General features: G+C 47.7%; 3 protein-coding genes across 8 annotated transcripts; 2 read left to right on the top strand and 1 right to left on the bottom strand.

Moving 5' to 3' along the window:
- The first annotated feature begins 7,765 nt into the window (after positions 1–7,765).
- Positions 7,766–14,131, top strand: LOC144101146 (ankyrin repeat domain-containing protein 55-like). Its single transcript, XM_077634183.1, has 4 exons — positions 7,766–8,009; positions 8,171–8,333; positions 8,767–8,918; positions 9,325–14,131. The coding sequence occupies exons 2-4, from the start codon at positions 8,188–8,190 to the stop codon at positions 9,792–9,794; spliced, it is 768 nt and encodes a 255-aa protein (XP_077490309.1). The 5' UTR covers positions 7,766–8,009; positions 8,171–8,187; the 3' UTR covers positions 9,795–14,131.
- A 3,456-nt stretch (positions 14,132–17,587) lies between these two features.
- On the bottom strand, positions 17,588–39,470 carry eRF3 (eukaryotic translation release factor 3). Of its 4 annotated transcripts, XM_077634185.1 has the most exons (12): positions 37,929–37,999; positions 37,758–37,794; positions 35,440–35,493; positions 33,661–33,843; positions 29,252–29,285; positions 29,022–29,130; positions 28,450–28,754; positions 24,760–25,000; positions 24,379–24,561; positions 23,383–23,544; positions 22,215–22,383; positions 17,588–20,489 (listed from the first exon to the last, which is right to left on the bottom strand). In XM_077634185.1, the coding sequence occupies exons 3-12, from the start codon at positions 35,456–35,458 to the stop codon at positions 20,446–20,448; spliced, it is 1,449 nt and encodes a 482-aa protein (XP_077490311.1). In that variant the 5' UTR covers positions 35,459–35,493; positions 37,758–37,794; positions 37,929–37,999; the 3' UTR covers positions 17,588–20,445. The 4 variants fall into 4 exon arrangements, with proteins under 4 accessions (XP_077490311.1, XP_077490310.1, XP_077490312.1 ...); XM_077634184.1 differs by lacking the exons at positions 37,758–37,794; positions 37,929–37,999 and adding an exon at positions 39,056–39,470; XM_077634186.1 differs by lacking the exon at positions 37,758–37,794 and having other exon boundaries at positions 37,929–38,021.
- A 1,486-nt stretch (positions 39,471–40,956) lies between these two features.
- On the top strand, positions 40,957–57,863 carry LOC144101150 (luc7-like protein 3). 3 transcript variants are annotated; one of them, XR_013307944.1, is made up of 9 exons: positions 40,957–41,108; positions 41,703–41,809; positions 43,249–43,381; positions 44,370–44,585; positions 45,739–45,903; positions 48,455–49,079; positions 51,536–54,280; positions 54,352–54,891; positions 57,421–57,863. XR_013307944.1 is itself a non-coding variant. In XM_077634189.1 (8 exons), the coding sequence occupies exons 1-7, from the start codon at positions 41,004–41,006 to the stop codon at positions 51,565–51,567; spliced, it is 1,383 nt and encodes a 460-aa protein (XP_077490315.1). In that variant the 5' UTR covers positions 40,957–41,003; the 3' UTR covers positions 51,568–51,596; positions 57,421–57,863. The 3 variants fall into 3 exon arrangements, 1 of the variants encoding a protein (XP_077490315.1); XR_013307943.1 differs by having other exon boundaries at positions 51,536–54,891; XM_077634189.1 differs by lacking the exon at positions 54,352–54,891 and having other exon boundaries at positions 51,536–51,596.
- Positions 57,864–59,805: the final 1,942 nt, after the last annotated feature.

Raw genomic sequence — 59,805 nt, forward strand, 5'->3', positions numbered from 1 at the left:
GAGATTTTCCTGTCATGTCGCTGAACTCCTATTGGCTGACTACTGTGGCCATCGCTGCGACCGAACCGACGCTGCGAAAGTGCGACCAACTTGTTGAAAGTCTGTCGCAGTGGCCCTGCGACGAGAACGACGCGCATTTCTGTCGCACAGCGGCAGAAATCGCACTGCGCTGCGGCAACAATCGCATCGTGTGAAACGGCCTATAGGCGAAAGTTCCTTCCCGCGCTTACTGCAGTTGCGATAAGTGCCTTCCCAGAGTGCTACTTGGCCATGCAAGGCCAGACTGTTTCGTTCGAACGGGAGAGCGGGGATGGCGCGACGACGACGCGGCAAAGAGCAATAACTGGAAGCAGCCGAATGTCTCGCGCCAATATTTCCGAGGTGTCCCGTACATGAACAACGGCCAGAAATCAAGCGCCACTCGCACTGGAGTCTCTTTTGATTGATTGTAAAACATTTTATTCGCCGGGAAGAGCTTGGCAAGAAGTCGCGTTAAGTGGTCGAGAGTACATAGCCCCCGACGACTTTGTCAGCCCACTCCACCGCCAAAACTTGCGTTCTGGGGTCAGAGCTAGCCAGCACGGTCTCCCACCGCTCGAGAGAAGGAGCTGTAACTAGATCACCCGGAGGTGGCTCTATTTTGCAGTCCCACAGGATGTGATCGTAGGTAGCACGTTGGCCACAGTGTTTGCAGTTTGGGTTGTAAAGATCTGGATAAATGTGCGCGAGGAGTGATGGGGTGCGTATCGATCTCGTCTGTAGACGACGCCACGTAACCTCTTGTTCTTTAGTAAGTCTTTTGTCTGGAGGGGGGAAAATTCTCCTCTCTAGTTTAAAATGATTGGTGAGATCATGATATGTGATCATTGAGTCCTTCGTGAAATTCAGGGAGCCAGACTCATCCACTGCCCGGTCGACGAAATCTCGGGCTTTATTGTGGGCTGCCTCGTTCCCCGGATTCCCCGAATGGGCCGGGACCCATATCAATTCGGAATAATTTGGTGAGAATTTGGTTGCGTTAAGGATTCTAAGGGAGGTGTTCGTAATTCGCCCTTTAGCGAAATTATTGATACCCATTTTGGAATCGCTGAGGATGATGCTCCCTTGGGTATGTGCTAGGGCGAGGGCTATAGCCGCCTCTTCTGCCGTTTCAGAGGATTTCGTTTTGATTGTCGCCGAGACGATGTGGTCACCATTCTCGTTCACAACCACAACTGCAAAGGCATTGGTATTTTTGTATTCTGCCGCATCTACATAAAGTGTTGCAGCACACTGTCTGTATTTCTTATATAAGGCCTTGGCTCGTGCTTGTCTTCTACCCTCATGGTGTAAGGGGTGCATGTTTTTGGGGAGTGGTTTGATTAGTAGGGCCGTCCTATAGGCGCGGGGTAAGTCTACGTTAGCATCGTTATTCGTAGGTTGAAAGTTAATTCCGAGCCTGGTTAGAATACTCCTGCCAGTTCTGGAATTGGCTAATCGCGCTGTTTGAGCCATTAAATGGGCTTCTTTCAGTTCATTGTAGGTGTTATGTATTCCTAACCTCATAAGCCTTTCGGTTGAGGCATTTAGTGGGAGTCCTAACGCAGCCTTATAGGCCTGCCGTATCATGCTATCCAATTTGTCCTTTTCTGCTTTCGAAAATTTCAGATAAGGGGTGGCATAGAGTATCCTGCTCAGCGCAAAGGCCTGCACTAGGCGGCATAAATCTCTTTCCCTCACCCCTTGTCTGCGGTTAGCTATGCGGCGGAGTAATCGCGCCGTCGCTTCTACCGTGCGTTTTAGCTTAGTGAGTGTGTCAGTATTTTTTCCATTTGTTTGTAAATACAACCCCAGTATTCTCATGGTCTGTACCTCTTTGACAGATCGTCCATTAACATAGACGTTTATTTGCGGGGGGGATGTCGTGGTACGCCTACCTCTTTGTTTACGACGGATCACGAAGAGTTCAGATTTTTGCTCAGAACAAGTGAGGCCGGAATCCCATGCGCATGCCTCGATGATGTCCACTGCTGCTTGGAGTGTGTCTTCTATGTAGCCTTCGCATCCTTTGGTTACCCAAAGTGTGATGTCATCTGCATAGAACGTGTGATGTAGGTCTGGTATTTGTGCCAGTTTGGGGGGAATTTTGATGAGGGAGAGGTTAAAAAGGAAAGGGGACAGGACGGAGCCCTGTGGCGTTCCTTTACTTCCTAGTTTGATTGGGGCAGACTCTATTGTTCCGACCGTTATCACTGCTGTTCTGTTAGTGAGGAAGGATCGGATGTAGTTGTACGTCCTTTCTCCGGGGTTGATTTCTGACAAGTTTGTCAAGATGGCTTTGTGGGTGACGTTGTCGAAAGCTTTAACAAGGTCTAAACCCAATATTGCTTTCGTCCCTGTTCCCTCGTCAGCTTCAATTATGTCCTTGTTAAGCTGCAAGAGAATGTCCTGGGTAGATAGTTGGGCCCTGAATCCTAACATTGTTTCAGGTAGGAGGTTCATGTCCTCCGCATAGTTTTGGAGCCTATTGAGGATGACATGCTCCATGAGTTTGCCTAGGCATGAAGTTAATGAAATTGGCCGTAGATTCTCAGTGCTGAGTTTCTTACCCGCTTTAGGAATAAAAGTGATTTTCGCGTGTTTCCACTCTGGTGGTATGTTGCCTGCATGCCAGTATTTGTTCATAAGGTCTGTAACCGCCGCGATCGACGTTGCGTCTAAGTTCCTGAGAGTCTTATTTGTAACTTTGTCTGGTCCTGCCGCAGATGTTGTCCGCAGTTTTCCAATTGCGTACCAGACCTCTGCGTCTGTGATGTCTGCGTCTAAATTTGGATTAGGAGTCCCCCGGTAGTCTGGTTGTGTGGTACTATCATCCGTGTTTAGATAACGTTCTGCTAGCTCTTTGATTAGGTCTTCAGTTGTACCCTCATATTTATGTATGAGTCTGTACAGTTGACTTTGTTGCACGGGACGTGTTTGTTCTGGATCGAGCAGGTGTCTTAGAAGATGCCATGTCTTCTTATTTCCGAGCTGTCCATTGACGCTTTCACATATTTGGTTCCATTGTTGGGTTTGGAGAGTAAGTGTATGTTCCTCGATTCGCCTCTCGATTTCAGCAATCTTTTTGCGTAGTCGCTTGTTGTGTTTTTGCTGCTTCCAGCGTTTTTGGAGGCCTTTTTGTGCCTGCCACAGGTGTAACAGTTTTGAGTCTGCAATCTGCTCCTCCTTCTCAACTGGCACCACAACGCTAGTGGAGCTGACATCCTCATTCAGGGAGATAACCCAGTCGCTAAGGTTAGAGATCTCCTTTGGAGCTGTTTTGTCGCGAAGTTGCCTGAACTTGTCCCAATCCGTGGTTCGTATTTCTTTTGCTTTGTTTTTAAGTTTTGTCGTGGGGAACGTGATGCTAAGGATGAAGTGATCACTGCCAAGGTTTTGCCCGGTGTTGACCCACTTTGCGTCCTTGACGTTTTTAGAGAGGGATAAGTCTGGAGATGTGTCTACACATACACTGTTACCCATGCGTGTGTGGTCGCTCGGGTTGTTTAGCGTTGTGAGCCCTAGTGACTGTATGATTTGCCAGAGCAGGTTCCCTTTCGGAGTTGCTTTGGTATATCCCCATGCTGGGTGTTGAGCGTTGAAGTCTCCCACAATTAATAGTTGAGCCCTAGCAGCCAGCTTTACTGTGTTTATCAACAAGTGTGGGAGTCCATTGCCTTTGTTTCTGGGAGGGTTGTATACATTAAGGATGAAGAGATTTGAGCCTCCTTTTTGCCTTGGTACTATTTCAAGTAGGGTGTAATCTTCTTCCGAATCATTTATAAAATGTTGAATTGCGGTGATATTTCTATGCACCAGAGTGGCTGTGAAGGAGCCGGCTGCGTTACTAGTATCATAATGAGGTGGCAGATATGCTTTATAGCCTGGCAGTGTAGCCCTGCCGCTAGCTTCTTGCAATGCAATCACGTCTGGGGTTGGAACAGACGGTGCTTGTTGGATGTGGAGCTGCAAGTGGGCCCGCTTGCGGCGGAAGCCTCTGCAGTTCCATTGCCAAATTTCAAATTTTTGGCGTGGTGCCATGTTTGGTTATAGATGGTTGTGGCGTCGTGGACAGATCCACGGTGGGGGGTAGGCGGGCCTCGATAGTTGTAAGCCTATCCATTATTTGCTGCATGCAGGTGGCTATTTGGGATACCTGTCCCTCTAGTGTTGCAAAGCGAATATCTATCTCTGCAAATTTGGTAGTAACGAGGCCTTGGAAGGTAGCTTGTTCTGTTGATATAGCGCTAGTTCTCTCTGACAGAGTATTGATGTCTACCCTGAGTTTGGTAGGCGCTTTCGACGGCTGCGGGGTGTCGGCTTCCGAAGCCTCGGCCTTTCTTTTGGATTCCTCGCCTTCTTTTGTAGGATGCGGTCTTTTAGTTGCTATTCTGGCGTCTGTGTCCGTCGCGTTATGGGCTGAAGACTGGGACGCGTTGGAGGGAGTGTGGCAAATAGCGTCTGTTTCCATTGCATTATTGGTCGAATCCTGGGACGCGGTGGGGGGCATTCTAGCCGCAGTGGCATTCTGTACCTGATGCGCTTGTAACAGGCGTTTAATGTCAGCCAACTCTTTTTTAAGGCTGGCAATTTCTCTGTCTCGGGATTGTAGTTGGATCTGAAACTCCTTCTCTCGAGCGTCAATAGATTGGGAGGCCTCTGCTGGCCAGCTCACCTTTTTATTGGAGCGGCTATCGCTGCGTCCGCGGCTTGAGCTCCTCTTGTCGTTCCCTGCAGGGTTCCCCAGGGGCGGGAAGGAGCTGGAGTTGTTCCGGCTGTGGCTTCCTCCTTTTCCGGTAGCACCGTGTTCCTTCTTCCTGGGCCTAGACTGGTGTCCGTGTAGTGATGAGTCGTTGTCCCCTTGCTTGGGTGTCTGGTTGCCATGGGGCGTTCCTTGTTTGTTCTTGTTGATCAGCCGGAATTTGCAGTTCCGGCTGCCTGTGTTGTGGCCCCCGTTGCAGACGATGCATACGGGTTGGCAGGTTGGCTGTTCTCCCTCAGGTGGAGGCGAGTGATTTTCTCCGCAGCGGCGGCAAAGGTTCGTTGTAGGTTTGTAGCAGACATCGGCCCGGTGTCCTACTCTCCTGCAGTTGTAGCATACCTCATGTTGCTCCCTGAAGGGGTGGACCCGAAAGACGCCGCACTGATAGATTACTTGGCTGGGTAGCTTCTTTCCAAAAAAGGTGATTTGTATTGTTCTGGATTTCCCGATCCTTCGGGCATCCACAACTTCTATTCCTTCGTTTCGGTTTCCGAAGCCTTGGCGAACCGCTTCGGGCGAGTCTCCCGCGTAGGCGTTGTAAATGACCCCTTTTACCGAGTCTTCGGGCGCCGCCACGTACGACGTTACGTTGTAGGTTTGATCTTGGAGGTTCAGTTTTTCAATATTGGCGTATGCAGTCGCCCGTTGACGATCGGGCGTGCATAGCGTAAAGGTGTTGTTGGCCGTATTGACTCTGATAATGTCTTCATTCTTCACCGTATCATACGGCAGCCTGGCCACCTCGCAGGCGCAGAAGAGTAGTAGTCCGGGCGCAAAGTCCCTCAGATTCCAACCTTGTGGTCGGCAGACGATTTTGTAGTCGTCGGTCGGTAAGCGCGGGAGAAGGGCTTTCTTGCTGAGTGCAAGTAGCTTCTTCCCGTTCTTTCGCGATGGAAAATTGGAATTAGACTTGCCTTGGCCGTGCCCCTGCGCAGGCTCGTCGCCGGTTGATGCGGGCCCTTTATTCTTCAGGCCTCGTTGTCGGTCGCGGTAACGAAGAATGGTTTCCCATTTTCCGGCCTCGAGCTCCGACGGTGATATTTTCTCGCCTTCCACGGCGTACTCCATCTGTGCGGGTCCCTGGGCGCTCAGTTCCCGGCGGAGAGGTGACGAGCTAGGTCGAGCTCGATGGCTAGGCCGGCAGTCAGCCGGCAATATGCCTAGGTGTCCGTAGATTGGCAAAATCCGGCTGCAGCAGGCACTGGACAATGGCCCGGATGTCGTCCAAAATATTCGAGCCCGAAGGCTGACTCTTTCTGCCGAAAAGTGGCTTCGAGGCGGGAGCCCATGCGAGACACGTCAGCACAGCTCCGTGGATTGGATTGGAGTCTCTTTAGGCCAGCTCCTTCGCGTAATTTGAAACGCGCGCGCAGAGAAAAGTAATGAGTGCGCCCGGACAACATGGCGCCGAGCTCGCTTCCGGTACGATGGCTATTTCCGGCTTCAAAAACTGTCACGTGACGGCCTGTCCTAAATTTTATCTATGGTCTTTGAGGCTAGGCTACACTGTCATCCATTTCAAGACTGTAATCACAGAGTCCATTGCAGTCAGACGAGCGAGCAGACGTCGCAAGTTTGAATCGAGCGCATGCCGGGAACGATCTGCACGAGCCAGAAATGCAATTTTCAGGGCAATAAATTCGTCTTCTGCTGCCGGAAGAACATCAACATACTCAGAAAAAGCCCTAAGGTCGAATTTTGCCACGAACAAAACTCGGGTGGAGTTATCCACGGTCATTTCTTTTAGCGGGGCTAATCACGAGCACTATCGAAAGAAGGGCAGCTATAAACACCGCGCGGATTTTTCAAGGAATATTTCCTTTGAGATATTTCTTTTTTTTGTGCGAAAAATCCAAGGCTGAAAAATGTTGGACCACTTGACGCGCTGTTTCAATGCCTGAAGGCGCCAGTTTCCACACGCTTATTTTGCTTACTGCAGATCGTTCTTTGCAAGAAGAATAACAATGGAACCGCTAATTACCACTCTTGAATTTCACTAGAAGAAAATTATACGTTCGGAAAGACTCAGTAACCACTCTGCAAAACCAAATCACCGTTCTAACGAGTGCAGAAGCAGCATTAAATCTATGATATGCGCAAGGTGCCATATACGCGAGAACAGTTGGCAGATGAGAAAGAGGAACGGGGGACAAGCGCTGTTAGAACTGCACCAAGCATCACGAATAAAAGCACATTCAGGTATATACTTTGGTACAATGCGAAACAGTACTTGATACACTCCGTTGGAATACAGTACCGTACCTTTTGAAGCCGCTGACTCGCTGATGTGAACCAGAACACAACCGGTACCTCGCGAGAGTAGCCGTGCCCTCGCTGCGGTTCTGTCGAAACATAATTCGGTAAAGTCGCCACTGCAAAGTCGCTTACCTGGTGAAGGTGCCCACCTATTCGTTCATAAATCCCTTACTGATGGTAATACTTGGGCTTAGAGAGCGGGAGCGTGCATAAAGGGAGAGTTTGCGACGCTAGCGCAACAGAACGACACAGAGCTGAGCAGACGAGGCCAACGAGGCTCCGTACCTGCTCCTGTAGCGGCGTCTTGTCGTCTGCTAGTGTATTTTTGAAGCGTCTTTCCCGAAGACTGTGCTGGTCTCCTCATGTAGTTGACAACGCAAGAGGTAGGCACTGTCCTCAATAAAGATTAAAACAGGGAAAAGGCGAAATGCCAAGGTGAAAACGAAAACTGAAACTGAAAAACCATGCTGAGGTCCGACTTCGCGCACTGTCAAAGGCTAACGGCCATGACGGCCGCTTACTTCCAGCCTCCTAGTGGAGATCAGTGGACTAAACTTCTAGAACAAAATTTTTAAAAACAAACACAATACAATTTTAAATAAAGCAATAATTTTTTTTTATAACATACAATTATTATTATTACAGATGAGAGCTTCTGGTTGATATAAAACGATACTGTCTGACGTCACGAACGGCGCCTGGAAGCGCCCTTCTGGGACATGGTTTTCCAGAAAAAGCAATGCGTCCTTGGTCAAAAAATGGATCGACGCTGCTGGTAGCGAAACGCCTTGGTTTCCATGTAAACACTGCGGCACCGTTTTTCTTCTACTGCCAAATGTCGCGTAGAATGCTCATTCGCGAAAAGTTGACAGCTGATCACCTAATCAGCGGCTGGCGCCTGCGCGTTTAGTTTTCTTGTCGAGCATATCAGTGGGTTTTGTTAGGACCGTGGGAGTCAAAGCTGGAAACCGCGGTGAGTGTGTCGATGCAATCGATCCTTCCGCGATCGCGAAACGTAAACAGAAGGCCCGTGCGTGCTTCGAGATACGCGCATGGGGCTGGCATAGTGTAAACAGCGGCTGCGTAGAGAGGCCGTGGAAATGTCCCGACGCTTTCGGTCTTTTTTCAAAACAGGCAAGCCTGCAGCCGTCATGAAAGTGGAACTAGGAAGTCCCGCGGACATACACTTTGCTGTAACCAGCCACAACATCGAAGCGATCGTCAGGCACGTTTCTTCGGGAGGGGACGTCAATGCAAAGCTTCAAGGAGCGACGCCCCTTGGTGCTGCTCTGTGCAGGTTGGTGTGGTTTAGGTTTGACATAACTGCATGCTGGCGGTTTTTGTGCGTTGCGATTAAGGCTGCTCGCGACTGTTTGCTCACCGGCCGATGGTTGGACGTTGTAGTTGTACAACGAGACTTTTTGGAGTACGGATTCCATGTTGGCTGTTGACTGCTTCAGGTTGGTGCGCGAATAGTGCGGTTCTGAGACTGGACTCTCAAAGAATCGCGCGCTGTGCGCGCGGCTTTCACCGCGATGTGAACTTTCAACCAGTAATTCATTGTCTCTGCTATTAATTATTTCTGTGGAACATAATAATTGCGTAGTTGTGAGCCCGTATCTAGTTTTAAAATGCATCGATTAAGTGCTTCTCCACCCGTCTCGTGGTTGCCAAATTTATAAACGCATTGACATTTCGCTGTTGCATTTTTTTTTTACATCGACATACAGGAAAGCATGGGACACTGCACGCATTCTGCTGTCTCTCGGAGCCGACGTGAATCAATTCAGCCGAGACAGTGTTGGCCGCGAAGAGCCTCCATTGTGCATCGTCTGCCGTCTCGGAAACCTCGACATAGCGAAAATGCTGCTCCGCAATCCAGGTAATTGCTAAACGGGTCAGGAGAGTTGTCATCATGCAAGATCAGAATGTAAGCTCTTCCACTTATGGCTCTAGTTTAATGTGAGGTGGTTGACTTATCTTACTTCACTCACAGCATTCTTGCAGTGGAAGGTTGTGTGTAAAATGAAACATTGAGGGCTTCTTCCTTTCCTTTTCTGAATTTGTCCAAACTTTGTTGATGGCAATAAACATTAGTGCAGTGGTTTTCATTGTATAGTTCTATACATTGATGTGTCTATATTTTTTCTACATGTTCTTACAAGTGCAACATCAGTATATGCGCATTTCCTACCTCTTCTGCTACTTTTTTTCCTACCTCTCTAGCACTGCTGCCTTCATTTGGTGGCACATGCAAATAGATAATAAAAGATTGTTTTTCCCCGCAGGCATCCGTGTCTGCCGTCGGGACATTTTTGGCAAGACGCCGCTCTGGCTCGCCACCAAACATGGGCGGCCCGACCTCGTTTACCTGCTGCTGGTCCACAACGCCAGCGTCCGCAGCAGCACCTGCTTCGCCGACTGCCCAGTATGGCTTTGCGCCCGGTACGGAGCACGCCACACCATTGCCGACATGCTGCTGGCAGCCGGAGCATCCCATGGCTGCCGCGATGGTGCCGGAAAGGACGACGTGACCTGGGCTGCCGAGCGCGGAGACACAAAGCTGCTGGCCGTGTTTCAGCTTGCCGGCATTGGCACGGGACGAATGTCACCGCCTAGCCTGTTGTGGCTGGCCAGGAGGGCATATTGGATTGGCCACGAGGGAAGGAAGGAGCCTAAAGGAAGGGACCTTGAGGGGATGCCGAGGCGAATTCGGGATTACGTGATGCTCAGGGACATCTATCTGCCAGGCAGCTAGGGTCAAGGTGGTGTGTGAGGATTGGGGTTGTGCTAGGTTGTTTGCGTAGGGAAAGCTGAGCACCCAGGGGTTGCAGGTTTAACCTGAGCACTGTGGGTGAGAAAGTTTTGTGCGGCTTGAGTGCAATATTTGCCTTACTGTGACCTGTGTGACTTGGTGACCCAAAGCAGACATGCAGGCATTGCTGTGGAGGTCGGCTAGTGAACATACTCGGCAGCTGAGTGCAGGATGGCAAGAATGCTCTTTCTAATCTCATTTTATTTGCAAGAAACTTCTGGCCTTGTGTACTCTAAGTAGGAAGAACAAATTACAGACCCACACAGTAGTGGCCGTGACTCCAGATGCCTTGCAGTTGAAGGGCAGTGAAAAAAATCGCGCGAAACTAGCTTGCATGACGTTTTTGAATGGCAAGCAAAAAACGGATCCGCTAGTGGGAACATCATAAGCAAGCAAAAAAAGGGAAATCCGGTTTTGTCCCTGCGAACAGTCATGCTGCTGAATGTGGTGGGTGTCTCTTCAGTGCTATAAGCTACCATCTTTTGAAGGGCTCAAGTGCAATATTTGTGTTAGTGTATTCTCATCCACAGATCTGACACCCAGCAATGACGCAAGTATGCTTCTTTTGTAGGTTAATGTGTAAAGTAGAAATGCAGGTATCTTGTGGAGGAAGTCGGCCTCTGTGCCAAGGCCTCGCATTAACACAGCAAGTGTGGAAGGCATTTGTTAGGCTAGGCTTGACTAGGCCTGATACAGCCTGCTGAAGGGCTCTCTCAAGAAGGCACGCCTTGTTTGTTCAGAAGTCAAGATCCACGTGTGGTAGGCACGTGGAAGCTGATCTTGCTGGAGTGCAATATTGTGCCTTTAGCTTGGCAAGGTTGTTTAATGGACTGCGAGGCATGCGGAAACGATAGAAGACTCTGGTCTATTTGTCGAGAAGCTTGAGAGTTTTGTTTGTACGCTAGAAGGTAATGCAGAATTGTGCTGCTTAGAGTTGTATTAATAGACAGTGTATTCTGCAGGTTCCACTTTGAGTGTACGCTTGACCATTTTTTGGAAAGGAACATCTTTCTGGCAGGACCAGTTACTTGCAGTGCATGAGGTGACTCAGGAATGTTCTGAGAGATTATAGGAAAGGGGCAGTTTGGCTAAGTGATTATACTTGTCTCACAAGTTGTTTGCAGCACTGTGAAAGTCAGGGCCAAGGAAGACAACAAATATTCCCTGGAGTATTTGAGCAGTGTTGTGACTACTTTTCAAACACTTATTGCAGTAATTGAAACAGTAGTTTGGGATGGTGTTTTGAAAGTAGAGCGAGCATTTCATTCACTGGTTAAATTACCTGAGGAAGTCCGCACGAACACAGCACTGCAGAGGCTTGCTGTGCCGCCATTCGTAAACATGGCGTCCACCGAGTCTTGTGCATACAGCAGCTGGACACAGGTGCTGTTTTCTTCCCCGGGATGGAGCCACTAGTCGTGGGGTGAGGGGTACGGAGGAACAGGTTTTGCTGCACATGCCATTCTGATTGGCTCAAATTGCCACAGCACTGCAAACAACTTGTGAGAAGGAATATATATCGGGTCGTCATTTTGAGGTGGTTGGTTATGCCGTGACAAGCCACAGCAGTGGGTGGGATGCTGCACAAGAGAACCTGTGAATTGACAGCTAGTAGTGCATATGCATGCGTCTAAGACGATGTAGACATTTACTTACGTTAGAACAAAATGTGAAAGTGACCAGGCAAGAGAACAAAGTATGGGTGTCCCTGTTTAGCGTGGTGATGAAGCAGTTTGTTTCTATGTGTGAGGCTTGCCCATCTTTTAGGGCAGGGAAGGTGTGGACTTTTTCAGAGGCTGGTGTGTGGGGAGATCGAGAGTTAGCATGGCATGCAAGTTTTTCTAATGGACTGCTAGGACATTTCTTTGGCAGCGAAGACATATTAGGCAAACTTGGAATGTGATAGCCTCGCCTACAAGGCTTACAGCACATCAATAATGCAACTGTAGAAAGGAGAAAGTTGAGAGCTTCACTCATTTTATAGCACTATGCAAATTGTACACTTGGCTGCAAGAGGGTTTGTAATTGCTCGAAAACGGATCACCGGACACTCCGGAAATCACTGGTGACTACTTAAAGCTTTTGTGGCCACATCTTGCCATTTTATTTTTTCCAAGTAAGTGAAATAGGTGCTACCTGTAATGATTCAGCAGCACTTTCTAGCTTGCACATAGCAGGAGCTCTTGCCAGTAAAGTCTACTCAAAAGTCTACTTATAGGAAAGTGCAGTGGACCCAGATGTGGCCTCAAGTCATCGTTTACTGCTACTTCAACCATTACTTCACATCTTGCACTAGAGCTTATAGGGTTTCCATGGCTCAGATGAAACAGCGGTTCGAGTTGTCATGGTGTTGAGCAACCCTCCAGCACCAGCACAGGTGGTTGGACAGTTTGGTTTTTCGTAGAAGTGTTACGGTGACAAGGAGTAAGTTATGCAACTAATTGCGATTTTGAACTAACTCGCTTTCTGAATATACACTGAAGAAGAATTCAAGGACTGTTGAGCTGGTTATTTCTGCCAGTTTGTCTGTGTGTCTTCGTCCGTGTACTTGCCGCAATTTCATGTAGGTGGCGGCGTCAAGGCCATTTAACTCGCAATCTGTGAAAACATCCGATGACCCCGGAGTTCTGCGCACCCTTGTTTGAAAAACTGTTTAGGGACAGGCGGGTTTTATTTGCCAGTTTTTTTTATCTGGTTGGGTGGCGCTGTCTACATTATTTATTGCTCTTGCTTATGCGCACTGTAAAAAGTAGTTTTGCACCATGTAAGGTGCACGAGTTTTTCTGAAGATATTTACTGTTTTGAATCACTTCCGCTCGATGCAAGATCATTGCTTTTATTGTGCTTGTGCTTGCAGTCGGCTCTCTCATTGAAGCTGGTGTATTTTGTGCTGTCTGGCACGAGCCATACGGACACCAGACATAGCCAACATGAGTGCATTTATATCCCTTCAGGTTGCTAGCAACGAGGTAGTGCATTTATGCCTTGCAGCGTCAAAGGACCACTATTCAGCAGACACTGTGAGACATTTTGTGCCTTGAGCTTTAGCACGTATTTATGCATGTACTTTACACGCCTTATTCTTGATATACTGGCTTGAGTAAATTCAACAAGTGGCGTGCTGCAGTCTTTCTCTTACATGCTGAGATTTGTTTGCATAGACCAAAGACTGAATGACTGAAGAATCGCGTTTTGTGCTGTTTGACCGTTTGAAGATTTGTCACTGCGGTCTTATTTATCATGTTCGAGTAACCTACATCGTGCAGTTTGTGGGGACGAGTTCTGCATTCTCTCTCTAGTCAGTTGTGTTGGTCAGAAGTAGCAGAGCTGTCTATCTCTCTTACGACTAGTTAGAGTGGCGACTACTTGATGCTGAAATTCCTGCTGCTCCAGACCGAGTCCTTGAGGGCTGTTAGTGCAGAATATCATGCTGACTTCACTAAATGGAGTTCCTGTAGCTCATTGCTATGCAGACCATCGCATGAAACTTTGGTGTTGCTCATTAAAGGCGCAGTGCTGAGCGGAGTCACACCACTCTAGGAAGTCAAATTTCTGTCGTGCAACCATTGCATTGAGTTTAGGCACTTTTGAATACATTGACCAAACCAGTGTTGTTTGCTGATAAATATTTCGGGGCAATTCTCATTTGTAGCAGGCAGTTGCTCATCCTACTCGCGGCAGCACAATATTTGTGCGTTAATCCGAGTGAATAAGGATTGTCCAAATCTTAACTGGAATACGGCTTTTGGTTGTTATGTCTAAGTAGTGTCCGCTTGTGACGACAGGCTGCAGGAGACAATATCAGCACAGAGACAGGTCAGAGACAAACAGTGCCATCGTAGCCTGATTGAAAAAAAAATGGAATGCATACTTGCAGATAGAAGGGGTGACGCCATCGAGCCAGCATTCATTGGAACAAATGGAACTAATGCACTATTAGTGCCATCTGCAGCAATCTGTCAAGGGCTGACTAGGGCATGGACAGTGCAAAAATTTTGTTGCTTGTTGTCAGCCATTGTACAGCCCTGAAAAATTGATCTCTTCATCAAGACTCCGCGGTGTGCTTGAATCTCACCAATTTTGCAACAGCTGGGACAGCTCTGCGGAACGGAAAAAGAAGACCGACTTGCATTGTTTCTCAAACTGCAGAGATGTTGGTGCCAAAGTCTGGGTGCTTTTTGCCTAGTCTTCACTGTGGCGCTACGTTCCTCGCTGCTGTGAAATGTATTTTGTATTGGTTGGCGCACATTTTTGAATAAAACCTTAAGATCACTTTAGTACCACGGAGTGCTTATTCAGTGCACAGCCTCTTTCGTAAGATGTGGCCCTGGAGTGCACGCAAATGTTCATCCACCACTCAGAAAAGTGGTTGAAAACGCATGTGGGCGACACAGGTGCGGACCGCTTCCGTGAGTCACCAACTGCGCATGCAGAGTGTCAGGTGCATGCTTTACATCTGACACCACCTGTCGCTTGCACCTGTCACCAGCACGAACCGCACGCTGGAAGCTGGCTGTCTTCAGCCAGAGGAGATCGGCCTACAAGTGAGACAGTTACTGTGTCTTTAATTTATTCATAACCAGTCTGTAGTGGAGCTCGGGTGAGTGCAGAGAAGGAGAGGCACGCACACTAAGTGGCGATGGGGAAAAATGCGGATTGTTGAGGTAATGTTCATGGCTTGCTGTGCAGTCGGCAAAAGGTGTTTTAGCTACTCCTCTCTGTTAAAAAAAGTTGGAGGGAACACTTAAGCTCTACCTTTAAGGTATGACGCGACAGCGAAGGGTTAGTTCCCATATGTGCAGAAGGTCATTCTCTCCTTTACATGCATAGATCCCTGGGTGCAGCGGTTAAGCCATGCACCACTGCCCTGCGATGGCAGGTGCTCCCAGCGGTGGGCCTTGTGCGCCCCAGATTGCTCTTCCCGAGCGACCAATCATTAATTTATCTGCCACCTGCCACGGTGGGCAGGTTGTGATGACTCCGCAAGGTTGTGTGACTTAGGTGGCCCACCTGCTTCCTAGGTTGCCCTCTGGGGACCACGTGCGAGAGGCTTGTGATTTTTCGGTCACAACGCCGACGCCCAATTTTCTGGACAAAGGGGCCATTAATGTTACCGCGTTAAAAGCATGTAAAATGCTAGTAGCACGACAGGATCATGTCCACCTGCACTGCTCAGTGACCTTGTTAGTCCCAGTAAAAAAAAAAAAAAAAAGACGGAACCAGTTGCGTTTCCAAGGTTCCAATTAGACTACTTGAGTTTCAAACTGCTTCCAATATAAGACTTGGACAGTTACTCCAACTTCATTCTCAATCATACCAATAGTGTTTCCAATTGGATAGTTCAAATGGTGAGCCCAATCGGTCTGTCCAACTGCACCCAGTGTATCCTTGTGAACATTCGCACAGAAGGTTGACAAACAAGGCATAAATATTATGGTTCTCATAATATCTATCTGCAGCCTAACGTACTAAATTGTATTCATCACTTGAGCTACCAGTGCGGTCAAAATTAAAAAACTGCTCGATGGGCAGGTGCAACTGGCCTAAGCATGAGTCACAAGTGGGAGTAGAAGCTTGTTCTCTGGATGTATGTACTGAGCTCATGCTATTAGTGTCTGGCTATAGTGTTCCATGCTTGTCTGTTCGTCTTCATTTTCTTGTAATTCTTATAAACTGCTTCGTAAAAATGCTCGCACCCTGCAGCCAGAGCATCTCCCTGCAGTCCCTCTTTTGCAGCTTATGTAAGTTGTACAAATATTTCTCATATTTTGTTGTTTTCATAACTCGATTGCAAGGTACATTTTGTGAATACAATCAAACCTCATAACGAATCTGTTTATAACAAAATAATGGATATAACGAAGGAATGACTATTTCCCTTGAAGCTCGGTCAACACAGGCTACAACAAAGCTAGGCTGTAGCGAAGTAATCTCCGGGCCCCTTCAGCTTCATTATAACGAGGTTCAACTGTATTTGTTGCATGTTTGGTCCAATTGGAATGTTTGGTCCAATTCAGTCCACTTGGCTCCGATCGGTCAAGACCAATTGGTGGTCTAAAAACACAATTGGAAAATTCAACTAGAACCACTTGAAACATCCAGTTGCATCTAGTTGAATTTTTTTGTTTAATGGGATCTTGTGCAAGCCGCGGGTGCCTTAAAAAGCAACAGATGCACACACAATTATTAGTGAACTTTTCGTGTGCAGAAGCTATGGCTTTGCATCATGCACATTTTGGTGAAATTCTGAATTCTCATCCAGATGCAGTCTCTGTGACCCGGAGTTGCATCCACGGCTTCTTGATCAGTAACAGCTCCGAGCCATGATTGCAGTTATACATTGCTCTAAAATTGGTGAATGATTACAAATATGCACTATAATGATTCACTACTACTTAAATTAGCCGTATGGTGGCAGTTATGTGCGTGCAATCAGAGTAAAATGGGTAAGTGACAATGTGCACTAATGATCAAACTACTAAATTAGTTTTTAATCATTAGCTTGCAATGTGCATTCTGCTAAACACTGGTTAAAACGTGTAGGTGAGGGAGAACCTAATTAGGCTTTATATGTTTAAGCAAAATGATGCATAGGGCAGTGTGTGGGATGAAAGAATCTTGCTTATACATTTTTGTGACAATTTGTACCGGGATTGAGGACGGGATATATAATTTTCTGTGTTGAACGCCTTCGCTAGTTTCCAAAGATGTAAAAACATAGTTCAAGGAGGTCTTTAGCACTTTTGTGCGCCAGCCGGCTTGGCTTTTACATTCTCTGCCATAAGCTGCTTCAATCGTAGCTCGAGTGAGCTGCATGCTCTATCATGGAGTACTCTGAGCACGATCACGTTGAACTAGTAACAGCACAACAAAGAGTAACATCTGGCGCAAACGCAGCACTTTGTCGCATTACTGTCTTGAAGACTGGTATGAGCTTGGACAGGGCATGTAATGTGAAGGAAAGATAACGGAGTGGATTCCAAGAGAAGGCAAGCGTAGCAGGGGTTGGTGCAGGTTAGGTGGACAGATGAGATTAAGAAGTTTGAGGGCATACGGTGGGCACAGCTGGCAAAGGACAGGGTTGATTGGAGAGACATGGGGCAGGCCTTTGCCCTGCAGTGGGCATAGTCAGGCTGATGATGATGGGTACCAACCCAGTCAGATTACAGCTTATAGAGATGCTACGATCACGGTCATTATGAATTTTGGAATACAAATTAGTAATACTCTCTGGCCAGAGCGCACAATGTGCAGAATTTCATGTTATGCAGCACTCCGCACCACTATAATGATGCAAATGCAGGAGCACACACACCAGCCTCAAGCACTTAGCCCTGCTTGCACATCGCCAACGTTGCGATCGCCACAATCATGGTGCACACCACGAGCAAGGGCGTGGCCATAAATGCATTCCCTCGGTCGTGAACTATCATGCACGAATGCAGTTCCCGTGCTTCTGCACTAGATGTTTTGGATGCTATGATTAACATTTGCAAACCCACGTAGAGACTGTACAGTAAGCGTGTACCTACAGACAGATCTGCTGTAAACCAACAGCAGACCAGTTTATGAACCTTCGAAGAATCTCCTTCAGACCTTAGCAGTAGTCCCCATGCCTCATCAGTCACAAATTAGTTGATACAGGTGAACACCTATCAGCTTCTGTATGTTAAATCCAGCTCCAAAACCAAACCAGTCCACACTGACATGTCAGCACACAATAGAGGACACCAAAGTAGATTGGAATAAACATTTTTATTTCTGTTTTCTTGAAAGGTCGGTAAAAACAACAAAACAGGAAAGGGGAGACAAAAACAATTCTCCCTCCACCTCTTCCTATCGCACAATTGTCTCTCCTATCAACATAAAAAAAAAAAAAAAAACACCCAATGAAGATCTTTTTCAGCCCAGGCAACAAAAGGAAAGGGCACAAGTGTCAACCGCCACCATTACCTCTTCTGGAAGAAAAAAATAAAACTAATCAAACTCTGTACTTGACATTTTTTCCTGCCTTAGACCCCTCAAAAAGGAAAGGAACCCAGTTCACTGTGCTCTTTAGGCGCATGCAGTTGACAACCTAGGGAAGAAATGTGTACCACAACTGAGATGCATGACAAATCAAGACAGCCTTCTTTCCAATGTCGTACTCCAGATGAAACTAAAAGCACGGTGATATGCATCTGCCAGAAAACTAAAAAGACAAACCCAAACCCATGCATGCATGTGCAATTACACAGGAGATCCTGCGAAGTCTCCTCCATACGTCGAATAAAAAGTCTGTCGCACAATGCAGCTCGGTCAAGCGAGCTTCTGGATCGTGTTTCCACCATGAAAAGACGCAACACAAGGCAGTCAACAAAAAAACATGGCGGTCAAGCAGAGAAAAACAAAACAAGACAATTGTACATATTTACTTTATATATATATATGAACAGAAGAGCAGCATTATAGGACAGTATAAACAATGCGCAGTGGAAGAAAAAAAAAATTATCAGAGGACGAATGGGGACGGCAACAAAACAGAAACAGGCAGAAGTCTATACAAAAGAGGACGAGAAAAATAATAAGAGAAGCGTCTCTCCATCGTCTCGTAACACAGGTCGTTTCCAGTACGACCGTCTGAATGTCCGGTGCGCCCGCCTGTCTTCTTAAAGGTGTCTGCAGGCGGTCCGAGAGTCGGACCGAGCCCAACGTTGTCGCACGCCCACTTTAGTATCACGACCCACTGTCGCTCATAAATTGGTACACAGTGTGCAGCGAAGTTGCCCAAGGAAAGACCCTCGCATAATGCCATAAAACGAGGCTGCAAGGCAGTGGGGAAATCCGGCATAACTGGTTTCACGTAAATACAAAATTTGGAGACAATTACTCTGTGCACTTTGCAGCAGTTCATAGGACGCAGATGTACAACCTTTGTCAAGAGTCTTCAGGCCATTTGGTATGCTTACGTGGCCCAAGGACTTTTCATGAAAGCTGCATATCCAAATCTTGAGACTTCCACCAGCCACGATGTCCTCATATCTGCTGCACACAAGTAGACAAAGTAATCTGTCCAACCAGTTAACGGAAAGTTGAATAACTATCCTAAAAGAATGTACATTTTTATTTTGTTACTTGTCCCCACCACAGCTCCAGCCTCTCTACTTCTGGCCTCTCCCGCTAGTGGTTCTCCAAGGCAGGGTCACAGGCTGGCCGCTTTTAAATCCGTGTCTCAACCACGGCTATGCTCTGCGACCCCTCGTTTCTGGCCACCCACACCAGCGTTATTCACCGCTCGGCCTTCCTTGGCAAAGACACTCCACACTGCACTTGCCAAACCTAACCACTTAACCTCATGGTTTTTGTGCTAGGCCAAGTTGGCAAAAAAGCAAACAGTGGGCCTCATGACAGAGTCGTCGGAAACGCTCCCACAGTGCCGCAGCCAGCCGCAAGAAAAAGCTACACTGCATGCACAGCAGATCTGGAGCAAAGTCGAAGAGCTACAAGTTGGCTGGCGCTATGGCAGATGCCTCCAGCAGCTTATATTGTGAGGTAAAGTCGATGAAAACAGTCTTCAGGGCACTGCAAACAGCATTCTCCCACCCTGCAACGCTTGGGAAGTCAGCGGCAAGCAGGCAACTAAGAACTGAAACTGAAAACGCCGCTCTGGTTCACAATTTATCCCAGCGGGGTCCCAAAGCACCAAAAGAGTCCGCTGCCACACACTGAAAACGTTTCCATCACCACGACCACAGAAGGCACCCCAACAACTAGTCAAAAGACTATATAAACAAAGAAAGCAAAGCAGCAAATGACAGAGTTCAGGAAAGCACTCGCTGGTGTTCTGCGCAGCTTCTCTGTATTCCTATGAACAAACTTCTGTCCTTGTGCAATTGCCAACACTCGCACCAGCCTCTGTTGTCAGTGACTGCAGACCAGAAACAGGATGCAGTGACGCCATGTCTGTGCAAAGATGCCAAGCTTGTGCTGGGCACCATACCAGAACAAGGTTCCAGATCTGTTTGTATTAAGAATTGGATCAGGAACCAGATCCCTGATCGATGCCAGAACCAGATTTCTGATCGGCAGGCACAGATACAGATTCCTGGCCCAAGTGCTAACATTTTCTAGCCTTGACTATTTGCACAGATCCATAACGCAGGTCCAATCACCAGCTTTTTTTTTAAGTCTTGGTTACCAGCACTGACACGGAAGTCCCAGCGGATATTGAAGACGAACTGACAGCGGCACCGCTGCGGCGAAGAAGAGCTCTCCATTTTTTCCGACGACTCTCAGGAGCGTTATACATTCACGGTTTGGGCCAGACCTGAGTCCCGGGCCGACTGCAGACAGCGGCGCACCGCGGGGGCCGCGGTCATCCGCCCGCGGACGACGGCGCAGCCGCTATGCGGCCCTGTTTGCCGGGCCGGCCGACGCCGCGCGCGCCCCCCTCGCGGCGCTCCGCGCAATGGCGAGGTGAGTTGGTGGAGCTGGCGGCGTCCTGCTGCTGCTGCTGCGGGCGATCCTTGGATGGCGGACGTGGTGGTGGTGGTGACGGCGGCAACAACTGCGAGCCGGGAGAGTGGCACTGCTGCTCCAAGTGGGCTGCTCCCAGTCATTCCACCACCCGCAGCACCTTCCCGATGGCAATGGTGCGGCCTGCACATTGAAGGTGGCCACTTCAACCCATCTGCTTGCACAACAGAGCATGGAAGACTGGTAATCTACTCCTGAAGCACCACCTGTTGCACGAGCACCCATGACACGGCAGCCATGGCAGTGCGGGTGGACAACATTTCAGGGGTAGGCGGTAGCAAAGATGCGAAAGGGGCTACATATCTGGTTTTCATTGCATAATCAACCAGAGATGAGAGTACTACTCTAGGATAGAGAAGAATAGGACACACGAAACGGGGAGAACGAAACCAACACAAAAAAGTGACTAGCCACCACTATTACTCAAAGATGGTGGGACACTGAGCAGAGGCACCAGGCTCGCACTGGGTGCTCGCACTGGGTGCTCGCAGGCTCGCACTGGGTGCGAGTGGTGCAGCACCACTCGCTGCACCAAGCCAGTGGCACCTCTCAGCACAGTGTAGCTCAACATCCCACACACAAGAACACGCAGGACTGCAGAACAATGTATTACAACGTGGCAGTCTGAAGGAACGCTGCTGTCAACATAGCAGTTGATGTTGTTCCCCTTGGCCAAACAACCTTCGCCCACAAAAGTGAAAGGGAAGATGTCTTCGGGTAAAACGGCTGCATCAAGCTGTTAGTACAATACCAATGACTTATTAGCGGCAATAGAATGGAAATGAAATAGAAAACGAGAGTCTATGCAGGTGCTGTCTTCCCTGTGCTCTGTAGCCCGTTCTGGCACTGCTGCTAGCGAGCAGCAATCACGAGTGCGCTGGGGTGGGCTAGTTGATGCAAGATTGAAAGCGATGGCACCACTCCTTCTGACCAGAAATTGAGTGCAAAAAAAACCACGAACGGCAGGCAATAATCCCTCTGTACAGCCCGGCCCAATGGCCAGAAAAGTTCTGCCACCGATGCCAGTTCAGTGCTGGGAAACTCTACAAGCGGCACAAAAGCAGCTATTGCTTGTACATACAGTACAGTTCGTTACAATAGGCCTTAGTACAGAATTTCCATGGTACAATTAAGGTTGACGCAAATTTCGGAAGTGTCTCAGTCTACATTATACAGAATACAGTAGAATTTCGATGATTCCATTATGGTAGATCTGAATTTCGGGACGATACAAATCTCACAAAATGTCTTGGATGTCTACATTGTACATAATAAGTTACAATTTGGGATTATACGAACAGTTTTTCAAGTTTTTCATGATACAAGCGCTCAAGCGGGCCCGCGCAGCTGGCCTCGTAGTGCAAGAGTTGAACTTCGCTCAGCAGAGCGTGCTCTTCTCAGGCTGTATAAGGATAAACCACATGCATCGCAGCTGCAATGCTGGTTGGTCATGCCCTCTTCGTGGGCCATGCAAGGCACAGCATACAGTGTACTGTCGCCTATTTGTAAGCTTTTTTTTGTATTTCAAAATGACCGTTCAGAATTGATGGGGATGAGGAACCTACCTGTGCAGCCTAGCTATTTGCACCGCTTGTGGTTCCAACGGCGGTACCAGCTACCCGCGAGGGGTATGGCTCCCCGTGCATACAGTGCATGCATAATTCAGTACATGAGAGTGCCACTGATTCAAGCTTTTGGATAATTCAAGCTAAGCCTTGCAGATCTGCCAGAATGTACAGAGCTTCATGTGCAAAAAACCTTGTTATCTCGGGTGAAACACTGTTCCGCCACTGCTATTTCAAAAGTTGCAACGAGACTACACTGTACAAAAACATTTTCTGTCCCTACCTTCATCCCTCAGGGTGAAGCGTCCCATCTGGGGAAACTCCTTGAAGGGCTCCATGCAGACCACACCAGCGCATTCCATGCGCATGATGGCAATCTGGTCCTGCTTCACAAACCGTGGCCGCGTCTTGCTCTTCTCACCTGACTTGCGGTCCACTAGACAGATGATAGTCTGCAAGGCGGAGAAGGTAGGGCAGTTGAGAACAACTAGTAGGCACGATGCCACGTCTAAAAGAGTGACAAACCCTCATTATGCTCTTCTATAAGTCTTCAGCACCAACCAACGACAAGTGGCTACAAACAGTTCAGCTTGTGTTTTACAGCACAAGCTGAACAATCTGAAACAATGGCAGTCACTGCGAACAAAGCATCAGAACTTCTCATTTATGGATGTGTCTGAATTTAAATACCCAGTATGAAAACACAGCTATTGTTTAGCAAGACAGTGCACCTCTCCAGTCCTTTTTTCCCACAAAATCTGAACCTTAAGCTTTGTATGTTCTACGATATGCTATGCAGGAATACCTATATACAGTAAAGCCTTGTTAATTCAGACTTCAAGGGAGTGGAAAATGCCAAATTGTCTTTTACACTTTTATAACTTTAAATCGTGTTTTTCTCTACTTATAATTTTGGGCCAACCATGGCTTTTGTGCACAGTTTTATGTACCTGCTGTAGTCAAATTGAGACTAAATTTGACATGCATAACCTTTAAGGTGAGTAGAATTCAAGCACCTAGTTTCTGATGCAATCTAATATCTTTAGGGATGAAAAGTGAAAATAATCAAGCATCAGCCACTGGAAACTATGCATAAGATATAAAATTCTCAAAATTGTGCATGCCAAGAGAATGACAGCATATTGCCTAGTTGTACTCATTGAAGTGTTGGGGACAAGAAAAACTATTTTTCACTACTCTGTCAAGCTTACAGCTATGCCCAGTACCTGAACAAGCATGTGCAGTTTTTCACTGATACATGGTATCGATACATGAAGGCATCGAGCTACCTTGGAACCTGGAAAAGATTTGGAAAGGGAAGGCCAAGCTCTATATATGGTACGATTTTCATTCACCTAGCAAGAAGTTTTCACCTGACCAGCAAGACTCGAAGTCGAAGAAAAGGTTTCTGACAAGACCCATAACAAAAACAGACACACAAGGAAATGCACCTTGACAGAGCACTCCTCAATGGCAGCGTGAATATGCAGCACGGCGCTGTAGCCAGGGCAGATGATGGACTTGTGTTCCAGGATGACCACTTGCGCGTCAAACACCTTGGCCACCTTGCACTGGTTCACTACGTCGCACAGCACAAACCCAGGGGACACCTCCTGCAGTACAATGAATGGCCCACACCACATGTCAGGAGTTCCCTCCCAAACCACACGGCTGCTGCAATGGTGTACAGTAATTCCACCGAGCCGGTGTAAGTTTGAAAGTACTAAATGGAACAAGTTAAAGACGGAAGCTGGTTTTAGAGAAAAAAAATTTTATTAATGAAGTCGCAATGTTCAAATCTACAGGGCACACACACATTTTTCTGCACCAATTCTAAATATTTCATTTAATGTCATGTAAAACAAGTCCTTGTGCACTTATCTACTATGCTATGTAACTTTCTGCAGAACGCCGTTCAGAAATTTCCCTGCAAACAGTTTGCTAACCTGCATGCCATTGGTTTCTCTTCATATCAAGGATTAGAATGCGGGCAAAATTATCCTGCCTATCATAGAAGTTGAATTAGGCGGGACGGTAAGATTTAACAACATTTTCTTCCCAAGACCCTTGAATATCTCGAAATAGTGGTAAAGCCGCCAAAAGTGTTCCATGTACTTGTCACAGCTCATCTCAAAACATTTTCACACTGAAATTCGGTTATCTCGAAATCTGGCCTCTGAAAACTGACAGCGAGCGGTAAGTGGTGCGGTTCTGCGCTACGCTGAAGTCTCTAATCCCTTGCAAAGCAGAGCGTGGGAAGCAATGGAGTTGGCATTTTAAAATTCGGTTTTTTGCAGACCAGTGATTTCTTAAGTTCGCGGCGACTGTTTGAACAATTTTCCAGATCCCACCCAGTCTGAACAATCGGCAGTTGACTGTATTTCTAACAGATATTCATCACGTCTCAAATAAGAACAGTGGCAAGTTGCGGCCAATGGCGGACTGACCTCTTCCTCCACGCCTTTGAGCTTGACCTTGACATTTTCCCCAGACGTGATGACGTTCGTCTCGTCCTCGTCGGACCAGAGCTGAAGCACCTCCACGGTTCGCCGGTTGGGCATCAGCAACAGCTGCTGGCCTCGCCTCGCCGAGCCAGATTCCACTTTGCCCAGCACCACGGTGCCCATATCCTGCAGTTGGAAATGCAATCCCGGTTTCCGCATGTTCAAGAATGGCATGTGCTTAAATGACAACAGTACAACTTTTACAAGCGGCAATCCAAATCCCTCTTTCTGTACAACTGTTCTCATCAGGAATGGTACAGTGGTGTTTTAAGAAATTAGGACCTCCACGGACGCAGAGCACACAAGCCAAGCAGCCGCACGCACCTTGTACTTGTCGACAGCGGGCATACGGAAGGGTCCGTCCGCCGAGCGGCTCAGAGGTGCCAGGGAGTCTATGTACTCGAGGAAGGGGGGCCCCCGGTACCAGGGGCACACCTCGGGGGGCGCAGACTCCTTCAGGAAGGCCCCCGTCAGACCCGAGCAGGGCATGAATGTCAGCTCCAGCTTGGGGTTGAAGCCACACTTGCGCAAGTAGGGAACCAGCTTTTCCTTGCATTCGTTGTACCTGCACACGAACAGAGGACGGTGTCAAGGTCATTCCCGTGTCTAATGGCAGCTCAGCTTCACTCAGCGAGAAGGAAAAAGGTGTTAGGCGATTTGGATAAACGTCCCAAGGCTGCATATCGGTTACAACATCTTAGTCGAGAGTTCAGAATTTTTTTTCACAGCCACTTAAGGTTCTCTGATGTGCACAGACATCACACAGCAAACGGGCATTTCTGCATTTCGCTTCAATAGAAATCTAGCCTGTGCAGCATGCAACCATATGCCACAGCCACTAAGGCAGGTTGAAAGAGGGAGACAGGCGACACCCAGAGCTGGGCAAACTCTACACAGCACCAAGAGAGCCAAGGTGAGTAAAAGAATGCAATGACAAGCTCGTGTCACACCAAGCACATGAAAACCAAGTCACATTTAGTAACATGTTGCATTGAGGCGATGCTGCTCACATCCCAAAGGCTTGAACACACATGCCGAATGAAAATTGAAGGGAAGTCTGACGGCAACAAGCATAAGTCACAGCTGCAATGGCTGGCCAGGCAGCTAAGCATGAGGTGTGGCAGAGACTGCCACATGTAGAGACAGTGGCTAGTGGCACACAACACACACCAGGGCACAGCAAAATGCAGCTGCATGCACTAGCTGACTAGGCAGCAGAAGGTCACCCAAATATTTTGCCAGACATCCCAGAATACAAAACTTGCACCAGCAGCACCACAAAAGAACAGAATATCCTTGCCTTGAGCACCATTATGGAGCACAAGACTGCTGAACAACCTACCTCCGACAACAGAAAACAGAACACAACATAAATGCACCTTTCCAAATGACAGCATAACATTTCTACCATAGTTGCTCAGTATTACATAGAGAGAAAAATGGCACTGCGATAGTTCATTCACCATGGGAAGAAGCAGAAATGCCGCAAAGATAATCTTCCGTACTTGGCTCAGCTATTGTTGGCCATGAAATATGGATTCAACCACCGCAACACCGAACTTTCACCTGCATTCAATTTACTAAACTGAAAAATGGACCGTTAAAGTTGTTTAACCACCGCGCAAAGGACTGCATCACGACACAGCTACCAATTTCAAGTCAGAATCTACATTCTCGTCCCAGCACTAGCCAAGCCAAATACGAAACCTATTTCCCGGCATTCGTGCAGTCGATGATGGGCTATTTAAAAAAAACTATCATAGACGCATAGACCAGTTGCATCCGACATGTCTTGTTCTCTCGTGCACATAGTGCTGCACAAACCATCTACATACAACCTACCTTGTGCCATTTGTCTGCTATGGCCGACCCCCCAAATAATTCAACTTGGCAGTTTGTTGAACAAGCTGAGGAACCTTGCATTCCATGGTACCAGGTTAAACCACACCACATGCGTGTGTGCTTGCACGCATGCACACACAAAAGGAATAGCGTATTTACTCACATAACCAAAGCACATATCCACTAAAATAAGCTTTCAGATATATATTACCTAAAGCAGGGGTTCTCAAACTGGGTTCCGTGGAACCTCTGCGTCCCACGAAGTGCTCTTTGGCTTGCCCAAGCACCTAAATCAAAGCAAGCCCCTACCTCAACATCAACTTTGCCTTTGATTGTGGGACCAATAAATATTAAAAATTGCCCTCAGCAGTCTGTTTCACTAGACGGCCAGTCATATTATCTGAATTTCAGCAAATTTATGTGGCTCTGTTGTCCTTTCCATCAATGTTAGGTAGGAAGGGATGCAAGTTAAACAAAGCTTGGTTCTTCGACAACTTTTGAAAGCAGTTGGACCTAATGGAGCAACTCCCCAATTCTTTGTTTTTTTAATGTACACTCATTATCTATGTAAATACAGTATTCACTCCATGGTGCACCTGGCTTAGCGGAATGTCCTTTCAGAACCTGACGAAGCACTGCCAGAGTTTGAAGCCGGTGCTCGTGTTTGTTAGGTTCCGGAAAGCGTGCTGTCCCACGGCCATGGAAGAGGATCCGAACAAAGGGTTCAGCCCTCCAACGAAGCCCTGGGGTAGGGGCCGCTAACTGCAGCCAGTGTTACTGTTTGATCGAAACGAGACAAACTTTGCTCAGTTTCCTGCCTGTCAAGCAATGCTGAAAAAGCTACTGCAAGCAACTGCGCCAAACATTTTATCAAGCAGTGTAAGGTCTAGGAACGCAAGTAAGCTACATTCAGCAGCAAATATGCTGATCGACATGCGACAACTACTGCTTTGGTACAGCACCTGTGCTTAAGACGAGCCACATAGAATTGAACTTATCGCCGGGGAAACACCGTGGTTGTGTTGACCCGTCATGTTGACAGCCTGACTCACCGCTGGCGCACTCGGCTTTTTCGTGTTTTCGGCAAGTTGTCGGTCGATTTTGACCGTCAAAAGTGCAACGAAGCTAGGGGCGGTGTTTTATTGCGATGCAGGCCGATTATGACGAGCGGCAAGCAAATTTCTAGACCGGCTCCCCCAAAGTCGCCTTCCAGATTTGTTAACGTAGCTCCACGCGTCGAACACGGCAAAGGGCGTGCGGCCAGCAGTCGCTTGCGACCAGGCAGCAGCTCGACAACACCGTTGTTCATGCTTGCAAGCGCGACCTGTGGGTCGCCTTCTCGTTTGCAGCGAAAACTTTCGGGAATGACGTTGTTCGCGCGCTTTTGAGAGCTTCGTCTGGTTTAGCCGATGTGGGACGGTTAGGCTTATTGACGACTACGGCAGCAAGGGAGCAGCTCAGTTTGTTGACGAAAGCTCACCTCGCTCGCGACTCACAAGCGTGAATGGGCTCATAATCGAAGGGACAATTTTTTTTTGCTTTTTGGCACGTTTCAGTGCCAGAAATGTTGTTTAGAGCGGTAAAATTTTGGCTTGGTACCTGTTACTAGGCCGGTCATCGGTCGTAGGTTTGGTACTTTTGTGGCCTCTTCTGTGCCTGCCCGAGACTAATTCGTCAGCGGTATTTGTCACTGCATGCGCAAAAGGGTAGCCGTCGCCGCGGCGATGCCTCCGCTCGCCATTTCGCTCTAAGCGGGTCAAGCTCTTCGTGCACTTCCGAGTGATGTGGCTTAAAATGCATGCCTTTGGGTCAGGAACGGAAGAAATTTAGAATAAAGAGATATTTCGAGTAAAGCGATTTTGTTATAACAAGGGATTACTATGCCTATTGTATCACCGGTGGGTACCCGGCGGCACTGATGATCAAACCCCGCTCCTCCCGCATGCGAGGTGGATGCTCAAACGACTACTAGACCACCGCTGCGGTCAGATTTCTATGGTTGTTTGGTAGCACTGAATCACTGTCTGCATGTCATGGCACCCACTTCAGCAACAACCCCATTGAGGCTGCAACAAATCACCAGATGCCCATTTCTACTACGGGATCTGCCACACAACAGCTTTCACTACGGAAACCAATGGTGTCAGTAGGATAGACGTGTTGACGCCTTACCTTTCCTCGGACCACTCCACAGTGGGGTCATCCATCTTGTTGACCAGGACGACCAGGTGTCGGACCCCGGCCGTCTTGGCCAGCATGGCATGCTCTCGCGTCTGGCCTCCCCGCTCAAAGCCCGTTTCAAACTCTCCTTTCCGCGCAGAGATCACCAACACAGCCAGGTCAGCCTGGCACGCACCGCCAATCATGTTGGGCACAAAAGAACGATGGCCCGGTGCATCCAGCAGGGTGAAGTGCTTGTTCTCAGTCTCAAAGTAGGCACGGCCCACTTCCACTGTCTTGCCCTTGTCTCGCTCCTCCTGTTTTCCGAAAACAGAACAACAAGACAGGGGGGGACAGACAAAAAGGAATCAAAGAAGCGAGCTTAATCGATGAATTCACGCAATTTACATGAAAAAAAAAAGTAAAATGATACGCATGCACAAGCCTGCAGTGCAAAAGAATAGTCATGAACAAAAATTAATCCCTAGCAAAGAAAAAAAAGACCGAAAATTGACTTTAGATCCATACAAAAACAAGAAGCTGGACGATTTACACTAGCTCCGTAACCGAGACATAACACCCACCTGGTTTGTGTCTAGCGCCCAGGAGAGGTACCATGATTCCCTGTTCTTTTCCTTGGCTTCCCGTTCATACTTCTCCAATGTTCGCTTGTCTACCATGCCAGTCAAATATCTGCAGGCAGTGGAAGCAGAGAACATGAAATCTAGAAGATGCCAGCAAACCGTCATGGAAAAAAAAAAGAAAAAGACTCCAAAAGGCCAAGAAAACGTGCAATACAAAAAAGTCAACTTACAGAAGCTGGCCACCAATGGTAGACTTGCCGGCATCTGCCAGAAAGGTAGAAAGAACAGGCATGCCTACTCTGAGAACTGCGGTCCAACACTTGGGCCAGTAACACTTGCTCACAGTGCTGACGGCACACCAATATCCTTAACCTGTCAGTAGCGAGTGAAACATGCTTGTGAGGCAGATTTCACGTTCTGACACCCCCCCACCCCTTTTAATTGTGTGGACGCCGACAGCATTCAGCAATGCTCGATCATGGAGGAAGAAAAACCCATGCAGGAGTGCCATGTGACAGTTTGAAGTCTAGTAAAAAAAACAATCACAGGAGAGTTAAAAAGTTGTAATGCGAATAATGCTACGTAAGCTGCCTTGTGATCGCGAAGAAATGGACACATATTAAATGTTTACCTACAGAAGAACCTCGGTGATATGAACCGCAGGGGTTGCGAAAAATGTTCCTAACATAAGAAATTCATACCAAAAGAAACAACCTAAACAAATAAAGCCCGAGAACTGCAATCACGCAATTTTTTTACGCCTGGCGGGATTTATATACAGGCCACTGCTCATTGCTTGCAGTGTGCACCGCCACATATCATCCCGGAATTTTTATCAAGAGTGATCGTATTATTGAGATTCTACAGCATTTCAAGATGCCATATTAAATGCTTTCACACACAAAAAATGCCATATATTTACAGGCGTAATCAGTACAGCCGCTATTCTGTGAGCCACAATGTAAAATTTTGATCCATATTACCCAATCTAGCAAATGCCCCCCCACACACATTTATTTTTGCAACTTTTTTGGTAGAAAATGTGCATCCATTATCCAAGTCAAAACGGTAGCCAATGCATGGCACCACTTGGCTTCGAGAAATGTCCTTTCAGAACCCGACAAAACACCGCCAGAGTTAGCAGCCAGTGCTTGTGTTTGTTTGGTCCAGGAAAGCATGCTGTCCCAGGGCCATGGAAGAGGGTCTGAACAATGGGTTCAGCCCTCCAACGATGCCCTGGGGTCGGGTAGCCAATCACGGCCAGCGTTACTCTGATTGGAACGAGGCAAACTTGGCTCCGTTTCCTGGCTGACACACAACCCAGTCATGCAAACAATGTTCACGTGCCTGCAAGCCACACAAGGCCTTATATCGCCATCGCATTTATCAACAAACGTGCCAAGCCATAGCCGCTGCTGTGGCACAGGACCTGTGCTCAAGATGGGCCGAGTGAAATTGAACTGCACCGATTCATTTGTCACGATACCCCGAGAGAAATGAGCAAAAAAAGAATTCCAGCATAGTGCCACACGTCAAACAGTTGGCAAGGGTCAATTTAGCCATAATCCATCATTTGAAAAGATAGCGCAAAAAAAATGCCAATCAATCTCCCTCTTTCATTTTTTAGATGCAGGCAGTACCTGCTGCACCAGTCTGCATGCTCGGCCTAAACACTCATGGGAGGAATAGCAAGACACCACACAGCTCCCTCGAATGCCAGAATGCCAGCAGGGGACCAGCCAGGGACACGGGTATCCTGCCCGTTCTGTCAAGTTTCTCATCACGAGCACCACGCCAAGTTCTCGTTTTACTTCTCCCACGCACCTTGTGGAGGCCAACCACATCATTGAGCCCTGAGTCGAGCCTCACAGTTATGCCTTGGTTTGAAAATGCAAACGAGCTCAATGCAGATAGAATTCAATGAGAATTTTAAAAATGAACACCCGCATGACAAGGTGTTATCAATGTCAAGCAAAGTGAGTGACCTGCCAACATCCGCAACCTGCAAAAATATGTCTTATTGCCTTTCAAATAAAGAAATAAGTTCTAATGTGGTAGTGTTCAGGGTCCCGTTCAGCAGAAAACCTCCTGGCGTCAGCGGCGTGTGAGAAAATGCTCACCATGGCAGGCGGCAGCTAAATGGATGATCAGTTGCTCGGGAAGAGCAAACAGAGTCTCTCGAGCCTAACCAGTGGCTGTGCTTGAAACAGCCACCTGCTGGTGCAGCGGTGCATCGCTTAACCGCTACACCAGGAGTGGTACGAGGACTCTCTGCGAGCTACGAATGTGAAGTAGAGAATGACCAATTCCGCATAAATGGGCATGTAGGCAGAAGCTAGGCGAAAGAGAAAAGAAGTACTTGCTCGGGAAGGATCTTAAAGGTGCACTAAAGAGGAATCTGAACTCGTCTTTTTAACGCAGGAACTTTTACACGTTCCGGGCATTCTTAGAAACTTCGAATTACTGTCCTGTGTCGCCGATTGCCCTAATTCATCATCAGCCTCACTACACCCACTGCAGGGCAAAGGCCTCTCTCATGTCTCTCCAATCAGCCCTGTCCTTTGCCAGCTGCATCCACCCTTTGCCCGCAAACTTCTTAATCTCATCCGCCCACCTAACCTTCTGCCGCCCCCTGCTACGCTTACTCTCTCTTGGAATCCACTCCGTTACCCTTAAGGACCAGCAGTTATCTTGCCTTCGCATCACATGCGTGCCCCAAGCCCATTTGTTCCTCTTAATTTCGACTAGGATGTCATTAACACTCGTTTGTACCCGCACCCACTCTGTCCGCTTCAGGACACCTATCATTTTCCTTTCCATAGCTCGCTGCGTTGTCCTTAACTTAAGCTGAACCCTTTTCGTTAGCCTCCACGTTTCTGCCCCGTAGGTGACTACCGGTAAGGTACAGCTGTTGTATACTTTGTCCCTTGAGGGATATGGGTACCAACTGCCATTCATGATCTGAGAGAACCTGCCATATGCGCCGCACCCCAATCTTATCCGTCTAGTTATTTCCCTCTCATTATCCAGGTCAGCTGTCACTACCTGCCGTAAGTACACTTATTCCTTTAACACTTCCAGGCCCTTGCTAGTTAATTAAATCGGATTAAACGTCCCGGCTGCCGCCATTTTTTTGAAAACTGAATGCGGTAGGTAGAAGGAGTCGATCAACGTGTCAGCCACTCCCGTGGCGGCTTGCCGCTCTGCCACCGCCGGAGTGATACGTAAATCAGAGTCCATGCGTATTTTTTATTTCTGTGGGCCTAATTTGCGGCTATATTGTCTGTGACTGAAACTGTTTATTCACAGAAACCTAAAAAAAAAATAAAAGCGAAAGCGAAGCCGCCACCGGACTGGCTGAAGGACACTCCAGGCGTTGGTTGACTCCGCCTACCTACCGCGTCGAGTTTAAAAAGAGGCAGGAGCCGGGACGTTTCATCGAATTTAATTGGGGCAATCGGCCCCACAGGAAAATAATTGGAAGTTTCTGAGAATGCCCGGAACGTGTAGATAAGAGCTCCCGCGGTAAAACAACGAGTTCAGATTCCTCTTTAGTGCACCTTTAAACATTATGTGACACCGAAAGAAAGAACAGTGTCTGTGAACTGATATACAAAGGGGACCCCAAGCCGCTGAAGAGACCCATTAACGCTATTGCATCATAACCTTAAGGTTGAGCTTAACGGACCCCTCAAAATTTTTGAGCCAGAACTTGCCCAGCAATTTCCTTTTTTTCTTCAAGACAACAAATCGCAATGACAAAAATTTCCCCAGGAACTTTTGAGCATCAGCCCATGCACCCGCCCTAAAAGAGATCCCAGATGCCCCAACAGGCAAAATGACAAGAAAGAACATTTTGGGGGAGGCAGCACAACAAACGACGGCAGAAAGAGAAGGACCAACTCACAAAGGGTTCATTGGAGAAAAACGCACACCTTGAGTAGGCGTTCACTGCACAAGAGCACCTACTTAAGCAATAAAACAGTCGTGCAAGTCAGTGCCCATGATGTCCATCATCTGTTCGGTTGGTCAACGTTCCGGCACTGTTTTCACCAAAATGCTCAAAGAGCGAAGTCACGCTTCAGCAGGGACACAACACAACTCCAACACATGTGGCTCCCACGCTTTGACAAACACCATTCCACCACCATTCTGTTCTATCCAGCCTTTCCCATGGCGCCACGCACACCTAGTGCCCTCCTGTATTTTCTCGACAGCAAAGGTCACTAGTGCCCTCCTATGACAATGCCCGCAACTACGTCTTTTGTAGCAGACGCTTTTGCCATTGCACTGTCCTAACCAGCACCAACTCATCGAGGTGGATCATGGAGGAAGGAAAGCCCAGGAGCGGCCCTCGCTATCCGAGCTGCACGCCAAAAAGTGTGCCGGAAGTCGCGCACTTCTGCAAGGACTACTGGTTGCCTTTGGCAGAAGGCACAGCCGCTAGTAATGCTGGGCGCAGCATCGTCGTCTGCTGCATATGAACAAGAGCGCCGAAACGGTGGCCAAGTAGGAAGGGGGAGCCTTTACCTTCGGCTTCAAAAAATGTAACGAAAATGCCTCTTTCCTGAATTCTTTCCTTCCTCCATGAAGTGGATATGGATAGAAGGAGAGGAGGAACAGAGAGGAGGCAACGTACCGACGTGCCCGATGAAGACAACGTTTATGTGCTCCTTCTTGGGACCCTGATCATCGTCCTTGGGGGGCTTCTTCCTGGGCTTAGTGGTGACGTCCATGCGCTCGTCCTCGTCCCCCGTCGAAGGAGTCTGGTCGCCCCCGCCTGCATCCTGTGGGCTGTCCTCCAGCGTCACACACTCCCAGTCTGCGCAGAGAGAGGGCCCAAATTCAGTACGACAATCAATGCCCCCCCTCCCGTCTGCAAACGCAACATTAGCCACAACACATGTGACCAGCTTGTATCAGGTTGGTTGCAAGTAAGTTCCTGCTCCCCAATGTACTACATAGATTATATTTTGACTAAAAAAAAAGAAAATGTGTCCCAGCCCACACCACTATCCAATGTACTAGTACGGTAAGCCAACAACGAACCGCTATTATTGCGGCACGCGGTAAATCGCAGAGCATTTACCACTATGCAACTCTGCAGTAAAAAGGCTGTTGCAGCTGTACTGCTTTGCAAACTAAGGATGAGCTGGACTACAAGCTACTGATGGCCTACAAATGACATCAGCAATGCAACCAGCTACCACCAGTATGATCATGCCCCATTTTTGGCCGACTACACGAAGGCCAAATCAACAGCGGGTGAAGATTTACGGCTCAGTCACTGCTAGCCAGCTAACAGACACTTTCCAAATTCTACAAATAAGATGTGGCATATTTTCAGTTCACAAATGCATACTGCCACACTACTAACTCCCCTAGTGGCGCCTTACAGCGGCTAAACTGAATTTCCTGGCACTTGGCAAGCCTTAAGCCATCTTGTGCCTAGATGCTTCGTCTTCATCATCTCTCGTGCTGCCTGCTGCCTGGCGCGTCCCAACGTCTTGCGCGTCTAATTAAAGCAAGTAAACCAGCACTGCTGAAGTCAACCGTTCCTCAGTGACAATATCCTGTTGTGGGTGCTTTGCAGTCACCTTGACAAGGCCACCATAAAGAAACAAAACAGTACACAGCGCAGTGCCCATGACAATGTTGCTACTGATAGGTCAAGGTCCAAATCGACACGTTGGAAGGCACCTATTAAAAAACTCTGCAACCTACTGTGCATGACAACTGCTCTGACTACAACTCAGTCTGCACAAGTTGCTGTAATGCATATATTATTTCTCAATTCTTTTTGGTGGCTATGCAATGGACTGACATGCCCACACTGCACGAGGAGAGCAATGAAAACAATGTGTGCAAACAGAGAGGCTGAGAAGCCATGTCGTCACAAAAGCCCTCTAATCAGCACTGAGCAGCACGGGATCCCTGATAGGCAGCAGATAACAGCCACATAGAGTAACTGCGTGACCGTGTTTCCTTCATCAGAAAGTTCAACGGGATATGACAGGTTTGGAAATTAAGAGCAGCTTACTCATCTCAAAGCCTTGCAGGACCAGTTCACTGTGGCACTGTTAAATAAAGAACCGACCAACTCTTAGTGCAAAGTTTCTAACCCCAGGTAGCTACACCAGGAATTTGCAAGTACAATTACAAACAAGCGTACCCGGAAATTAAATCTGCCACAAATGAGGCACCATGCACTGTTCAAACATGTACCAATAAATAACCTGTGCCACCACCTGACAGAGACAGTCCTGAGACATTTACTTGTAAGAGCATCAACAAAAGTGGTCATGGACATCCTCAAGAGAAGGAAAAAGAACAAGCTCGTCACGGGCAAGTACTGCGCCTGCAAAGCAAGTCACCACAGCATGGAGCCAAATGGAACAAATGAGAACCGCATTATTACCTGCCGGAGAGTCGTCCATACTTGCAGAATCCTCCTTGTCACTGTCCTTTTTGTCTGTAGGGCAGAAACAAGCAAAAGACGGCAGAGTTAAAAAAGCACAGCATGAACGACGGGAAATACAAACAAATAAATGATACCTACTACAAGTCATTACTAGAGACCGATGAAATTGGTTTAATGGGTGACAGCTCGCTCAATGTTCAATAAGCATGACCAGGCACCTCAAAATGTGTCACTCCTGTTGCCTACATGAGTGTTTGAACAAAGCTGAAATATTGAGGTCTCTTCATTTAAATCACTAGCATTTGAACTTACTTAGGTCGCACAAGGAAGTGATACCACAGACTTCTCAATAATTAGGGTCACTAATGAAGGAATTCTACTTTTCCATCGCCTCTTGTCAAAGGTGACCTAAACAATTGTAAATGAGACACTCAAAACTACTCCCAAGTTTTGTTTTTAGTAGAATTTGACTGTTTGGCTTCTTGTCACACAGCCGACATTCCATTGGCAGCACAATGACATATCAAGTGCTGAGAAATTTGAAGTTGAAAACGAAGTGCTTTTTCCCGCACTTTGATTCAAACTTCTGACAATGGTGATGACATTGACTGCACTGCAGAAGGCTCCGTGATCACTAGCAAAAGTGAATGACAATGTGGTCTAGCCTCAAATTTGCACACCTGAAAGTACCTGATATCGTCGCAGTTTTCCTGCGGGAATGGCCTGCGACAAAGATTCTCCTGTTTCACTTTCTGGCCTCTGCCAGCTTTAGAAGATCCACCTATAAGATTTTATTGCCAACGAAGTCCTAATGGGGTTGACACAGTCTCCCTTTAACCCATTTCATAGCCCTTGAAGTCAAGTAGCTGTGTCTTGCAATAAGAAAAAAAAAAAAGGAAATGGAATGACCCCAAACCACATAAGACAAGCAAGCCATGTGTACTCTCTCAAAGTGACACTACAATAAAAAAAAAATGTGAAACACCAGCATTCATTCATTCACTCAATCCCCTCCGAAACTTTCGCGCGTACAATCCGTACACGCGCATTATTACCACCGCTTCGATGGATACAACAACCGCAACGTGCGAAACTGCCAGCATGAAGGAAACTAAACAACTACGTCAGCTACGCTCGCTTGCAGGGACCGGTGAAGCCTCTCAATAATCTATTTAAGGGGTTTTAGGCGCGGGTACAACACTCACATCGCACGCGCCGCATCCCAAGCTTCGCGCGCTCTTTCGATGGCGATCGAACCGTACACAGCACGGGACGCAGAACACGTATTCGTAACACAAAAAAGCCGCCAAAGAAAAGGCGCGCGTTCGCGTCGCACCAATCACGGACACGTCGTCGCGCGGTACTACGTGCAAGAAAACGCAGCGACGGCCGACATTCGAAGCGACACAATCGGTCCCGTTGTCTTATAAGCGCTGGCGATTACGACGCGATGCAGCGCGCCGCACACATACTACGCACGTATGTACGCTCGGCCTTCCGACACGAGCCATCGGACATTTTTTATCGCCACAGATACTGCGGCGGAACGAGGTCTCCCTCGGCCAAGGTCTTCAGCGCCGACAGCGCGCCGCCTTCAGTGGGGCACGCGCTATCGACGGAACTTCGAAGGAGCCGTTCTGAAATGCAGGCCGCAAGGAATGACAAAAGTGCCGGCTTTCCGTAAAACCGGAGAACTGCGTCTGACGCCGACGACGCGCCAATAACGGCGCAGACGACAGCTCGGCAGCGGGTGTACTACACTGCCCGACATAAAAGCGCGGGGGAAAAAGCAAGCCCCAATTGAACACCATGTTGCTACGTGCTAAGAGCGATGGCCCCTTTTATGACGCAGTGCTCCGGGTACGACGACACATGACACGCAACCGAGTTCTGGGTTGTTCGAAACACCTGGCTCAGAACCTGTTGGCATACCAGGCGGCTTGCATCCCAACAGAAAGACAATGACTAAAATTATTCGACCACCACGTAACGACCGGTATCCTACAGCTGACTGCTTCCCTATGGCATTACCGCGTGTCATGAAATCGACCGACGACCGGCGGGTTGACGCGCGAATCCATTTGCTACCACGTCACGAGTCGTGCGGAAACTGTCACACCGAAGAACTGAACCAAATTTCGGATTTATGCGGATTCAATGAGTAAGCCAGCAGCGCGCACACAAAGAAAGGTCAAAACGAGACAAATTTTTTCACGCCTCGGCGAATACTTCGTGCCACGTGACAGGTGTAATCCGGCTTTTAACTACCCAAATCGCTGCAGATGGTCCGCAACTTTCGAAACGCTGTTACTCGCCTTTCAGGTCGCTGCAGCTCGTAATCCTCACCGTGGCCTGCACGTGTCACAAAACGAGAAACGGCTTAAAACTACACACAAGTGTTATCACGTCACAAGTTTACACGAAAGCGAATGCTCCGTCGTTAACGTGACCAACCCATTTCGGAGAAAACGAGTTTTTCAACTCACGCGACGCCAAGAAGGGGGAACTTCCAAGTCACCTCACGACACCACGACCGGTACGTCTCCCCACAAAGAGAAGAAAGAACAGATACGCGAGGGCGCTCGGAGATGTAAAGTGGGAAGAGGGACGACAACTTTCAGGCTATCTTGTTTATCTCGACGGAAGAGAATGCGAGGGGAGTGGGGGAGAGGCGATTACGTAGCCAGGCCGACGGGAATGCCGAAAAGAAGGCAGTCCGTAGCGCGGCATCCGAAGTCGTAGCTGAGACTATGTCAGCACCGGCAGCTTTTGCGCAACACGGAGCCGCCGGTGACGAAGCAACGTGGAAGGGGCAGAGCCGTAACGGCGCTTTCAAAACACGCCGCAGGCGATTGTGTGCAATCTGCGAGACGTCTAACTCCATTCAGACTACGTAAAGACAAGTAAACACGTGAACCGCCGGTGAAAACCGCAATCGAACAGCGAGTCGAGACGCACGTGCCTCCGGCCGTGACGCCGGGCGGCGAACGGAAAGCGATCACAGAACCGTCACAGAAGGTAGCGTAGCGCTAACGACACGACGCAACCGGGGTTTGGATCTTGAGCGGACCGTACCTGAAAACGTGAGCGCAGTCAGTGTCGCAAACGTCACATTCTGGGCAGCCATATTCCTCTCAGTGCAAAAACCACGTGTACCGCCGCACGGCACTTCGGAGAGGGAAGGAAGGGGGCCTGTCGAGTAGCTTTTTCCCCGACTCGAAATCCGGAGCTCGGGGCCTCCAGATTCTTCGAAACTGCGACGGCGCCTCGACTCGGGCAGGCCGCGTTGCGGGCACGATTTTGCCGGCGAGCGAGACAAGACGCGTTTGCGGGGTTATTGACACCGCAGCTTTCGGGCCCGAAATCTGCTGGGCCGACGACTAGTAGGCCTATCGCGCTAAGCTCGGCACACAGCCCGAGCGCGCGCCGTAGGCCCGAAACGACCTCGATCACAGTGTCACCGAGGCGATCGGCCACGCCGCTGTCACACCGGGGCGTTCGCCATGTGCCGACGGAGGCGCAACGCGCAGCCGGCGCCGATCGCGTCTTGAAGGCCCCGCAATGCTGCGGTGAGCTCTTCGACGACACGACCCGAGTGTGGCTACCGCTTTACCTGACGGCGATTCTTCATTCCCCTTCTCAGGCGGGTCCAACTGTGCCATCTGCAACGTGGCGAAGGAAGGCACGAACGGCGGAGCGTCCACGTTCAGCTTGGAGAACGACTTTGCCATGTCGTCGTCTCCATCGGCGTTGATTTCGACGCTGTGGTCCTCCCAATTGTCCGGCGCCACTTGCGCTTCGGGAGACGATGTGTCCATTGTGAAATCCTGTTTTTTGCTCGTTTCCTTCGGCGCGGCCCGCAAAAGAGAGCACGATCCTCGGATTGTTCAGGGGCGGGGTAGGGGGAAGAAAAAACGCCTGTGTCCCTTTTCACAAAATAAAACGCGCAGCGAGACCCCCAACTCCACCAAATCACCGCGGCCAGAACACCACCGCGTGTGCAAAATTAGGCTTGAAAAAAAGGAAAGGGTAAAGAGGAGCGCGAGACGGCCGCGAGTGCGCGGCTAATTTACACGTGCCCATGAAAAAACACCATTTTTTAAATGCGTTTTCAAAAATAACGTAAAAAATAAAATGTATTTTTTAAAGGCATTTGTTTTTATTTTTATTGTACTTTGTAATACATACCAAACATTCCATAGACGCATTCTGTTGCTCTCATTTAGGAGAATTCTGACGTGAGCGCTTTCAAATGTTCCTCAAAATTGTGCAGACGGGTGCGCGAATCTTCGTTTGCCGTCAGAGATTGCGACGGCGCTGTCATGACCTGTACGTCTACTACTAGTGCGTGGGAGGGGGGGGGGGGGGGTAGAAGCTTAGTCTTTGTCTTACACTATGAGATGTGTGGTGTATGTACACAAGTGCTCTGTCCCTGTTTATGATGGATTAGACAGTGACAGTGTCGCATCTCCGCTAGTGCCTCTAGGGAGGTGGATGAAGTGGCGGTCGCGGGAACCAGCGGCGCTGTAGTCGCACTTTTCTACATCGTTTGCTGTAGCGGGATAGTTTCGTTCGCTGCAGTAACGGCAGGCTAATCGTATTTCCAAGCTGGTTTTTTGCGTGGATGGTGCCCGTAGTGACTGTGAAACTTCTTTGTAGTGGAGCTAGTGCACTTCATGACTTCACGCTGAGTTACACATACCATCCTGTTTTGCGTACGGCGAAGGTGGTCCAGCTCTTTTTTTTTCTTTGCGTAGAACGGAGTTGCACTCCTGTTTGCGCGCGCTTCTGACTTAAATTCCTTTCCCAATCAGAGAGACCTCTGTCGATGTTTTCTTGTGAAACAGTGCTGTCATTGCATCCTATTGGTATTAAGTGTTATAACTGATGAAAAGAGCACAGTGAAAAAACGAAAGTGCTTGGAGATGCACCATGTTCGTCACAACCTCATTGTCTGTACCCTTGTGCTCTCCAAGCAGCATAGTATTTTCACTGTGTTTAAACACCAGCAGGACCATATTCTTGTTTGTTCAAGCCGAAAAAAAATGAATTTATTTGCAGCTATGGGCACGGCGCCGCTTGTCTTTACAGAGGCGTTGCAGACGACGCGCAAAACGTATAAAACGCGACAACAGCGCTGTTAGTTCCAGCGATGTCCACGGTAGGTACACCAGGGAAGCTGCGAAACCGAAAGTGGTCTTCGCCGTTTCTATTTGGTGCATATTCATATTCAGTAATTATAATCAACTCCAAGATGCGGAAAGTTGTGCAGGTAGATATTAGCCAGACGTCGCAAAAATGCCAGTTTTTTTAGCGACTCTAGCAACAGATTTTGACTAGCGCCAAGCCACTCCTAACGTTTCGTTCCTAGCGGCGAAAGTAATGAACTAGAATAGGCGCGCCAGCATTCTTGTTCTGACTACAAAAATCTGTGACGTCATAGTTGTCGTAGCGCACTACACTGGTGGCGACCATCGCGAACGCGTTCGCGCGTTGATTGCTGACAAATTGCAGGCCCGCAGCGACGGTTTTTGCCCCAGCTCCGTCTTTTGTGGTTGAAAATGGCGCTCGCCTCTGCGAAACAGCTCCTCGACGAATTAATGGGCCGGGATCGCAATCTCGCGCCCGCTGAGAAGAAAAACACTTGCAATTGGGAAGATCCCGACGTAAGCCACGATGCTGCTTCCTTCGTTTATCGTTCGCATGTACGGAGAATGAGATAGCATTGCTGAGAACGTGTGGTGCCCTTCGGGACTTTTTCTTTCTGCTTTTTCTTGCCGGTTTGGAGGTGCGCGAAGTGCGCCGTATCTTCTTACAGTGATATAACCGGTCCTCGGCCGTGCTTCAATGCGATGCCGCGACCAGAGGCAAAGTTTCGACGCATCTCGCAGTGCGCGCTCGGCTTGGAGACGGCGTGAATGTGATAGCACGACGCCATCATCACTCGGATATCAAACATGTTAGGCGCGCACCCACTGCCACTGCTCCGGTTCCGGTGTTCCGACGCACCGCAGCCTCTTTTGCTAGGGCGGTGCTACTATCCGCGCATAAGGAGTCAAGCTTGTGATCTTTGAAAGTAATAAGGCTAACGAAAGTAAACCGAACTAGCTCATTCTCTTGTGTGCCTCGCAGTCAGAGGAAGCGCTCATTTGACGGCATCGCGTCAACGTACCAAAATACGCCTCTCGAGTGTCGGGTGGTCGCGAACATCCGTTCGGAACGGTGCGTGCTCTTTAACGCTGCGTTTGCATCTACCGCAGGTCTGCAAGCACTTTCTGGCAAAGTTTTGTCCGAATGACCTGTTTGTGAACACCAAGGCAGATCTGGGCCCGTGCAACAAAGTTCACGATGACAGACTGAAGAGAGAGTACGTTTTCTATTTAACCTTGCTCCATTTGTAGACTCCTTTTTTTTGTCTCCATCAGATAGTCTCTCGTGTTATCACTTGCATGCATGCGTAGTAACAGTAGAGTGATTAGAACATGGCGACATGCTTGGATGCTGTGTGATGTGTTCGATGTTTCAGCGATCCTCTAATTGAAGGTTCATGTTACGCGTGTGCCGATTCTGAGACACTTGTTTCGGTATTGTAATGTCATAGGATTAGGTTCCTGGGTGTAACGTTTTGCAAGCAGCAAGTTTTTGTTTTGTGTACCACCAACTTTGAAACTTTGCCATGCAAATGTGGCTTCCCTTTTGTCTAGTTTGGATTAAGAAAGCACTGGAAGCCACACACACATGTTCTGTTGCTGCCATGACATGTAAATGGGTTGGATGAAGATCTTGTTCTGATTTTCTTTTAATAGCTAGTTGTCGCTTAAACTCATCACTAAATCTGTTTGCTTTCATGTGGACACGTTAAATAGCAGTGAACTTATCTTATTAGGTAATGTTAGTCGAAGTGCATCCACTGCAAAACGGATGTCAATCACCAGCACTATAATTGGCCAGCATGTTCACACCATGTTTTTCTTTGTCTTTAATTAAAATGGCTGCACGCATAGAAGATAAAAATAAAAGGCTCTTTCTTTAATCTGTCTTTCTTGATTATGACAGGACAGTGTCAGAGTAGGTGATGGATGATGTCCTTTTAATCTAGCCATGACAGTTCAAATTTGGTTGGAAAAAGAAAAGGCATGTGCTGTCTTATGCAAAATTTTACATATGTCCAACTAGAGCGTGGTAAATGGCTGGCTACTTGGAATAAGAAAGTAGGCAACATGAAGACGAGATGAAATATCCACTTTGTGAAACTGCTGTCATGAGAATGGGAGTTGCGCCAACACTGAGAACGTTTTATCCAAGTGATTTTATGTACTCTTCAAATTAAACACACACAGTTTCATACTCGCGAAACAACAAAACGACAAAAGCATGCATGGGCAGCATTGCTTTAAACTGCCTTTTTTTTTTTTGCTCAGTCCTTGAAAAACTGGTAAAAAAGGATTTCATGCTATTTTATGTCTTTCCCTTTCACCCTAGCTTATGTTTGGGAGAAGAAACAATCTTGAATTGGACGAATTCTGTGACTGCATTTCTAGATCTTGTGTGTTTAGGCTCCTGGAAGAAAGAAACGTGTTAAATAAATTACAACTTTTATGCAAACTTTCAGTCCTTGAGCGCAACTAACAGACATTTCGAACTCTGTGTTTGGTGCACGGTTGTTCCATAAAACCCAATGCAAACATGCAGACTTTGTACTGGCATTGTACTCTCCCAGCCAATCAGGTGGGGGGGAAGAGTGGTCCGGGTAGGAACAGAATGTGGCTTTATATTTGCTCTGCCCTTTTCTGCTGCGTTGTCTAGGTACGAGGAGAGTCCTCGGTACCGACAAGAAGGCTACGAGGAAGCCTTTCTTCAGTTCTGCCAGTCGATGCTCTCGGATGTCGAAAAGCGTATCCGCAGGGCACGGCAACGGTTGTCGCTCAGCAACCAGGAGGTATGTGATGTGCCATACCCATTTGCTTGCACGTGAACTAGAGTCTGTCTCGTATTATATACTACTTGAACGGATACAGGTGCCAAATTTCGGTTTTGTGTTCGTTCTTTATAGGGATGCTCAAGACTCTAGTTAAGGTAAATTCACCTCGTGCACTTTCTTTCCAAAATTAATTTATAATTGAATTTTTTTCTTTCGTGTTATTTTAGTTTCAGCAGCCAAACGGTGGCTGCGGCATCTCAGTTGGCTTGAGATCACGCGAGGCCTAAAAAAAGTTCCGATATTATAGCTCCTTGTTTATATGTTCTCATGTCGGCTTTTGGGACTCTCTGGCTTAGGAGGTGGAACGAATGAAAATGGCAAAGCAGCGATTGAGTGGAATTTTTATATCTCATACCACCTAAGTTTTTACCCATTTGGTTGTTGAAACCAAAACAACGTGAGAGAAAAAATTCAATAAAATTACGTAGCGGGCATAGGCATTATGGGGTGATTCATCTCTACTACAGTACCTCTCATACCTCATTTTTTTAGGCTCAGGACATTAAACTCTGCATACCTCCAAGTCAGAAATGATTTGTTGTGTTATTCCACGGTTTTATGTTGCAGTTTTTATTAAGGAGGCACCCCAGAACTTGGCACGGGAGTTGTGTGAGGGGCCATTAAATTAAAGTGAATACGTCAGAGGTGATCCTCAAATGTACAGATTGAGTATCAAAAAAAGAGTAAACATGAACACCAGACTAAAGAATTAAAACATACAACCAAAAATTAGACATGTGTACCCTTTTAAGATAGTCATATTAGCTTAATTTTAAAGGAATAATGTCCTATATACGGAGTTCACTGAAATTTAATTGAGTTGCCATCCGGCATGCGAGGAAAGAGACGCAAATAGTTGTAGCCAAAGGGCCTGCTAACTACAACAACCAGGGTGTGTGGCTTTTGTGTGTGCTGTGCTTGGCGTGACCCTGAAACGGTGGTGCAGGGTGGCCTGGTGATCAAAACGAAGGAGCCTGCGGCGCCCACAGACGAGCGGGTGATCGTTTTGAACGAGCGCATCCAGGGCCTCCTCCAGCAGGTGGAGCAGCTGGGCTGTGAGGGAAAAGTGGAGGAGGCACAGGCCATCATGAAGCTGTGCGACCAGCTCAAAGATGAGCGCAAGTCGATGGACAAGGACTCGGACAAGGCACACTGGCTACGGGTGAGAATGGTGTTTGGTACCACTGTGGTTGCCACGCTGTGTTAGTGGAGCTGTTGTGAGGCGGCACTGGGAGTGTTACGCAGTTGTAGTGGCTCATTCTGGGGCAGTTGCAGTGCAGCACCCCTGTCATTGTGGTGCAGGCTGGGACACTTTTTTCTTAAATTTTGTTCTTAGTCCTAAAATATATATATTTTTTTATTGTAGTGCCACACTGGCAGTGTAGTGCGGCACTGTCTGTTGCACAGTTGCTCTGGGGTCATTGTGGTGCTCTGGGAGTATTGTCGGCACTGGGGCTCCTTCGCACTTGTACTAGGGTTTGTTTGGCACATCCGTGCACAACAATTCTGCACAAAAGCATTTTTCTAACGGGAATTGAGTTTATGAACACCTCATCTATTTTCATCTATTGTAAGATTTCACCATAACAATCAATATATCCGCAGATCTCCCGTCGACAGGCTTGCATTTATTGACGTTTTTGTTATTGTCAAAAGCGTTCCCCTTTGGTTTTCTATGGTAGTCTTAACTGCTCGATGCAAGTGACGAAAAAACTTCAAAAGAGATTTTGCTACACATCGGAAGAATGGATCGTTGCATTCAATATTTCCATTACAGTACTTTACAGTTAACCAGTACTCAAAATTTTTGCCCAAGAATATTGTACATGTGTGGGATTGTTGTGTGGCACTGTAGTTGTGGCACTGTGCTTCTGGGACGTCATTGCTGGAGTGGCGACTGGCAGACAAAAATTCGGTACTTTGGTCTCAACCTGCCCTCTCTTTATTTCGGTCACCCACTCAGCACCTCTTTTAAAATTCAGTGGGTTTCCCTGGGGCTCAAAAAGATGAGAACCCCTGGCGTAGTTACTGATAGCCAAATTCCTTTTGTTTCATCAGATGTGTCAGCTGCTCTTGCCATTGTGCCAATAATTGGGGTCAGCATTCTTAATCTCTGAAATCAAGAAGAGTTACGGACTGATGGAAGTTGGTCTTGTAAACCACGTTTATATGTTGTGCCTCAAGGAAATATCTTTATGATGACATCTTCGTTAGCACTGTTGCCAGGAGCATCTGATTCATGAGTAAGGAGCTTTGCAGTTTGTGGCGGAGTTTGTGAATTGCGTGCCCGTGCGCTGCTTTTGTGTGCCATGCAGCAAACGGCAGAGCTGGCGGCCGCCCAGGAGAAGCAGATGGAGGTGTGTGACATTTGTGGGGCCTTCCTCATTGTCGGCGATGCGCAACAGCGTGTGGACGACCACCTGATGGGCAAGCAGCACATGGGCTACGCCAAGCTCAAGGAGGCTGTTGAGGAGATTCTGGTGAGTGGCCTGCAGACATTGTACCCACCGGCATTGTGCATCCAAGAGGTATTGTCATAAAGCGGGCTGTTGAGAAGTTTGAAGCCTGGCTGCACTATGCGGTATGTAATGGGATGGCGCAGGAAGCATTTTTGTCTTGTCAGGTGAGCACTCTTGGCGCACAACTCTTCTGTGGTGCAGCTTCTCCAAATCAAAAATCTAAATTTCAGTTTGGGCTACTTGGGTCATCGCAAGGCTTCGGATGAAACCAGTGCAACTGAACAAACACATGGACACATGAGATGGGACGGCAGCCCATCCTGTTTTGTGTGACCTTCGGGTCCTCGTTCATCTTTACTGGCTTCATCTTTTATGTTTCTTCAGTTCGTTCTGACCTGCAGGCAAGGGTTGCAACGTGTATATTTTTTCAGTTGCTGATCACAAGACAGGAAGAAAACAGCACTTCATTTTGTTAATGGTGGGAAGAGCAGCTCTGGCAGCTGGGTAGTACCAGATGTGGTGTTGATTATTGATTGATTTATTTGAAACAGTTGCTGCTGTGCTGCGCTGTGCTGCTATGCTGTGCAACGCTGTGAAAGGTACAAAAGTAGTCCACATGAAAAAATTTAGGGAGGCGCCTAACTCCGCTCTTGTTTTGTGGTCTAACGTACGAGAAAGTGACAGCTTGTCATCAGCAGTGAGAGCACGTATAATCAAGCCAAATGTTTCATGTAATAAGCTTGCAGGCGAAGCTTTTACTATTTCTCGCTCACCACAAGGAGCGCACTACTTTTTCATCGTGGATGTCAGCGGAAACAAGAGCGCTCGATTAGCACACAACTTAAAACAACAGCAGTTGTTTACAGTGGGCCATAGCTTGCTGGGTCTTGTATTACTGCTTACCAATCACGACAGCAAATGAAATCAGCTTTGTAATGCTTGTCTATATCAAACAAGCCAGAGAAATAAATTTTTTGAGGTGATAATTTCATCTTGTGATATGATTCGTGTTCAGGTCACAAAAAAAACTTTAACAACGGGCATGCCATGGAGGAATTCTGTGCAGCGTGCAGCGGTCACGAATGTGGACATAGCTCTACTGCAGACTAAGTTCTGTCCGACTATAGCTTTGACAGCATTGCACCTGATGTATGAAACTGGGTATAGGTGTACCAGTGCAGTGTGGAGTATAATCCAGTTTGCTACATGAAAGCAATGTGTGCAAGAGCAGAGGAGCATGCGGTTGCTGCTAAAGCTTGCATTGCTAACTAGCCAGAGTGAAATGTGCAGCTTGTGTTTGGCCATGGTAACAAGTCTTCGGAAATTTATCCTGTGCTTATTCACTGTGTAGGCCTTCCAGAAAATATGTCCACTAGCAGTAACACATTGAAAGGAAAATTTTCTGCATCTTCGGAAAAGCACAGGAGTTTGAGCTGCGATTAAAGGGACTGACAATAGACCAAAATGCGTTACGAGATTATGGTGGAAGTGAAAAGACCTTGCCTCATATAGAATTGGGCACTGCAGTATCAAAGAATGAGGTTTTATAATCTTAATTGTACGTTGAAAACCGTATAAAACAAACTGAAATGCCATCTTGCGCACCTTCCACAGAAACTTCGTAGGTAAAGAAAAATTTGTCCTGGCCCTGGGTCTGGGTTTCAAGGAGACCCCAGACCAGTACAAATTTTTTTTTTATTTAACTACGAAGTTTCTGTGGAAGCTGTGTAGCTTTCCTTTGTAGTCGTATGACTGTGCTTGGGCGGATGCCAATGAGTAATTACTCGCATATTGTACATCTACTAAACCTCCACCTTGGAGATTACCCTACACATTTGGCCAACACTTGACCACTTCTTAGTACTTGTTGTTACGTGCACAGTGCTTTATCTTTCATGTGTGTTTGTCATGTTTTATTCTAATTTACGCTCTTCCCAGTACGCCTTTTGATGAAGAGCAATGCTCCCTTCACATTGTTCATGTGCTTTAAGCTTTTCTCACTAGATGGCTCCACAATGATTCACATTTCTTGGGTGAAGCAATACTGCTGTGTACGAAAGCTTTCATCAGCGAGGCGTACATCAGTGTGTGCCATAATAGCTTTGGGTGTGCGAAATTAAATGGACATTACTGTATACAAAAAGCTTATCTAATTACTGTCTGGCAGGTGAAGTTTGTATTAGATTTTTGTGCATCACTTTTGGCATGCAATTGCCATTGTGCTCACTGATAATGGTTTCTAGCATTGGGGTGCATAAAACGGCGCATACACTGATCGCAAAATCCTCAGTAAAAATGTTCTACTGCATTCCTAAACAAAACCGTCGTGGAATTGAGCACCTTAGGCAGCAAGTGCTTCACTGCGCTGAAAAAAATTTGGTGCTTAAATTTCAATTGCCGATTGCTTTAACCTTAATGGAACTCTAATTAAAATCCTGAGTGGACATGCTTTAAGCACATTGCGGCCTTGTGTTACGACCAGTGAGGAGTACCACTACTCGTATGTGGCTTCTTCTGTAGCACATTGATGTTTTGGCAGAAGACTAAGCAGAATTCTTGTTTTCGCTCGCAGAATCGGCGAGAGAAGGAACGTGAGGAAAAGGAGAAGCAGCGGGAACGCGAAAGGGAGCGCCGACGGAGGCGCGAGGAAGAAGAAACTCGCGGTCGGCGAGGCGTCGATCCGCTGCGGGACGACCGACGAGAGCGTGACGAAAAGAGGCACAGAAGCCGATCGCCTCGCGAAGACCGCAGGCGCGATGAAGACCGCCGGCGGGATGATGACCGGAGGCGGAACGACGACCGAAGACGGGATGAAGACCGCCGGCAGGACGAAGATCGCCGGCGGGACGACGATCGCAAGCGCGAGGAAGACCGCAAGCGCGAGGAAGACCGCAAACGGGAGGAAGACCGCAAACGGGACGACGATCGCAAGCGTGATGAGGACCGCAAACGGGAGGAGGAGCGGCGAAAGGATCGCCGCCGGGACGAAGAACGGAGCAGCAGTCGGCGAGACGATGAACGGAGCAGTAGTAGTCGGCGAGACGATGAACGGAGCAGTAGCAGTCGACGCGATGATGACCGGGGCAGCAGCAGGAGCGAGCGGAGTTCGCACAGAGACTCGCGGGAGTCGCGGTCATCAGGCCACGATCGGGACAAGCATCGCGATCGTGACTCTCACCGTAGCTCATCCTATAGGGGTGAGCACCCTTGTTTATCTCTTTCAGGTACTATTTAGTGTATGTTTGCCGCTTAGAAGTCAACCTCTGTTTACAAAAATGGCCATCCGGAATGGCCGGCTCAGCCGCAGTTAGTAAGCGCCGTGCTGGTGTCCGTTCTCAACAAGGTGCATGGAGTTCCATGTGTTAGAAAAAAAAAATGTTTATTGGCACTGATATCGGTTCTGCTAAGGATGATTTGAACTGCGTGCCATTTACCGGCTCGCTCGTGCTGACTGTCGCCTTCCTGGTTAGCGGTGGACATCACGAGAGGAAACTCGATAACCTTCAAAGTGTGTGTCGCGCCAAAATCCGACACTATAGGGTCGTCGGTAGTTTGCTTTCTCACTTATTAGGCTGGTCAGCCTGGCTGCCACGCGGCAAAGGCACGTTTGTATTACCGTATTTACTTGCGTAATCCTCGCACTTTTTTTCCCTGAAAATCAACGCGAAGCTTGGGGGTGCGATAATTATGCGGGGAAAATTTTCAAGCAAATGTTTCGGAGTGTTAAATGCAAAGTTGAATGGGTGCAAGATCAGGATTGTCAGGTCCGCAATTGTAAATATAACGAAAACATTACTTTCAAGCGTAACTTACCTTCGTTATGAAAGTACATGGTGAACGTAAGCTCAAGCTGCTAAAGCACTTTATTTGCCGCGCGCAACCTCCCCGTCACTACTCGCGTTGCGTACGTCCTGCAGGCAATTCTACTCTTCATCAAAGTCCGTGTCGACACTGGAATCGATGGTTTCTTCATCTTCCGATGCTTCTTCGTCGTCCCACACCAGGTGGTCCTCAGTCGCATCCAGGGCGTTTGAAATTCCTGTTTTCTTGAAGCTTCTGGCCACCATGTTTACATCAATCATCCCCCATGCCTCTGATACCCAGCTGCACAGCAGCTCCACGGACGGTCTTTTGATCTTGCCGCCCGGCGTCAGAGCATGTTCACCTTCGGCCATCCATTCTGCTTACAGCCTCCGGACGTTATCTTTAAATGGCTTGTTCAAAGATACGTCAAGAGGCTGTAGCATTGATGTGAGGCCGCTGGGTATAACAGCCAGGTCCGTGCGCAGTTCCTTGAACTTCGCCCGAACCGACTCTTGAAGATGGCCCCGAAAGCTATCGACGGAAAAAGAAGCGCTTCCAGTCGCCGCCCCCACACAGTCTTCACCCAGTCCACCATAAGGGCCGCAGTCATCCACCCCTTTTCTTGGACGCGCACGTGTATGCCAGGGGGGAGCTTTCCTTTCGGGAGGGTCTTCCGCTTGAAAATGACGTACGGCGAGAGCTTCCGCCCGTCCGCCGTCACGCCTAGCATGACCGTGCACCTCTTTTTCGGCACCTGTAGTCCTGACGTGCACAGTCCGAGCTCCTGTCTGTTCGACTGTCCTGCTGCTGGGAATATCGAAATTCAGCGGAGTTTGGTCCGCATTCCCTATCTGGGAGAGCAAGAAGTTTTTCTCCTGCCGGATCCTGATAACGAATCGATGGAAGTCCACTATTTTCTCTTCATAGGCTGCGGGCAGGCGCTGGCAAAGCGTCGTTCGCCTCCTGAGCGAGATCCATTGCGCCGCATAAATCGGGTGGCCCACCCGTTACTAGCGCGGAAGTCTTGCACCGGGATGCCCTCCTTTCTTGCGATTACGAGCGCCTGGTTCCGTATCAAATCAATCGACACAGCACACCCATCCGCTCGTCGAGCCTTGATATATTCCAGTAAAGAGGATTCGACGGCAGGAAATTTCCCAGTCTTCGGTCCACGGAAGGCCCGGCGCTTCTTACCAGTCAGTCGTCTTGAGTTCGTCGGGCTGCCGTCTCCAATACCGGACGCAAAACTCGACGCCGAAGTGTCTGCTGGCGGCGCGGTTGCCATGTTCTAATGCATGCTCAATAGTTTTTAGCTTAAAAGCAGCTGTGTAGCTTGCGTAGCGTCCCATGGCGAAGCGGCACAAAGAGTACGGTGCAACACGCAAACAAGGCAAACGAGGCCTATGAGACACCGGAGAGCTGGAGACACCTTCGCAAAATGGCGTAGCGGTGGTGAGTGGATGAGCGGTAGCGGCGGTGGTAGCGGATGATAGCACAGTACCACCGCCTAGTAGCACGCGCGCCCAACCATGGCAGTTAGTTGTGGCCGCAGTCAATAGATGGCGATCGCTACGACAAGCAGACGGCTCGCGGCAGTAATTTTGGGGGTGCGATGAATACGCGGGGAAAAAAAATTTTTCCAATTTTTGATAGCCAATGTGGGGGGTGCGAGCATTATGCGAGTAAATACGGTAGTTTCATGTTTGTGCATAAGAGTGGTGGGGACCCCACAGGTACATCTCGCATGGACTGCATATTTCTGTGCAGTCAGCATTGCATGCCAAAGCTCTGTTTTTCCTCATTACTAGTTATGTAATTGCCATCCTATTTTTTATTTTGTCTGTTTCAGTGAGCAATGGTGACTCGAGCCCCCGTCACTGAGATGACAAGTGAGTTTCTCGGGATAACAGGTAGGTGTCACCGCGGCAGGAAACTGCCCGTCCCTATGTGTCTCTCCTCTCTACTTTCGTTTTTTTTTTTCTCCTTCCTTTCTTTGTCCCTGTTCATTATCATCATCTCCATTTTTCATTTTCTCCCGATTCCCCTTTCTTCCTTGCGTGTGGGGGATTGCTCTCTACCCGTGGGTTGTACAGTCTCTCTTTTTTTCGTTTTGTGTGTGCTGCAACGAGGGTCGGGTGGGGTTGTTTGTCGGGTGGGGTCGGCAGTTTGGCTGTTGACTGAACAGGCCGGTGAGAGAGAGGCTGAAGACACAGAGACCTGCCCGTGCCTCCTTCCGCCGTGTTCTTCTTGCGACTTTACCCCTCTCCCTTCGGCGGAGGAGCCCATCTCGAGCGAGCGTTTCGGAGCGAGGGTTCTTGAGTAACAGGCGAGTAATTCACCAGGTATGGCCTATACCACACAACAACATTACGCCTAGGGTGGCGCGCCATTGTCTCGGGCTCTGTTGCCACAGTGCCGTTATTGCTTGCGCTCGGAACACTTCCGCGCCATCGTGGTGGCATTCCTCTCTTAACTTTTTTTTTTTCTTTACTGGTCTTTTCTAATTTTGAAGCGGTTGTGGGAACAGCTGCAAAACGAATTGTGGATCCAGATGTCTTCCTTATCCTAGTGTTTGCATAACCACTTAATGCATGAAACGTGGCGCGGATTAGCGGCAGGTGCACAACGCTGGTTGTGAACTTTGTGTCAAGTTTCTGATAGCAGCTGATAATCCTGATAGCCACATAATTGGGGAAGTATTCTTTTTTTTAATGCATTTTTATTACAAGGCACAGTGGTGCTCATTGGTAACACGTCTGTTCAGGACATTGCAGTGGAATGAATTCGAATGTGTGTTGTTCTAAGAAAATTGCTAGCTTTAATGCCAGTTATTTCAGCCATAATTTTTGTTATTAAAGTATTAGATATAAAGTTATTTCAGCCATCATTTTTTTATCTAAGTATTAGATGGAAAGGTCTACTACGACTTATTGGTTGCAGGAATGGTGGGCCAGAATTAACTACGAAGAAAGAAGAGGGCTTCGATAAGCCTAACGGGGAGCAGGCATGCAGCTGGGTTATAGGGTGTATCAAACATGGGGCTTAGTATGCGTTCAAACTAATGTGCTGGGGTCGGGGGTTGTATCACTGCATGACTCAAATGCATGTTGCAAGGGTAGCGGAACTGGGTTCATTCGAGAAATGGTAACTTTTCTGCGCAAACGTCTGAAGCAGTGGGCTCTTACTTTCAGAGGTGGCAGGTTTTGGTGCTTCCCTGGGCACCAAACGTTTGACTCTGCCCCAAACATTTTGCGTGACCATGTACAATCCGTGCTCAAGTGTGCCTTGATCGCTGTTTCACAAGTAAGTTCTGTTGTCTCGGGCAAGATGCTGCGCAGGATCACAGGTGAAGCGATCTGTTATCTTTCGGGCGGGCAGAATGACGTCTCCCGCGGGGGTCACTTTGTCTGCATGTTCTTGTTGTTGGTAGCGTACGTGGGCGCTCTGGGATGGCGCCTGCTGTTTTCAGCGTGCAAGCTCAGGCATTGGCATTCTTCATCTCAGCATCCGTGAATAGCGTGGTTCTGTATTGAAGGTAGCTAGCTTTATTGCCTTAGCTTGTAATAACTTGTGATAACCGCGGAATACGAGCTAAACTGTTACTACAGTGGAATCCCGCTGTTATGTTTTTATGGGATTGCCAATTAAAGGCTGGGATACGAAGTAGCCGAACGCAGCGCGAGAAAAAAATGGCACATTGTTGTCTGTCGCTCTTGTTATATTTCATGCCTGTGCAGTAACGCTTCTTTGAAATTGGTGAGGCATTGTGGCTCTCACAATCATTCTGCGTGTGCAAAACTTGCCCCATGATATCTCTGTCTGCCTGAGCAGCTCTTGGTGAAAGTAAGGGGGCACAGGCAAAGTGGGCAAAGTTGCGGAGTACAGGTGCTTCCGCGCTGTTGACAGCAACATTAATCCTATTCAATCCTCATTGGTTAGAATGTAGAAATTTGCTTCTTTTGAGCAGCAGGCGACGAGAAAAAAAGCAGATGGCAGAAGCAAAAGCCTTGGAGCCGACCCATGCAATGGCATCGTATACAGTGCTGCCCGCATGCTGTCTGCCAATCGTAGTGTCGTTTTTGCACCTTTGATTGGTCACACTCCTGTCACGGCGACAATGCAGCTTTGCCAACAGGTGAAAAAAAATTTCCACGTCCCGTAAGCGTGCATGGTGTCTGCATGGCGCCGGAAGCCACCGAGCATCATGGCAGTGGTTAGGCGCCGATGGAGTGTAGAATCTAGTCTTGGCAAGCACGTCGTCGCCGTTAAGCGCAGTCTTGTCATAATGCTAGCACTGGGTAAAGCACTGCCGCGACGAGGTATCCGCAACATACCATGTGGGAATGCTGCCACAAGTGTGCCACAATTGTGGCTTAACAGCTGAGCTTGCGTTGCATGGGTATGGGAACCAGAACGGGACTGGCTCAGGAAAATGTAGCAGGCAAGAAAATGCAGCACACAGGAACGTAACAGCGGGATTCTGCTGTGTTAGCTGAGGGAATATGTAGAATAATGCGCTACCAGATGTGAGTGTCACAGTAAGAACTGTTCACAAGTACTAGATATCAGTGTACATCTTTCTTCTTATGTTTGGGCAATTTCTTTTCATGTTATCGCTGCTGTACGAGCTGGACTTTAAGCACTGTCGCTCACTGATATTTGGAGGCAGCAGCACATGACGTGTAAACGCTCTAGAAGATTTAAAGCTTGTGCTATTTGTGTAGGTGCTGCACAACGTATTGAGTCTGACTCAACACCGTAGCATGAACGGCTTGCATCACATTCACAGCACTGCCTCTACCCAAACTATTTCTTGAATTCCCATTAACGCCACAATGACGTTTGACACACTAGCGTAACTATATTTCGTTGTAAGCGCTCAAAACTCGGGCTACAGCCTTATCAGCGCCTCTGCTAAGTGATCGCACCTTCAGAATCTTATTGTAGCGCTCTCACAAACTTCCTCGTTGAACTCTTTCTGTGCCTTTTCTTTTTTTTTTCAATCGTCGTGCTAGAGTTTGCAAGTGGTGCTGCTTTGTTTTTCTTTGCTTTCTAGCTCTTGTTGAAAGGAAAATGTTGTGCCTTTTTTGCCAAGTGTTGTGTGTAAAGTGTGATGTAATTGAATGGGCCGCGCGAAGAATGCAGCGGCTTCGCTCGGGGAAAAAGGCAGCGGCACCCCCCAGAGTCTCACGTCTTGACGCACAGGTGGGCTGATGCCACTCTTGTTGTTGTTGGACGCTCTTCTGCAGTCACCTTGGATCTCTGTGTTGTTGTTGTTGTTACTGCTGTTGTTCACCCTCGCGTCCGCGTCTTTGTTTAAATTTTTTTCACGAATTCGTGCTACCCGCATACTTTAGCGACTCCAGTTTGTAACGAGGCGGGCATGGTGTGCAGCTTTGCACAAAGAGGTATGGCATCTCTTTTATGGGTGGCTCTGTACATGTTGACAGATCTTCTAATAACAGCCAGCATCACGGCGGCCTATTTGAACGCGTTCGTTGAGATGCCAAACCTTGATTGCTCAGTGCCTGCAGCATCACACTGTGGTGCTCTTTTTTGTGAACAGAGTCAATCTCCCCAGGGCATCTGCTTTTCCTGGCCTATTTATTTCGGCAACTTTAGTTAGAAGTCTGCCGTTACAGACTGCTTTAGAATAGGTGATACCCACGTTCTGTGGTTTCTTGTGGTAGATTAGGTTAGTATAGTACTAATGGCCTTGGTAACTGCGTGGCGAATATTTTCCTATGTGACTCTGCAAACATTGCAACCACTGAAAGCAGGCTTGTGAGGCCTGTATTTGTTGCAAAAAAGAATGGGGTGAACAGCTGGCTCTAGATGGCAGGATAGCCATTTCTGCACAATACGTGCTGGCAACTTATGAAGGCTGAGAGGCAGTTTTACTCATGTCGTGCTGTACTGTATCAGCTGAATTTGAAGTTTGCAAGAAAGTTGTAGCATGGGTTGCTTTGAAATACGTTTCATGCTGCTGGTTTGTCTGAAGAGTTGTTTACACACACGCACACAAATGAACAAACAATCAGCTGACCGAATTTTCAGACTTGCTGGGACATAAACAATGGCTCGAATAATCGAACAGCTTTCTTGCCGGTGCGGAAAAGGCAGGGCACCATCGCGCCTGCATTATCAGGTCTTGGCATTGCGTGCTGCGTTATTGCATACTCCAACAGACTAAAAGGTGCATGTGCACAGATCGCACCCACTCGTTGACTTCCAGCTGGAAAACTCCACGAGGCCACATTTTCAGCTGACACGGCATCGTCGCCTCGCGCATTACCTGTGGCGGATGAAAAAGCTCATGGTATGCCTGCTTGTAGAGTTGGTAACAGCTTTACGGCTGAGGGAGCAAGATGAGAGGGACGCCCAGCTCACCTGCTGGGGAGCTTCACAGTGCTCGGAACAGGATGGAGATCAAAAATCTGAAAAAAAAAAGTGTAGCAGCTGCTGTGGGCTAGTGAGGGAAAAAAAAAGAACGCTAAACCTATGCAGTTTCAAAGTCGAATAACGCAAGCTTGTTTCATGCTCTCAAGTCTTTAGCTTACTTCATATATGATGCATTAATTTTTTTTTATTTTAATTTCCTCTCTCTGAAAGGCGTTTATATATACATATTTCCATACAGCTTATATATGGACGTACCTAGCATGCTCACCATCTCTATTTTAGGGGTACTTCTGTTTAGCCAAACTTCTGATGAGATGAGCAAATTTTCTAGTCCTTTCAAGTTCATCTTGAAGAGAGAGTGCTGTACATGTTCCTATGCGCAAGAACATTTGGCTACCACATTGCATCACACAGTCTCTTGAAATTGGCTATCGGCCCAGAATTTCAGGCGTTGGGATGCTGTGATGATCATGCATCAGGTTGTACAAAAGCATTTTATTAGATGTAGGCTGGTAATCAATTGCATGGTAATCACCAGAGCTGCGGGCATACAGGTGAAGAACCTGGCGATAAGCTATTTATTAGGGCAAACTTGTGGCTCCACAGTGAAAGAAACAACTGGCGATGCTCGTACCCAGTGCATTTGGCCGTCATTGAGCTGGGCATGCCCATTGCTCTCGGCCATACTCTATTTAACGACAGCTAGAGACCTTCAACCTAGCACTTCTGAAATACAGACTGCCACAAACATCAAAGGCAGTGCCATGCGTGGCCACGGTCATTCCAGAGTGCTCTGGTCTGATCCAAGAAAAAGATCATTTCACATTAGGCGTTCACAGCAAACACATTGCTTTCCACCCCAACTCGCTCTTCAGAGAAAATGCAGTAGTTGACGTGTTATGAGTTGTTGGGTTCCTAAAAGAAGGAAATGCCAGAAACAGGCTAACGTTTAAAAAACTACGAGTCCATTAACGCAACAGTCGGGAGTTCTTTAACCCTTTGTTTGGTGCACAAGAGCCTTAACGCTTATGCGCGATAAAGCCAGACACCAGTCGCAGAAGGTGAAAAGGCTGCGTGCCGGAAGCTATTAACGGGGGACACGGGAAAATCAATAACGGCAAGGCATTGCGGTATCAAGATAGGAATTGCTGCAAGAGCAGCTGATTAGGGATAACATTAAAAAAAGGCCAGAGTACGCGGTGCAGAGCCATGGGGAGAAAACAGAAAAAAATTTTACGTTTGCGACAGAGCGGTTGCAGAGCGGTGGACGAAGTATCGCACTGACTAGACCTCTCATGCTTCGAAACATCTCTTCCGTGTTCCTGCCCACAGATGAGAGCTGGCAGCAACCAGGCAAGCATTGGCGGAAGCGCATCGCGTGGATGAAGGCCAGAGAAGCACCTTCACTCGCCCCGTTCCGGCACGGAGTCGCAGAACGAGGCGAGATAAGAGAAACAAAGACAAGTCAAGCCTGCGTCCCACCAAAAGAAGGTGCTCTTTGCTTTCTGTTTGCCTTACACACTTAAAAAAAGGGGGAGGGAGAGAGAGCGGGGGAAATCATGTTCACATACCCGATCTCTTTTTTTTTTTTTGACCAATTTCTGTGCCCCCTTGCCTATTACCATCGCAGAAACTGCACTCATACCTCGTTCCCTGCCCCTGTCTTCTTGTGCTAGCCGTATACACGAACACAGCATTGCTAATTGTAAATGACATGTTTTACATTGCTATTTGTGCAGCGCACGCAACTGAAAATAAAAGAGAGTGGAATTGTAGCGATGCTACTGCTGTTGTGTGTTTTGCTTTGGGTTTTATGCATGTGGGCGGCGGGAGAATTTGAAAACGGGCCCAGTGGTTGGGACGCTCAGCTACTGAGCTGGAGTTCCCGGAGTTCGAACCCTGCCGCCACGGCCGCCTTTCAGTGGAGGGGAAACACAGATGCCTGTGTGCTATGCAATGTCAGTGCATGCTAAAGATCCTTGGATGGTTGAAATTACTGCGGAGCCCTCCACTACCATTTCTCTCTTTCTTCTTGGTCTTCCTTCCCTTGCAGCGAGGGTTCGGGTGTCCATGGAGATGCAAGACAATTACTGCGTCATTCCTTTCCTCAAAAAACAATTTTAAATTGTTCTCTTCCTTTCCTCAAACAATTTTCACCTCTAACTACTGAAAGACGGGCGAGAAACCTGGCTCTGTGGTTTTGCATACCAGCGGCCTCTCATGGTGCTAATTTACACTACACATCCTAGTTAATGTCATTGAGCAGGACTAGCCATTTTGTAATGAGCTGTAGATGGTCATGGTATCATTCATTCCTATAGGAAACTGCTGCAGCATTGGAAGCTTGTATTTTACAGTTCCTGGTATCAGCACTGAATGCATCATCCCAAGGGCATCCTTTCTAAGCGACATTACTGGGTCATTCTCACACTTGCACCAATGGGGAGGCTCCTTTCTTAATGCCTCAAGCTGTCTGTGTTTGGGAAACTGGGGTTACCAAGTGCTCTAGAACCAGAACCATTCAAGCAAAGCTGGAAACAAGAGAGCAAGGTGTTCTCCGTTGTTGCTACACTGCACTTCAGCTGAAACTTCAGCTTTGATTAGCATTGTCACAAGATAGTCTGAACGAATATTTCATCTGTCTTGTACTTGAACGGAGTAATTTTCCCTTCTCTTTTGACATCCAAATGGCTGTGCTTGCTGCCACGAGTAGCATAAGAGGATTGGATGAAAATTCTAGCACATGTAGCTCCCAAAGGTTGACAAAACTATTTGTGTTGCAGGTGGCGCTTGTGGTTCAAAAGAAGAAAAAAGATGTGCGTGCCATAGTTGAGAGTGAACGCCTGCAATGTTAGGCTATGCTTAAGGGGGGAAGAGGTTCTTAGAAAAAAATTTTTGTTAATGAAGTCACAATTATGAAATCTTCAGGGAACATGTATTTTTTCATGCTGATTCCAAATATGTCAGTTAATTTCATGTGCAACAATTCCTTAAGCACTTATGCAATATGTTGTGTAACTTTTTGTGGAGAGCTTTCAAGAAATTCTGCTGCAGGGAACTTGCTAGAATGCATGCCATTGGTTTCTCTTGACATTAAGCTATGCAATAAAGGTAAAATAATCATCCTGCTTGTCATAGAAGTTGAGTTATAGGATTTTGAAGCTGTCACTTCAGAAACGGGAATACAAATTTTTCTTCCTGTTTGTGAAGTACTAAGTTCAAAACGCTGTAACTCAATTTCTATGATAGGCAGGATAATAATGTTACCCTTATTGCATAGCTTGTTGTCAAGACAAGCGGACGGCATTCTAGCAAGTTCCCTACAGCAGAATTTTGTTAAAGCTCTCCACAAAAAGTTACATAACATACTGCATTAAGTGCACAAGCACTTGTTGTACATTAAATTGAATTCAATATTTGGAATTGGCACGCAAAAATACATGTTCCCTGAAGATTTCATAATTGTGAGTTCATTAATACAAATCTTTTTTCTACGACTAGCTTCCCCCCTTAAACGGGTAGTCAGCTCTCGATAAGTTGAACTCAAAGGGTACGAAATTTTGTTTTAATTATGCGATGGTCGGATTGGTAGAAGTCTGTGCGGTAAACTTCATGTTCATGGGATTAAGGTGGTGGCTCAACTAAACTGGCAGTTTGAATTGACAAGATTTCACTGTGCGGTCCGGACCGCGGAGTGCAAAGCTACCACCTGGAAAG

Source organism: Amblyomma americanum, chromosome 8, assembly GCF_052857255.1.
Source record: "Amblyomma americanum isolate KBUSLIRL-KWMA chromosome 8, ASM5285725v1, whole genome shotgun sequence".
In the NCBI taxonomy this organism is placed as follows: Eukaryota; Metazoa; Arthropoda; class Arachnida; order Ixodida; family Ixodidae; genus Amblyomma; species Amblyomma americanum.

Coding starts and splice junctions, on each gene's coding strand:
- LOC144101150 (XM_077634189.1), top strand. CDS start 41,004: ATGGCGCTCGCCTCTGCGAAACAGCTCCTCGACGAATTAATGGGCCGG. Junction 41,810..43,248: donor GATGACAGACTGAAGAGAGA/GTACGTTTTCTA, acceptor TGCGTTGTCTAG/GTACGAGGAGAGTCCTCGGT. Junction 44,586..45,738: donor ACAAGGCACACTGGCTACGG/GTGAGAATGGTG, acceptor TGTGCCATGCAG/CAAACGGCAGAGCTGGCGGC.
- LOC144101146 (XM_077634183.1), top strand. CDS start 8,188: ATGAAAGTGGAACTAGGAAGTCCCGCGGACATACACTTTGCTGTAACC. Junction 8,334..8,766: donor CTTGGTGCTGCTCTGTGCAG/GTTGGTGTGGTT, acceptor ATCGACATACAG/GAAAGCATGGGACACTGCAC. Junction 8,919..9,324: donor AATGCTGCTCCGCAATCCAG/GTAATTGCTAAA, acceptor TTTTCCCCGCAG/GCATCCGTGTCTGCCGTCGG.
- eRF3 (XM_077634184.1), bottom strand. CDS start 39,260: ATGGACACATCGTCTCCCGAAGCGCAAGTGGCGCCGGACAATTGGGAG. Junction 29,131..29,251: donor ACCATTGGTGGCCAGCTTCT/GTAAGTTGACTT, acceptor CACTGCCTGCAG/ATATTTGACTGGCATGGTAG. Junction 24,562..24,759: donor CCGCTGTCGACAAGTACAAG/GTGCGTGCGGCT, acceptor TTCCAACTGCAG/GATATGGGCACCGTGGTGCT.